This window comes from Haliotis cracherodii, unplaced genomic scaffold, assembly GCF_022045235.1.
Source record: "Haliotis cracherodii isolate W230 unplaced genomic scaffold, xgHalCrac1.p SCAF_3, whole genome shotgun sequence".
In the NCBI taxonomy this organism is placed as follows: domain Eukaryota; kingdom Metazoa; phylum Mollusca; class Gastropoda; order Lepetellida; family Haliotidae; genus Haliotis; species Haliotis cracherodii.
Window position 1 is genome coordinate 56,052,288 of NW_027266286.1, and position 72,089 is coordinate 56,124,376.

The 72,089-nt window shown below is 40.1% G+C and overlaps 1 protein-coding gene across 1 annotated transcript; it reads left to right on the forward strand.

The window, feature by feature from the left end:
- The first annotated feature begins 7,447 nt into the window (after positions 1-7,447).
- Positions 7,448-56,637, forward strand: LOC139475545 (serine-rich adhesin for platelets-like). Its single transcript, XM_071258735.1, has 16 exons — positions 7,448-7,518; positions 35,413-35,551; positions 38,879-39,010; positions 40,153-40,245; positions 44,771-45,535; positions 46,111-46,255; positions 46,810-46,885; positions 47,620-47,859; positions 48,288-48,341; positions 48,633-48,807; positions 49,424-49,621; positions 50,307-50,403; positions 50,717-52,465; positions 52,812-52,986; positions 53,668-53,715; positions 55,588-56,637. Exons 1-16 carry the CDS (start codon positions 7,489-7,491, stop codon positions 55,684-55,686), a joined length of 4,215 nt encoding a protein of 1,404 aa, XP_071114836.1. The 5' UTR covers positions 7,448-7,488; the 3' UTR covers positions 55,687-56,637.
- Positions 56,638-72,089: the final 15,452 nt, after the last annotated feature.

Below are 72,089 nucleotides of genomic sequence, written 5' to 3' on the forward strand. Positions count from 1 at the left end.
TGATCTCTAATTCGTGTAAAAGCTTGACATACTTCCTATTTCATTTCTTGTTGGTACAGTGGTCACCCTGAGACCTGTTTATTGATTGTTTTGCCAGGGACCCCCAAAGTGATTGCTGAGAGCCCCCTTGACATATAGAAGGCCCAGGTAAATCCCTGTGTTATCATGAGGTCATGTCGCAATACAAAACCAGAGCATGTATGTTTGTAAGCGCAGCGTCTTAAGTTGTATGTAAATAAAGTGTAGGGTATGGTATTCACTGCATGAACAAGAGAATCCAAGCCATTGCTGTTTAATGGAATCAGCTTACGTAATATCTTTTCGGAGGGTTTCCGGCTTTGTTTTTTCGTTGATGACGCAATATTCCTTGAATGTTGATATTCTGTCTATTGTGTTGTGACCTTTCTATTGCAACATACTACTACTTTATACATGTTTTGTATGCAGCTAGAGGGTTGCACCGGTTCATTTTTTGGAATAAAACTTGATATTGACAGTAGTGGGCGACCTCACCCAGGTGAACACTACCAAGCTGACTGTCGTTCATTTAAGAATTGACCTTCACTTTGTGTGAGTTCATTGGAGTATGAACCTTCATAGAGTGAGGGCCAAACTGTATGAACGTCGGAGCTTGCGACGACGTTCATACAATGTTTGGCCCTCACTCTATGAAGGTTCATACTCCAATGAACTCACACAAAGTGAAGGTCAATTCTTATAATTTTTTATCACAATTTCTTACCTCAAAGGATGTAGGCCAAGATCTAAACACAATTTTATTTAGTACGTGTGACTTCATGTTTACACTGACAGCCAAACAACAACTAGCTATATCGCGGAATAAAATAGTTCCCCAAAAAGAGAGGTGACATGAGCGAATGGATGCAGAACTTGCTCTTCAGAAACATCTAACGCAACACATGTGTTCATATAATATCCCCATTAGATGAGAAAGGTCTGTAATGAACTACCTCAGTAAGTCAGTCACAATGACAGCGCGTCGTAATACATTTACATCAAGTACAAGACGTCAAAATGGCCGACACGATAAACGTGACGGGAGGATTTCCGAAGTTGTTAATGAACCTGTGGCGGTTACATGTGTTAGTCATCATTGATCAACTAACCGATTATTAAAAGGTGATTAAAGATGCGTCAAACACACACCAAGGTAAATTCGTAGATTGCTGGAGACGGTCACTGTCAGCCTAGACACAGATCGAGTCGATACTGATTTGGATGTGCATTTTTTCGTTTGTTCATTAGGATGGGCCGTAGCGAGGAAATTCGTAAACAATCAGGCAGTCAAGCTCTCTTACGTTTCTCAATGTATACTGAATTGCTGAGACCAAGATTAAAGGTTCTAAATGATCAGAAATAATGCTTATGTGTGTTTTCGTGCAAGGGAATTCCCAGGGGTTTCCCCAGGTATGTGGAAGTAGTCCGTCAGTGTTTACGTCATTTCAAGAACAATGTCTCGTGAAAAACGTATGAACGTCAAATTGTGTCGTTCATACACTTATGAACGTCAATTTCGCGGTCATGTGACCGACCTCTCGTCCAATGCAAAAGCCGTATATCGTGTAAACGTCAAATAAAAAAATTATTTCCCGATGAACGTCAGTATGTTACGTGATTACGTTGTCAATTGAGCGGAGACATACAGAACTACTTTAAGGGAATTCCTCAATGTCTAAATTCCGGGTCAGAATAGGTCTTCAGCAACCCATGCATGCTGTTAAAGGCGACTATGCTTGTCGTATGAGGCGACCAATGGGATCGGGTGGTCAGGCTCACTGACTTGGTTGATACAGGGCATCGATCCCAAATGCGTGGATCGATGCTCGTGATGTCAATCACTTGATTGTCTCGTCCAGACTCGATTATTTTACAGACCGCCGTCATATAGCTGATATATTGCTGAGTGCGGCGTTAAACAACAAACGAAACCAATCAAACAATGTCTAAAAATAACATTAAAATCATTAGGGAAAACTGAGAGTGACATCGATTCAGGCTAAAAATGATGCACACTTTGAGGCCAGACAGATCACGTGTATGTCGGGTCACCAAAATGAAGCGTCCATTTAAAGCTATAACAGACAGTGCTTGACTTGCCACAATAAATCACTGAACTCCATACTGTCGTGTATTGCTTCGGGAAGCCCAACTGCTCTACCTCAAGCGGTAATCCCCGTCATCAGCAGCCGTAGTATGACCCAAACACACCCAAAGTTCACAGAACGTTAATATCAATCCATTTTCAGCATCAGCCGGTCTGGATTTCTTTCCAACGCTAACTTTTTCTGGGTGCTCATTTCAAGTGAATGACTTTTCCGTAGCCGCCATTTTCTACCGTTTGTAAAACCAAGGGATGTCACTCCAAATGTAATGTTTGGAGTCCAAACTTTGGACGGATGATGTCATGACGTCACGACTCTCCGCGTTGATATAGTTCGCTTTAAATAATTAGAGTTTGATGTTTAATGGATAGTTTTGTTATGATTTATGTATCTGTCAATATAAGGATTGATGTTGTATTTGTTGACATTCATCAGCTGATGAACACAGTGCTTCACGTGACCAAATTTTCCATTAAGCGCTTCGCACGTCACGAAATTTACTCACGTGAGGCACTGTCTTCTTCAGCTGAATTCAAGCTTTAAATGATTAAAACAACTGAATGATAATTGCAGATGACAAAATTGGCCATATTTGACTGTGAGACATGTGAAAACACACTGAGTTCAAGATCATTTAAAATGAAACAATAATTAAGATGCATGATTTGAAGTATGACTCGACTCAATTTATCTATATAAAACATGCACCAGTGCAACCTCATAATCATTGGGGGGCATGGGTGGCCCAGTTGTCTAAGGCGAGTTGTGTCCCTTGGGCACGCCAGAAACCTATGATTGTGGGTTCAAATCCCGGTTCGCCCCGATTATGTTTCTAGGTTTGTCAGCACCATACCCGTGCTCGTGGGTTTCACCGAAGTGGTAAACGTCTGAGACTTGCATAACTTCGGGCTTTCCTCCCACATTTAAACTGTTAAAAGTGGCGTTAAACCCAACTCACTCGCTCATAATTATTGACAAATGCACCCTAATATTTTTGTCTACAATTTTCATTTTGTACTTATATATGTCTTTGTTGTTGAACAAAACATCAGCAATATTCATATAAGAACGAAGTCAGCTTGTCTGTTACCATCATGGTTTCCCCTTGTCTATTTTTAGTGCAAATGATTAATATTTTGCTTTGCTTCGAGGTTAAATATATATTTGCAGTAACTTTGTCTCAAACTATTAAAAAAAAAGAGAGTGAAAATTGTGACTGAACTTTGTTAGAATAATGTGTAGATCTAACTAAGTTACTGTAGAGGTGAATTGACCGTGATGTTGAAAGAATAAAAAACAGGTAAGTTCCTTACGTTTTTTTATTTGTTTAAAGTTGGGACTGAAAATAATTACAGGGGACTGGTAAGTTTCAAAACCAGCTGGAATATTGTCAAGTTCCTAAAGCTAAGCCCTGTATGATAAATAGTGTGTGAATACTATTGCCATATTACAACACCTCCCAACAATCTGTCACATTCAGTCGATGGGGATGTTCACGAATATTCCATCAAAAGTTGAGTCGTTAGGTATCACCACAACAATATGTATCATTAAAGCCATATTAATTTGCTAAAACATCACCCTACAAATAATCCCCACAAAAGCTGTTTTCAGTCACGATGGAAGCCTGCTGAGCCCTAATCTGCTATCCAACACTCCCCCAAGCCTATTACGTACCCACAATTACAAGAAATCACTTACATAAATATTTATTTCCTTATTCATTGCCACACTGTACAAGAATACAAGCACCAAGAAGGCCAGGTTCAGTTTGTACAGTATCGTCCAATTAAATGGGATTAGGTGGACTATAGACCGATTATCACGTCTATCCCAGAGGAGGGATGACTTATATATATAACGTATTGTGTTACCTACGTTTGGAAGTAGGATTTGGAGGGATGGATGGTAATACTATTATATCGATTGTATGATCCAAGCTTTTAAGTTCTCAGTTGGTAGCATTATTGTGTAAGCGTAGCTTACAGTAGGAGTAGACGGTGATGTTTATTTAGAATTGGGGTATTGATCTTCATATTTGTGGTTTGTTTTATTCAGTGTTTTGAGATCGATTGTGGTGAGGGTTTTGTTTTTTTATTAATTGGTTTATATTTTCCTGAGCCTGAAAACCCTTTTTGCAATAAAAAATACCGGTATCACAAATTGTTCTCATACATGTCCTGATGCAAGATATTAAACTCGCCGTGAAAGCATGTTTAATGAATTGTTTAGAAATCTTGGCCAATCTATGATATTAAATTATAATATATATTTTAATATCTACCTACCATATGTTTACACAATCCGTAAAGCAATAAATGAAAAGATAAGGCCTAATGATTGATCCTTCATCGTATGCGATTGCTATGATTGATTGTAAGTGATCATTATTTTCTTTCAAAGGGTCAACTATTTGTTAAATCTATACATTAATGTAGAATGGCATTATCACTCTATCCATGAGGTAGTTGAGTTTATGAAACAAGGTTTTTAATGATTGAAATCTGAGTCATGGTTCAAGTAGCTGCTATGACATAGAAGTGTATGGAAATGCAAAATTATCATGAACTAGTGTAACTGAAGATTGAGTAACATAATGGAACAAGCCAATTTAAACAGTAACGGATCACAAATCTAACATAGGATCTGACACATATTTTATGTATTTGAAGATATCCAAAGTGCACAATACAACAAAGTGTGACACATTTGATGCAAGTATTTTTCATGAAATGTAAAGTTGGTGTTTTACTGTAAAATTTGTGCAAGATGTTTTGCTGAAAAACTATGTAAAATACAGGTTTGTTTTAACTGTTTTGAATGACTCGATGCTAAAAATAGACGTCCAGTCAGATAAGATGATTTAATTAAGCAGACGCCAGTATACTTGCTTTGAATTTTGCGTGCCGTGTCAAAAACAGCCATAACGTCTGCCATAACGTCTGCCATAACGTCTGCCATAACGTCCGCCATAACGACGTCACCCTCTGTCTTACTACTCAGAAAAATATCTTTTCCAGCTAAAAATTAGTTTGATAAGTATTCTGATTCGCTTAATTACATCTAGAACTTGCTGGGTTGGCCATGATTTTGAATGCATATCTATGCCAAACTCGTATTCAGAAGAGGCATTTTGATTGGTTGTTGATTTCAAGCTTATGAGAGGGGCAATCGGGTAGCCTAGTGGTTAAAGCGATCGATCTTCATGCCGAAGACCCGGGTTTGATTCCCCACATGGGTACAATGTGTGAAGCCCATTTCTGGTGTTCCCCGTTGTGATATTGCTGGAATATTGCTAAAAGCGGCGTAAAACCAAAATCATTCACTCACTGAAGCTTATGAGCAAGATAAATTTGGTGGGGAGATGGAAAGAGATAAGAGAGATGCAGCTGGTGATCTCATGTCCAAAATGATGCCATGGTGGCGAATGGGTCCAGGGGGTTGATCATGAAAGAGTGGAGGGACAATACACTTGAGTGTTCAAGTGGTATTCCTCCTTTGTTTTCTAATGACCGCCTTCGTGGTCTAGTGGTAGAGTGTCTGCCCGGAGAGCGGAAGGTCCGGAGTTCAATCCCCGGCCGCGTCATACCTAAAGACGCTAAAAGATGGTACTTGTTGTTACCCTGCCTTGCGGTCGGCATTAAGGGGCTAAAACAAGGACTGGTCGGCTAGAAGTCTGTATGTTGTGTTGGAGTGGGGTATTCATGTTAAACTGCGGCATGGTATCACAGTGGGCTAGCACTGCATAACCAGCATACGTCCAGACTAATACACACACGCAACCACCCAACCATGCACGCAACCACACATGCAACCATGCACCTGTGCATGCATGTCGCTATGTTAGTGTAATTATCTTGAACAAGAAGTTAAAACCCATTTCACCTCACCTTTGCCTGAAAATTTATATAAGTATTTTAACCTAGGAACAACAAGGTGCCACAATTCTCTGTACAGATTTGCGTCCTCATGGGTAATAGTTAACTAGAAATAGTTGAATACTTAATCAGTGGTTTTTCTATTTTATCATGAATTTATTGATTTGTCATATAAGAATAATGGCAGTGGATATTTTCTTAGGGTCATTAAATTTGTTATCAAATCAGCCATCCAATTCATCACTTTGCTATTTATTGATATGCTAAGTGATCTGGAATAGCTACTGGGTTAATACACTTTCAAAATATACATTAACGTCATGACAAAGTTTGTACAAGTATAATTGCTTCTTTGTTCACTGTAAAACATCACTGTACCCTATGGACCATTGTTAGAATTAGGTTACAGGTTTTATAGACGGCCCGCTCGGGAGGTTGTGTCTACCTGTCCTAATGTCCCCGCTCGTTAATGTTTCAAGGTGTATTGAACCAAGGTAAGAGAGCTGGCGTGTTGCCAGACACACTTCCCGACCATGTGACCCCCTTTAGCTGCCCCACGATTGATATGCTCAATAAGCTATACCTGTTGTTTACCTGGTTGCCGGGAGACCAGTCACCTGTCAGTGAGCACTGTAATAAGTGTATTTTCAACTCTATTATGGCGGCCCGCCATGTGATTGGAGCTACAGGAGTAAGCATGACATATCGAAGCACCTGACCACCTAGGGGATGGAATAGGGGACGGTTCCACTTGACCGCTTGCACTACTGCTGCAGCACAGGTGATAACGAGAAGACAGGTAGGTATTGATCAAGGGTGCTGGAGCTTAGGTTATTGCTGGGTGGGTGGGACTAAGCTGTCAGCTCCGCGGGGGGTAAACATCCACCAGTCACCAGCATCCGTACATTTGATTAGATTCCAGATTGGGGGCAGGTAATCAGCCTCATTGTCTAAGGTGGCAGGAAACTGTAGCACACTGACATCACAGAGAGTGGAGGTAGCAGGTTGCAAGTCATCGCCTGGTGTACTCTTGGAGGTTGTTTATGTTTATATTGTGATGTGCCTTGCGTCAGTCCACCAGTAGCTATGGGCTGACCGGAGATGACTAACCTGTATCACATTGCTGCCAACAACAAATTCGGTAACAACGTTGCCGACACTCCTGGAACTAACAGTCAGAGGTCAAGCTGAGATATTGTTCCTGGATTTCATCTCAACAGTGATGTCAGCTTTGGATTTGGGATAGTTGTTGTGAAGTGCTTCTTGGACTCTTACAGGACTATTATTAGATTCCATGTGGAGTAGTTGTGAAATCCCCCTCGTCTTGTGACGACAAGTGCCTTGCATGTGGAGGTATTGTCCATGTAGACTTATAAACAGTTACTCCGTGGTGCTGTGTGGTAGGACTTGGAGACAATGAGGATATATCTTGATTAGGAGGTGCTGTGGATCAAGTTGACTGGATTTTCACCTTAGAGTTCACCATCATGATATCCCAAATGTATAGATATCCATTGGTAAGATTTTAATTTATATATTTGGTTTCTGAATGAGATTTTATTAGGTATGATCCTGATCATTCAAATGAAAATCAGGAGATGTCTATGAAACATAGTGAATTTAGTTTACCTGGTCAGTACAATTTTAACCTCATGATTATGCGAAAATATTAGAAGTAGGTACTGTATTTGACATAATAAGCACCCAGGGAGCTCTCAAAATTAGAAATAGGGGGCTCTTATTAGAATATTATTTTGGTGAAAAACAACAGAGTCGAAAGATCATAAATTTTGTTGTTTATGCCTACAGCCTGAAATGTTTATTTTCGACAGATATATTTTTCCAGACTTAAATTTCCCATAATTAAAGATGCATATAACACATGTATTATACACCAATATATAAATCTTGTGTACATTGATGAATCGGAAGGGGTGCTAATTGGGAATGTTCACTAGCCTATCGCTTATGAGAGCGGGGCGCTTATTACGTCGAATATGGTAAGTGGTTTGGAAGTGTTTATTTGATCCCTACTTTTACAATGGGAAAAGTTGAGAATGTTTATTAGTCATATATATATATTTGGCAATGTTTCTTCCTTTAAATACATATGTATGTATTTCAGTATCTTTCATCCTCTTTAAGATTCTCAACATCTGACATTGGAGTTGTCATTTTTTTAAATAGACGAAGGACAGCGATTAATCATAAACAACTTTCAATTTCCAACTCTCACAAGCAAAAGCAGCTGGCTGAGATGTTGTTTTTGTCCTGGAGTGAAATACAGACTAATTTTTTAAAAAGATGGTAAAGAATTAATGAAATCCTCCCATTTCAAAATGTCATCAGCAAATCAAACATTTCCATCTTGTACATGCCCCACTCATAGTTTGCCCCAGCTTGCTGGGCCTTGCCACGTTAGAAACTGGCACTAGTCCTATAATCCTTGCGAAACTGACGAATAGTTTAGGCATCCAGGACTAGTATAGATTTGCCCTTTTTAAGGGTTTTGCTAAGTGTTATCATTATGGACACTGTTAGTTTCTATCGTCACTACCTATTGCATTATTGAACGAATGACATGTGGGAAGTCTTCAGTGGGCTAGTGTGGTCTTTGTAAAGTGTTAGAGTTTAGACTTTCTACATAACCCTATAGACGCCTCAGTGGTCTAGTGGTAGAGCGTCCGCCCGGAGAGTGGAATGTCAGGGGTTTGAGCCCCGGCCACGTCATACCAAAAGACTCTAAAAGATGGTACTTGTTGTTACCCTGTCTGGCGCTCGGCATTAAGGGGTTAAAACAAGGACTGGTCGGCTCGGAGTCAGTATACTGTGTCTGAGTGGGGTATTCATGTTAAACTGCGGCATGGTGTCTCAGTGAGCTAGCACTATAAATCGGCATCAGTCCGGTCAAGTACAAGCAGCCACACAAACACACACACACGTGCATGCACGTCGCTATATAAGTGCAATAATCTTGGACGCGACATTAAACCCAATTTCACCTCACCTCACCATAACCCTATAGACATGGAGCATGAACTTGGTTGAATTGTCCCTGACCATGAGGGCTTTATGTTTAAGAATGAAAATTGGAATTGTATTTAAGGCCACCAGGCAGATATAGCTTTGGTTTTCTAATAAACAGTTCAAATAGGTGCACAGGTGGCCCAGTCGTCTAAGACACCACAAGTTGCAGAGTTGTGTCCCTTTGGCATGCCAGAACCCAATGATTTGGATAGAATGCCAGATTTGCCCTGATTTGTTTTCAGATTTGTCAGCACCATACACAATTAATGGCGTAATTGTCTGAAATATTAAAGACCTGCATCACTTCAGGCTTTCCTCCCACATCATGCTGATTCGCTGTGATTAAAGTGTAATACTGTTGAAAGCGGAGATAAAGCGACTCGCTCTCAAATTCTGTATGTATGTAGTTGCTGAAAAAGTAGGTATGAGATGACCAACTTATGAAGATTCTTCATTCGTTCGAGGCGTCTTCCTCTTGTTCTGAAAACATATGTTTTTCCACTGGCAGCCATCTTGGAAAAGTGGTTGAGCTCAGCTTTGAGATGTATATTTATATGATGCTTATGGTGAATATTTATATTTTGGCTCCAAAAAAATATATTCATGCACATTAATGATAGATGGTCTAGTAGTGTCAGGCACTGCAATTCGTTGTACAGAATTGTGTCCCTAAGCCAGTGAGCCATGCATTGATTGGCTGGTTGTGGGTTTGACTTTTAGATTCACATTGATTATGTTCTTTGGTCTTTGAGGACCATTACAGCGTTGTTTCACCACAGAGGGAAAGGCTATGTTCTGTTTCACATTGTGAATTGATAAGCTGACACACTGTGATGTAACAGAAATACTGTTGAACTGGTGTCTATCCCAGCTCTCTCACTGTATATATACAATGTTTGGGGCATCAGCTTTATACTGTATCGTCGGCAGCTTCATTTAGTGAATATTTTACACTTTTGTAGTGTTTTTGTATGAGTTGAGATGAACTATTGTCATGAGCAGTTTATGAGTGAGTGAGTGAGTGAGTTGGGTTTAACACCACTTTTAACAGTATTCCAGTTATATTGCGGCGTGTCAGCTTAATGTGGGAGAAAAGCCCGAAGTGATGCAGGTCTCAGACGTTTACCACTTCGGTGAAACCCATGAGCACGAGTATGGTGCTGACAAACCTAGAAACATAATCGGGGCGAATTGGGATTCGAACCCACAATCATAGGTTTCTGTCGTGCCCAAGGGACGCAACTCTGCACAGCGAATCGCTGAACTGAAGTTCATAAATAGAACAAACAAGATGCTGGTACAACATGATGTTTACTCAGTCAATAAATACGCAGCCATCTTGCGGCCCTGGATGAATACTGCGGGGCAGCGAAGGCATTTGGCAAGATAATAGCATTTAAAAATCCGTATTTGACATCATCCAATATGAAAAAATGATATTGTGATACATATCGTGGAATGAATGGACCTCAGTTTACCGATATAATGATAATACTGCACTCCCTTACTATCTTGTGACTGCCATCTGACTTTCAGCATGTAAACTTCAAGTGTGAACTGTGACATGACATGCAGGTGATGTCACCTCCAATATTATGATGTTATGATATCCATACATGGCCGCGTTCCCCAAAACGATTATCGTAAGCCAGTGTTAAAGTATCGGAGTTATGTTCACCTTATCGCTAAGATTGCTTTATGGAACAGGGACCAGTTAAGACAACCGACTTGCGTGGGTTTATGGGACAGTGACTGGTTGATCAGATAGCTAGATTCTTTATTGTGTCATCATACGTTTGTTTACACTACAGAGCCCCGTTATACTTTCTTTCTTACTGATGCTTAAACATATTGACGAGAAGAATGTATTGTGTCAGTTTGCCATCTCATTTGTAAGTTATCCCCGCAGGCAACTGGGTTTGAATAAATCCTCAGATCCTTCCCACTTTATTGCATGTTGAACGAGGCAAAGTAATTGGATCAGGTGGCCTTGGTGATGTGGTTGATTGCGTGTCATCAAATCACGACAGCGGGGACTTTGCTAAAAATATCAACCTCTGGTTTGTCTGGCGGCGATAGAAATTGCTACACTGCCAAATAGTTGCTACACTGCCCAATAGTTGCTACACTGCCCAATAGTTAAGGTATCATAAGGACTAGTAGAAATATACCCTTTTTAGGGGTTTTGCTATATATTGCCATTATAAGGACTAGGGGACCAAAACTGTTAGTTTCTGTCGCTATCTGGTCAAGACCCGATTACATGAATGGAAATTAATTTACAAGCATGATTAGTAATAACATATGGCAAATTAGCAATGTTCTCCAAAAAGTTTGAAATTCTTCTTGCCCTTAGGATGCCTTAAATTAACAAAACTAGTCTGGGCTAGCAGTCTAATTTCCATCCCTGGGTTCCTGAGGCTGCTGGTGATACAGGTGAAAATTTGCTGAGTCAGAGAGCGGCGTTAAACAACATTGACTCCCTCACTCAACTGCAATTAAAAAAATAAATTACGAATATTTACAAATCCAAATTGATTTCCTGCATGACGTTGCATCATACAACCAAGCTGAATATGTGTGACCAAATCTGTTTGCATGCACTACCACAGTTGACTAGCTATGCAAGTTATTTGCTGATTCAGCTGTTTTGGACCTCCAGGTAAGACCCTAATGGTATTCACATGCAGAGAAGCCATGATTTATAGGCTTAGAACAAATAACACATGTCAAAACACAGGGACGGCCTGGGCATATAATAATTGGTGTGTGATTTATTGTTGTGGATTGACTTGAGTATTAATGGGACATAATGACAATGACCAGTCTTTAGTTAGACATGACAGCTACAGAGCCACAGATAAGCTGCGCATTTGCGTAAAATACCCCCCAAAACTATTCAAAACCCAATTACTTTCAGTTAACTTGCGTACAGAAACGCATGCATTAGATGAAAAACTCAATTTTTGAAAACAGCACGCGTAAATACCCAGTGAAGCTTTTTCAACATGCATACAAAGGAGCTAATTTCTGAAACACAGTTACGAGCTAATATATTTTCCAAGTCAAGCCTTTAGTTATATTTTTTTAATATTTTTTGAAATCTCAAAACGGGGGAAAAAAAGTGATGAATAGATGAGTGAAAAAAATATTGGTTACCCAATGAAAAATGTAATATCCCAATTAAAATAGAAACCTTTGAGTAAAAACTCAAATGCTCAAAAAGTTATCTGGAGCTCTGCAGCTATGTCCCAGGAGTTGGTTACAGCCCGTGGGATGCTGATAACGTTATTGGTTTTGTAATCCGCAGATTATGATTTTGCTGATGTTTGTAAGAGGTCAATGTGCAGTGTTTAAAACTAGGATTGAAAATGATGTGTTTTCTATAGAGAAATTACATTTGGGCATTTTCATGATCTTATATATTCGCCAGATTAACGTGAATAAGCACACTGTTTCGGATAGTTTGGATATCAGTCGTCATTGTCGTAGAAAGTGTAGCTTGAAGGTGGTAGAGAATTATGTGATGCATTTTGATTACTTAAAACGTAGCCAGGGTACATTTCGAACTCATGGTTACAAAAAGGCCCTACTACACATGCTTGTCACATGAGGTGACTTTGTGAATCAGATGGTCAGACTCGTTGACTTTGTTGACTACATGTGACATCATACTCTGAAGGCATGGATCATTATGCTTATAAATCAATCAACAGATACATGGTCCAGACTTGATTATTTACAGGCCTCTGCCATATTGTTGGAACATCATAGATCACTGCATTAAAATAACACAACTAAACAAAACATATCGAAGGTTATCCACAGTCAACGTAAACTCCATCAGTTCCAGTAAACTTCATTCATGTTAGTCCAAACTAATATTTGACAGAAAATGTTTGGAAAGACAAGTTCGGTGTTGCAGACGTTAACAGTTTTGGCACGGACTTCTGTAGATTCCCATTGTCTGAAGTTGGGGCACGGGTGGCCCAGTTGTCTAAGGCACCGTGATTCGCTGTGCAGAGTTGTGTTCCTTTGGGCACACCAGAAACCTATGATTGTGGGTTCGAATCCTGGGTCGCATGGATTATGTTTCTAGGTTTGTCAGCACCATACCCGTGCTCGTGGGTTTCACCGAAGTGGTAAATGTCTTAGACCTTTGGGATTTCATCCCACTTTAGGCTGACACTCCGTGATATTGCTGGAATAATGTTAAAAGTGGCATTAAAACCCAACTCACTCACTCTCATTTTCTGACGTTATCTCCAGCATCAGTTATCCAACAGTCCTATGTTTGTTAGGGATGTTTATGATGATGATGCTGGTTAGGAGATTGACCTGCACATCCTGTTATTACCCTGTTCAAGATGCTGATCAAACATAAAGAACAGTGAGTCGTTGCCTGCAATGGACTAATGGTTGGATCAATTCTGCATGTTGAGTAATTTTCTTGCAAAGGATATTGATTGTGGATGTCAGATTGCTTCCATTACAAAAGATACCCCGTTTTTCTCTCCCTTCCTCAAAGTCTAGAATAAATATTAATTGAGGTTCTGATGTACATATATTGATTTGTTTGAAGAAGTCAGGATTTAGAACCTCATCATGGAACATAAGTGTGTTCATGTCTGGCTCAAAAATGAATCCATTGGCTTGCTTTGGCGTTTGAGAAAATAAATGGCGTTTTATGGATTCTTGGAAGTTTATCCCAGGTTTTTCGCTGAAATGCACAAACTTGTCGGGTCATGTTGTCCTATCAGCAGTCAGCGTGAGGGAGAAAGAGGCTGAATGTGGGAATGTTTGTTCTATCAGGACTGTGTGTTGACTGAGTTGGAGAAAGAGGATGAATGTGGGAATGTTTGTCCTATCAGGACTGTGTGTTGACTGAGTTGGAGAAAGAGGATGAATGTGGGAATGTTTGTCCTATTAGGACTGTGTGTTGACTGAGTTGGAGAAAGAGGATGAATGTGGGAATGTTTGTCCTATTAGGACTGTGTTGACTGAGTTGTCAGGATTAATTAAAGGATCTGATAGTCATTAATTGAATAAAAGCTTGTTTTAACAGGTGATATGGAAATTTTCTTTTCATTTGTTCTGGTAGAGCAGGGGCAGATGTCCTCATTGTAAAGGGACGGTAATTTTGTTTCTGGTTCAGATGAAAATGCTCCGGAATATTATTACGATAGGTTCCTGGGGTAATTGTAGGTGTAAACACATGTACCAGAGGGTTGGTTTACACAGCTTCTTGGAACACTGGTGTATTGTTTTACACAGGTTCTTGAGTACAGGGGTGTTGGTTTACACAGCTTCTTGGAACACTGGTGTATTTTTTGCACAGGTCACGAATACTGGTGTATTGTTTTACACAGGTTCTTGAGTACAGGGGTGTTGGTTTACACAGCTTCTTGGAGCACTGGTGTAATGTTTTACACAGGTTCTTGAGTATTGGGGTGTTGGTTTACACAGGTTATTGAGTACTGGGGTGTTGGTTTACCCAGGTTCTTGAGATCTGGTGTATTGGTTTACACAGGTTCTTTAGTAATGGGATGTTGGTTTACACAGGTTTTTGAGATCTTGTCTGTTAGGTTACACAGATTCTTGAGTACTGGTGTTTTGCTTTATTCAGGTTCTTGATATCTGGTGTGTTGGTTTACACAGGTTCTTGAGTACTGTGGTGTTGGTTTACACAGGTTCTTGCGTACTGTTGTTTTGCTTTACACAGGTTTTTGAGTACAGGTGTATTGCTTTACACATGTTCTTGAGTACTGGGGTGTTGGTTTACACAGGTTCTTGAGTACTGTGGTGTTGGTTTACACAGGTTCTTGAGTACAGGTGTATTGCTTTACACAGGTCCTTGAGTACTGGTGTTGTGCTTTACACATGTTATTGAGTACTGGTGTATTGCTTTACACAGGTTCTTGAGTACAGGTGTATTGCTTTACACAGGTTATTGACTACTGGTGTTGTGCTTTACACAGGTTTTTGAGTACTGGTGTATTGCTTTACACAGGTTTTTGAGTACTGGTGTTTTGCTTTACACAGGTTTTTGAGTACTGGTGTTGTGCTTTACACAGGTTTTTGAGTACTGGTGTTTTGCTTTACACAGGTTTTTGAGTACTGGTGTTTTGCTTTACACAGGTTTTTGAGTACAGGTGTTTTGCTTTACACAGGTCCTTGAAATCTGGGGTGTTGGTTTACATGTTCTTGAGTCCTGGGGTGTTGGTTTACACAGGTTCTTGAGTACTGGGGTGTTGGTTTACACAGGTTCTTGAGTACATGTGTATTGCTTTACACAGGTCCTTGAGATCTGGGGTGTTGGTTTACACATGTTCTTGAGTACTGGGGTGTTGGTTTGCACAGGTTCTTGAGTACTGGGGTGTTGGTGTACACAGGTTCTGTACTGTCATTGCTTGTACCTGGACATATAATAGAAGTGATCTATGCACAAACATGCCTAAGGTCAATTCTGAGTTCACAGAAGGGAGTCTTGACAAATCTTGCAGATCTCATTGCCCTAGATTCTCTTCGTAACATGTCAAGAAAAAGCATTGATTTTTATCTGTTTTTATTTTCATGAAAGCTTGCACAATCAACTAAGGATATTTATAAGAGTGGAGGCATATTGTCTGTCAGGTTTATCGTTTGTCTGACAGCAGAAGAAGCAATTTGTTGCTACTTTGAGATAACTGTTTTTTGTAATGTCTACAAACCCACTCACTACCTGATAAAGACTTAGTCAGACCTTTTACCCCCAGCAGAGGGTCGTCACCTTGATATCTTGCAGATTGAGCCGAGTACAAAGTATAGAGGAGAGTTCTCAGTACTGCTATCAGTCATACAAGCAGCTTTGTTTGTGGGGGGAAGACTGCATGTTTTCTAGCATGTATGCTCTTGAATACATCAGGTTTCAGCATGTATTACCCTAAAAAAGAAAGTAACAATGACAGCAACAATATTTTCAAAAGTAAATTTTGTGACGCTACAGGAAAAAAGTCTACATGGATTTTTGAGTGATAAAGTGTCACAAAGCTGTTTGTCTTTGAAAGAGTTAATATCCATGACCTTTGACATTTGGATTGTTTGTTTTCATGGGAAATTGAAAAAGCATGGCATTTGTTACGGGTTTATAGGGTTTATGTTTTTGACACAGGTAGTTTTCTCAAATCAGTTAAAATGAATATTGAAAGTCATCAAGACTCCATAATAATGGGAGAAATAACGCTATTGGTAGACTTGAAGCTGGTAGAAGTGTATCTGAATAGAAGTATCAGTTAATTTGACATTATTTTGCATGTTAATTTGTTAATTTTCAATAATTAAAGCAGCAATACATATTTGGTGGCTATGTGACTCGCAATGCACAATATTGGTGTCCAACCTCGAATTTATGCATAATTATTTTCATATTTTTAGGAGAGAACAAATTTCATATATAAGATACTTTGCCTAAATGTCATCAATGCTTGGGCGAGTGCTGAGAAAAAAACTAAAAGCGTGATTTTTACAGAAGCCTTTTAGGGCCAATTTTATTTTTATTTTTTTTCTTGAAATTTCAAGATGTTATGATGAAATTTCAAGATACATACTAAGTCGAAATTTCAAGAGGCTATGTTAAAATTTCAAGATATTGACTTGAAATTTCAAATTATCTTGAAATTTCAACTTAGTGTGTATCTTGAAATTTTAACATCACATTTCGAAATTTCAAGTTAGTACATGTATCTTGAAATTTCTACATAGTATCTTGAAATTTCAACTTTCAAAACAAATGGTCCAAAAAAGCCTCTGTAGATTTTTCCTGTTGAAGTAAAAATAGTTTTTGTGAGACTTTTCTTTTAAAACTAAACTACGTCAGTGATGTAGCATTAGCTGCATTACTATTAATAAAACCTCAAGGCAAGTTTTTCATGTTCACTCAGATGGAACTGACAAATATGGCTTAAACAATTTCAAATACAAGGAAGCACTAACACAACATGATCAATACGGCAGTGGAGCATGCATGCACTGTCTAAACATGCAACCCAAACATAACAGGTTTTGTTGGTGCAAGCAATCAACACTTGAGAGACATGACAAGCTTATACTCCTATCTGCATGCAGTCATCTAGGTTACTAACATGATAACTCAAGGAGAGCCTTTCTTCAAATACACACGGACCAGATTACCCCGATTTTAAAAAGGATGGGTATTAACTTGTTCTACCCTATCTGAGTCGGACTCTTATTGCTGTCGACTGTCTTTCAGGATCTGTTGTCTATGTTATTGATTCTATTGAAGCGTTTGTAGGTCAGACTTTTAACCATTGCACTGTTATGGACTGGATGTAGAACTGGATGATTGTATATACATTGGGTATTTCTTCAGAAGCTGGTGAAGGATGTCGGAGAGCTTGTTTTCTGTCATCAAGTTTAGGAGTATTTACGGCTTGTGTATGATGTCCCGATGTGGTGGGTGATAACAGTGTTAAGGTATTGGATAAAACGGTTTTGAAATGGATCTCTAGCTGATGCTGTGATAAGACGAACAATGCTTACTTGGAGAGCGTGGAATCTCTTTCCTTCTGATAAGGTAAGGTGTTGTTGACAGTGGTGTTGTGGATGGCTTGTAGCCACAACAGACTCAGGGTTACGTGCATGGTAACTATTTATGCAAAGTAATCATCATGCATGTTGATACAATCAGTCCGAGATGGATGATTTTTTAGGGTGTCGTGATTCATCAATGCATTTTAGAATTTGGAACCAGAGTGGAATGAAGACCTGTCAATCTGGCAGTGCCGTTCCCAGTGAAATGGTCCAGATTCGGATTACAAATTGAAGTCCAGATATACAGTAAACACTCCTCATAACCAGATAGTGTAATAACAGGATTAACTTGTGTACTTTAGTACGGATTTGTTGACATGCTATGTCCAGGGTTACGTGCTCATGGACTTCACATTGGGATAAAAACTAGTCTTCCTTTAGACTCTGTGTATTAATCTACACATCTGTGAGTGAGTGAGTATGGTTTTACACCGCTTTTAGCAATATTCCAGCAATATCACGGCGGGGTCTACACATCTGTATTTTTTTTCTTTAAAAAGTGTGCACTATGCTCAATAAAATACAGTTACCATGAACTATATTATGATATTCTTTTGTATCCTACTAGGCAATGGCAGGGCAATATACTGTATCTGAAAAGAAAAGAGTATTGTTCTATATTGTGGCATCAAATCTAGTTTTTATGCATGAAAATATTTTTGAAAGATATTCATGATAAATGCAATCATATTGGTCATTATTTCTAAATAATTTGCATCCACATTGAAAAAAACAATCAGGGATACTAAATCTGCATGTTCATCAGTGTTTGCAATAAGTGTGAAAGTTGAATTAAGTGACCTTGTCATAACTCTCATATAAAAGCTAATGATTTAGGGGTCTCAAAAACTTGATAGCACATATTTTTGCATGTTATTGTTAATCAGCGTTAGAAATTAGCACTAGTCCTGTAGTCCTTGCCAAACTGCCCAATAGTTAAGGTGTCATAAGGACTAGTAGAAATGTGCTATTTTAGGGTCTTGCTATGTGTTATCATTAATTGTTAATTATGCCCCACAATCATGTCCTATTAAGTATACAAGTATAATTTCTTTCAATGCTATACTGTGTTGATTTGTACCATTGTTGTATACACATCTTGTTGGGGACAGATGTCTTACGTGTGAGCTGAAACACGAGTCATCCAGTCTATTTTTCACACACTATGCCTTTACACAATAAATACATTGATTTATACATCTGTTGGGAATACAGTAACTCTGTGTAGATCGTCCAGGTTGACTCAGTAGGGATGTGTCACACAGTAGTAGTTGTATCGTCCAGGTTGACTCAGTAGGGATGCGGCACACAGCAGTAGTTGTAAGTGTTTTTGGTTCGTGACAAAAGAAATTATAATGACTTAGCGAACTTACTGTTAAAATTCTGTTCGCGATCATGCATCTAATGAATTATTTATTTGCTATTGCCATGATTACTATGGCTGTGAAAAAAACCATGATTTCTTTTCGTGATTAATGGTTTTCAAATGTGGTTATTGACCTATTCTTTGGTGCATTGTGCTTTTTACATATTTATATCTAGAATGTATGTCCATGGAAATATATACAGAAACACACCGATATCAAGAATTTTGTACATGTGAATATGTTCAGAAACAAATTAGGGGTGAAACAATACACTGGTACATCATGAGTTTTCTTGAGACGGTACGATACATTATACGTTTTTTCTGTATCGATACAAGACAATACGCTTGCATATATGAATCACATAAAAGAATTACTACTGCAACCCCCCTGTTTTCAGTCAGTCAAATATCGCAAAATGTATTGTTATTAGTATTTCAAGTTCACTTCTGAAAATTGTTTCTAAGAACATGGGTTTACAGCTAGCTTCACCTTTGGATCCTGCCCTGAAATATTTATAGTCAAGAAATTTCTTTGCTTGAACATGCATATCGCAATACGTATAGAGGGGCGGTCGGGTAACCTAGTGGTTAAAGCGTTCGCTCGTCACGCCGAAGACCCGGGTTTGATTCCCGACATGGGTACAATGTGTGAAGCCCATTTGTGGTGTCCCCCGCCGTAATATTGCTGGAATATTGCTAAAAGCAGCGTAAAAACCATACTCACTCACTCAATACATATAGTATCGTGACCTAAGTGTCATGATACATACCTTGCTGTATCGCTTTATCCCTGGAACATATTGATATCTGGAATCCATGTACATGGAAATATGGTGGTGTTCAAGGAAATGATGTACAGGCTTCAATGAAGGCAGACATTGATTGTGATGGAGCTGACACTTGATCTATTTATTATTTAGTGAATACATTACACACTGTTACTGTGAGAATAGTTGTTCCGAGTAAGCAAGTTTGTTAGTCCCCAGCCTTTTCGAGCTGTGAATATTTTACTATGCTTACTTAAGTCTGCAACTTCATAAAGCCACAAGTCCAAAGACCAGGTCTAGTCAAGGTTTAGTGCAAGTTTGATATAAAACTCGAAATAACACTCAAATATTCTGGAAGTGGTGTGACATCAGGGGTAATGTATAAACTTTAATTGAGGTGCAAAATTAGATCTCCAGCAATATAGTTGTGATAATTCCCCAAATGTATACTTCTAGTTAAGTAGAATTCTTTGTAAATACTGATGGAAAGAAATAAAGGAACAGATATAAAGTAACACATTTGTTGAACGGAATCCTGTACGTACCGATTGTTTTTTTGTAAAGTGGTGAGCTTGATACAAGCATTTCATGTGATGTCTTATTTTACTGTTAGGAAGGTAGGAGTGAGTGAGTATGGTTTTACGCCGCTTTTAGCAATATTCCAACAATATCACGGCGGGGGACACCAGAAATGGTCTTCACACATTGTACCAATGTCGGGAATCGAACCCGGGTCTTCGGCGTGACGACCAAACGCTTTAACCACTAGGCTACCCGACCGCCCCTAGGAAGGTATGAATCACCTGTACTACTGAAAAGAAGCCTGATTTTTTCACGCAGTGTCGAATTAACTATTATAAGTCATATAAAACATTTGTGCATTCTTTATTTTCTTCGAGTAGAATATATATTGATTACCGCATTTAAAATTGTCTATGCAACATTCTTATGTGTTCCCTTATTTTATTCCATCAGTATACTGACATTCAAAGGCTCATCACAAACATTTTCTAAATGCTGCCATTTATCTTTTTATTTGGAAACAGTGTTGAGATGGAGGATAGTCATTGCACATTTGAAATATTTACAGGCCAATGTTTATCAGCACCGTTGCTTCCTCGCATGACAACTTGCCATTATTGTTTGGAAGCATTAAGAATGTTGAGAGTGAATTGTTTATGTCTTGTGAACTGATTACTGGTAGACAGAGGAAATCAGGCATGGCAGCTTACATCAATGAGACTCTAGATGGTAATTAGGAATGGTGAATTATTGAAGACCCTCGTACCAGCAGGAAGTGCAGACTGATCGGCCCCTTTCGATAGGCAGCCTGTGCTTGTAAGATGTTGTCGTGATTGGTGATCAACTCATTGTAGAATTGCTTGATTAAGCCTCACCTTATCTTTATGTTAACTGGGGGCATGGCCCAGTCATCTAACTCTCAGGTGCTTCAGTTTATGTCCCTCTGGCGTGCAAGAAACAGATTGTGTGTTTAAATCCCAGACTTGCCCTGATTATGTTTCTAGGTTTGTAGAACACTAACCATGCTCGTGGATTTCACCAAAGTTGTAAATGTTTAAGATCTCATAATGTTGGACTTTCCCACATCAATCTGAGCTGTCATGGCATAACTGATATTCTTTCCAAAAGCATAAATAAACTCACCCACTGTTGGTGGCATGGGAGGCCCATGGGCCTCAGTCATCAAAGGCACAATTTTTGTACAGAGTTGTGTCCCTTAGGAATGCCAGGATCCTATGATGGAGGATTTCTGTTTTGTTGTGATAATGGTCCTTGGTTTGTCAGAATCTTGCCCTTTTTTATGGGTTTCACCAAAGTGACAAATGGCCAAGACCTGTTTTCCTCCCAGATCATGCTGTTATACTATTATATAACTGACATACCGGTCAAAAACTCTGTAAAACCCTCCCTCCCTCCCTGCCTTATTTCCTCCCTTCTTCCCTCTCTTGCTCACTCACTCATTTACAGGGAGCGTTAGGGGTTCTTGGGGGCGGTCGGGTAGCCTAGTGGTTAAGGCCTTCGCTCATCACGCTGAAGACCTGGGTTCGATTCTTGACATGGGTACAATGTGTGTGAAGTCCATTTCTGGTGCGCCCCTCCGTGATATTGCTGGAATATTGCTGGAATATTGCTTAAAGTGGTGTAAAACCTCACTCACTCCCTCCCTCCCTCCCTCCCTCACTCACTCACTCACTCACTCTAAGGTAACTTGTTATTTGAAACTATTGATTCACAAATCTTAACTGAATCTTTGATACTGAACATTAGGTTTATGAAAGGAACCTCGACTTATATTTCAAACACTGACCATTTTCAGTGTCTTCTGATGCAACATTGCTAAGTCTATTTAATAATAACAACCGAAGCTTCAGTGATATATACAATAAGACACTGCAATAGTTACAAGGTGTAGACAATGACTAATAAATGGGAACCAGACTTAAGAAATACAGTTTGTGTTACCCTCAAGTGTAGTGTAATAAAGTATAGCTTTGTCCTAAACTGTTATTGTTAAAGAATGAAGACGAATGGTAATTTGGACCATGTCAAGACGTCAGTCCATTTTGACATAAAGTGTTCTTTATCACAGAATAAAATACTTTTGGCGATCTGTTATCATATCGTAGAATGTGGGTCACCTTCTCCGAAAGACCTCACTTCCCAATATGAGTACTGTATTATGTGTGAAGGTTATCCTTGCTTGCCATTACTGTTTTGTTGCTGAAATCTGCATAACAGCTCAGTCACTTTTTTGTAGTATCTACTGTATTCGACATAATGAGTGCCCAGTGTGCTCTCAAAATTAGAAATAGGGGGCTTTTATTAGAAATATTATTTTTGTGAAAAACAACAGAGTTTAAAGATCGTAAATTTCGTGGTTTATGCTGACAGCCTGAAATGTTTATATACGACAGATATATTTTTCAAGAATTTAATTTCCCATGATTAAGGATGCAAATAACACACGTATTATACACATATAAATAAGTCTTGTGTACATTGATCAATCGGAAGGGGTGCTAATTGGGATTGTTCACTAGCCAATATATTAGCAAATATCGCCGTAGGCGCTTATTAGAGCGGGGCGCTTATTACGTCGAATACGGTACCCATATTGTAGAATCCAGTTTCAAAGGAACATTATTGATATTTCCTGTCCAAGGTTAATTATATTTTATGAACAACTGTGAAGCTGATTTGAGAGTAATGGTTATGCATGCATACTGTAGGGTACTTGCCAGTTCTCTGTTTCCCACAGCAAGGTAGAAAGACGTATCAGGTGTACTCTGTCCTTACTTGATTGATTCAAGCAGGGTATGGATAATAAAAGTCGGCTTTTGATGTTTTCAGTTCAAAGACTAACATTTAGAAACAGTGTTACTGGCCCATTTAATGTCAGCTATGTTATTTATATTGCCTTGCTGGCTATACTGATATTTTTTTCTAAACAATGAGTTACCTTGCCTTGACATTGGCATGACATGGGTTTGAAATTTACATGAAAACTTCATTAGAGTCCTGGGATAAGTGACTTGTCTTGAATGTGTAACAAGAACTCAAGAAATACAGTGTAGCATGTAACACAAATAAAGTTCTTTCATATAGTTGAAAATACACTGAAATATGGTTATAACAACCCAAAGGGACCACTTATTTTGGCTCATTACATGTTATAACCGTAGTTCGTTATAAGCATATGTGCAGCATATACAGAGCACATGTCCGGAACCAAAAAATCAGTTTTTTCATATCCATCAGTTTGTTATGAGCAAGTTAGTTTAAGTTTAATGTACTGTCATTTCATTCAAGGTGTGATATTTCAGTTTCTGAGAGGTAGAAGTGAACTAACATTTAGTCAGAGAAATAATGTTCTCATTTTAAAATATACATCAATAAAATGAAAGGGAAAATTCAAATGGAGCACAGAACAATACTTAATTCCCTATAGTTGAGGCAATCTAGACATGCCAAATCATTCTAGACTTAAGTTGGATTCCTTTTTTAATACGGGGGCACGGGTGGCCCAGTCGTCTAAGGCGCCGCGATTTGCTGTGCAGAGTTTCGCCCTTGGGCACGCCAGAAACCTATGATTTTGGGTTCGATTCCCGGTTTGCCCCGATTATGTTTCAAGGTTTGTCAGCACCATACCCGTGCTCGTGGGTTTCACCAAAGTGGTAAACGTCTGAGTCCTGCTTCACTTTATGCTTTCCTCCCACATTAAGCTGACATGCCTTGATATACATGTAACTGGAATAATGTTAACGGCATTAAACCCAACTCATTCACTCACTAACTCCTTATTTAATACACGTTTTCTCTGGCCTGGGAGACAGAATAAGGTAGAACTAGCCAGCAGGGCTATTGGCTGTCTTTATTCCACTAGCCCTTTGAAGCATTTACTTGATACATGCTTGCGGATCAGTGTTTATTTGTAGAGCTGTGCTGCAAGTGAAGTGCATTGCGCCCGGTGGGAATGTTTCGGGACAATGTAGTATGTGGATGTTAAGTGTTGATACTCAATCACAATTGTTGAAGAAAAAGGTCAAACAGCAGCCGTGAAAATGTCATGTGTGAGTAATTGATTAAATGCATTGTATAAAAAGTAGATATTCTTTGGCCTTTAAGAGAACAGTATCTCCACTGACAGGGAAAAACAACACAGTACATGTTTCTGTAAGCACATTATAACTCCTGCTCTTTAAACATTAACCAGAATTAATGTGAAGTGGGGGAAATGTAATGCAAATTCTGTATCGCGTGCTGGATATGTGATAGCTTCACAGTAACATAACCTGTATGTACTTCTCTTTCGCTCTGTTAAAGGTTTGGTTTCTTTGTTTGTTGTTTAACGCCGCACTCAGCCAAATTCCAGCTATATGTCGGCGATCTGTAAATAATCAAGCCTGGACCAGACAATCCAGTGATTGACATCATGAGCATCAATGCATGCAATTGGGATTCGATGACATGCATCAACCAAGTCAGCGAGCCTGACCACCCGATCCCGTTAGTCGCCTCTTACGACAAGCAGTCACCTTTTACATCATGCATGGGTTGCTGAAGACCGATTTTACCCCGGATCTTCACAGGACTTTTTTAAAGTTAATAATCTTACAAAATGAAAGTAACAATTAAGTTTTAAACAATATTTGCTGGAATATAAATGCATCTTTATAGTCTATGGTCATCATCTTCAAAGGTTGATAGTGACCAGTGACTATATAGATGCATTTACATTCCAACAAATATTGTTTAAAACCTAATTGTAACTTACATTTTGTAAGATTTTTGGTGTCATTTAATTATATTTTTTACGAATCAGAGTGGTTGTATAAATTGCAACAATTTTATTTTTTTGAATGATGCTTTCGGCTTTGGTTGGTCGAATCTATAAGACACAAAATTTGAATAGGGTTGACATTAAAAAGTGTTCCTGAGAATATAAATCTGAATTGGAACAAAGTTCTATTGTGACTGTGACAGAGAAGTGTTAATAGCATACATGTATTTGGCTATGGTGAAGCCGTGCAGAATCCATCCCGAGCTGATTACTTGTGGATTATTGGGGCTAGAGTCCGACACCTTGAGATTAAGGCTGAGAATGGATTGTGGAAATCATCTGATTAGTGTTTAGCATGTTACCTTGAGCGACCATCGTGTGACCATTGTTTATGTCAGTTTCTAGGGCTGCCAAGTGTCGGGCTGCCGGGTAGGGATTGTTGGGTGTTGGTCAGAGACCATTGTCATGGTATGGGATATCAATTACTGATATTGATGAAGCTGGACTTGCTCAGACCTGATGTCTTACTCATACACTTTGTGCTAGGAGGCAGTCTCTGCTTGATAGGGAGGTTTTAGTCATTGCCCTGACTAAGGCACTAGGGAAATGAGTGGGTATTGTTTTTTTGTCTATGTTTGGTGAGTCGGCCTTGATTAGGATTGGGAAATGCTCATCTTTTCAAAATACAGGGGGACTTGGGATATGTTGTGTGGTTTTATTAAAGTCACAATTTGCTGTGCAGAGTTGTGTCCCTTATGAGCACCCAAAACTCCTGATTATGAGTTCGAACCCCAAATTGACCTGATTATGTTTTGAGGTTTGTCTGCACCGTGAGTCATCCATGCTCACTGGTTTCACCAAAGTGGTTTCCATGTAAGTCTGTTTTACTTCTGACTCCCTACACATTGTCCATACCTTACAGGCTTGTATACACTATGTTGTTCCAACCCCCAGAATACATGAGGCCGATATGTGTTGTAGTGACACGTGTCTACTTTCAGTCAAGCAATGACATGGAGCACTGACAGCAGTCAGACGAGCTGAACAAACTCCTTACATAAATATTGTGTGAACCAGTAATATTCAACTGGTAGAACGCCTGTAACAAAAGAGCCTAACTATAAAGATTAACTATAGTTACCGTATTCGACGTAATAAGCACCCAGGGCGCTCTCAAAATTAGAAATAGGGGGCACTTATTGGAATATTATTTTGGTGGCAAAAACAGAGTTGAAAGATACATTTCGTGGTTTATGCTGACGGCCTGACTGTTTATTTTTATTTTATATATTTTTCCAGAATTTAATTGCCCATAATTAAGAGTGCATATAACACACAAGTGCATATTATACACGAATAAATAGTCTTGTGTACATTGATCAATCGGAAGGGATGCTAATTGGGATTGTTCCCTTGCAACTATATTAGCAAAAATCGACATGCACGTTTATTAGAGCGGGGCGCTTATTACGTCGAATACGGTATACACTAAAATAGGGTGTTACTCCTTTTCAGTAGTACAGGGTTTTACATGACTCACAAATGTGCCTCCAGTACACACAAATGTAGAGAATGGACGTAGAAAACAAATATACTGCGTCCCAAGGGACACACAATAATACTCATTGTACCTACAGCGCATGCATCAACAGTGATCGGTGTTATTTCATCCATCAGTAATTACCACTGGCCACCTGATCATTGATTCACTCCTGGCTCTAAAGTCATGATCAAGATGTACAGTACACTACACCATATCATTACTTTACAGGCCCCTCATATTGCCTGCAAGGACCCTCCAAAGTAATTATTGGGAGTCCCCTGACCTCAAGTTTTGTAAGTCAAAGTCAAACCCTGGTAGTATATTTGTGTTTGCATTCTTTTGCCATTACAGAAGCATGCACCCTTTTGAGTCTAATTATGATTAATATTGTGATTAATATTGTATGATGATGATGATGATGATGATGACGACGACGACGAAAAGATGGTGATGATGATTATGATGATGATGATGACGATGACGACGGTGATGACGATGATGATGATGATGATGATGATGATGATGATTAGACCCATTATTATCCGAACCAAAATGTATATATTCTTGACAATAGCAGGAAAGGATGTGAGCCACAATGACTCAGCGTCACACAGCTGTAGTGTTTAACAATATATACATGGTCACATCGGAAATGGTGCATATCTCCCCGAGAGACACATTGTCCTTGACTAATTAGTTCTTTTGGATTATCACCTTTTGTCTGGAGCAACATGACATGGCGCATGGCATCCAAGATGGTGGTGTATGTAGGTCACAATTCCCACGGTGGGCCGTTCTTTGGTAGATCAACATTTGTGCACCTTGTGACTGTGCACTCACTGACCTCTCACGCCTTCATTCACTCCTCTCTCCCCTAGGGCGCTCGGGTAGCCTATTAGTTAAAGCATTCGCTCGTCATGCTGAAGATGCTGGTTCGATTCCTGACATGTACAATGTGTGAAGCCCATTTCTGGTGTTCCCTGCCGTGATATTGCTGGAATATTGCTTAAAGCGGCATAAAACCATACTCACTCACTCCTCTCACTAATCACAACACCACCTCTCACTCCTTCATTCATGTCTCGATCTCCCTCCATCATTTACACTTTCACTCCTCTCACTCCTTCATTCACTCCTCCCTCCTTCATTCACTCCTCCCTCCTTCATTCACTCCTCCCTCCTTCATTCATTCCCTCACTCCTTCATTCACTCCTCTCCCTCCTTCATTCATTCCTCTCACTCCTTCATTCACTCTTCTAACTCCTCTCCCTCCTTCATTCACTCCTCTAACTCCTTTCCCTCTTTCATTCACTCCTTCATTCACTCCTCTCACTCCTTTATTCACTCCTCTCTCTCCTTCATTCACTCCTCTCACTCCTTCATTCACTCCTTCATTCACTCCTCTCACTCCTTCATTCACTCCTCTCCTTCCTTCATTCACTCCTTCATTCACTCCTCTCACTCCTTCATTCACTCCTTCATTCACTCCTTCATTCACTCCTCTCACTCCTTCATTCACTCTTCTAACTCCTCTCCCTCCTTCATTCACTCCTCTAACTCCTCTCCCTCCTTCATTCACTCCTTCATTCACTCCTCTCACTCCTTCATTCACTCCTCTAACTCCTCTCCCTCCTTCATTCACTCATTCATTCACTCCTCCCTCCTTCATTCACTCCTCTCACTCCTTCATTCACTTATTCATTCAGTAACTCCTCTCCCTCCTTCATTCACTCCTTCATTCACTCCTCTCACTCCTTCATTCACTCATTCATTCACTCCTTCATTCACTCCTCTCCCTCCTTCATTCACTCCTTCATTCACTCCTCTCACTCCTTCATTCACTCATTCATTCACTCCTCCCTCCTTCATTCACACCTCTCCCTCCTTCATTCACTCCTCCCCCTCCTTCATTCACTCTTCTCACTCCTTCATTCACACCTCTCCCTCCTTCATTCACTCCTTCATTCACTCCTCTCACTCCTTCATTCACTCCTTCATTCACTCCTCTCACTCCTTCATTCACTCCTCTCCTTCCTTCATTCACTCCTTCATTCACTCCTCTCACTCCTTCATTCACTCCTTCATTCACTCCTCTCACTCCTTCATTCACTCTTTTAACTCCTCTCCCTCCTTCATTCACTCCTCTAACTCCTCTCCCTCCTTCATTCACTCCTCTAACTCCTTTCCCTCTTTCATTCACTCCTTCATTCACTCCTCTCACTCCTTTATTCACTCCTCTCCCTCCTTCATTCACTCCTCTCACTCCTTCATTCACTCCTTCATTCACTCCTCTCACTCCTTCATTCACTCCTCTCCTTCCTTCATTCACTCCTTCATTCACTCCTCTCACTCCTTCATTCACTCCTTCATTCACTCCTTCATTCACTCCTCTCACTCCTTCATTCACTCTTCTAACTCCTCTCCCTCCTTCATTCACTCCTCTAACTCCTCTCCCTCCTTCATTCACTCCTCTAACTCCTTTCCCTCTTTCATTCACTCCTCTAACTCCTCTCCCTCCTTCATTCACTCCTTCATTCACTCCTCTCACTCCTTCATTCACTCCTCTAACTCCTCTCCCTCCTTCATTCACTCCTCTAACTCCTTTCCCTCTTTCATTCACTCCTTCATTCACTCCTCTCACTCCTTTATTCACTCCTCTCCCTCCTTCATTCACTCCTCTCACTCCTTCATTCACTCCTCTCACTCCTTCATTCACTCCTCTCCTTCCTTCATTCACTCCTTCATTCACTCCTCTCACTCCTTCATTCACTCCTTCATTCACTCCTTCATTCACTCCTCTCACTCCTTCATTCACTCTTCTAATTCCTTTCCCTCCTTCATTCACTCCTCTAACTCCTCTCCCTCCTTCATTCACTCCTCTAACTCCTTTCCCTCTTTCATTCACTCCTTCATTCACTCCTCTCACTCCTTTATTCACTCCTCTCCCTCCTTCATTCATTCCTCTCACTCCTTCATTCACTCTTCTAACTCCTCTCCCTCCTTCATTCACTCCTCTAACTCCTTTCCCTCTTTCATTCACTCCTTCATTCACTCCTCTGACTCCTTTATTCACTCCTCTCCCTCCTTCATTCACTCCTCTAACTCCTTTCCCTCTTTCATTCACTCCTTCATTCACTCCTCTCACTCCTTCATTCACTCCTCTCCTTCCTTCATTCACTCCTTCATTCACTCCTCTCACTCCTTCATTCACTCCTTCATTCACTCCTTCATTCACTCCTCACTCCTTCATTCACTCTTCTAACTCCTCTCCCTCCTTCATTCACTCCTCTAACTCCTCTCCCTCCTTCATTCACTCCTTCATTCACTCCTCTCACTCCTTCATTCACTCCTCTAACTCCTCTCCCTCCTTCATTCACTCATTCATTCACTCCTCCCTCCTTCATTCACTCCTCTCACTCCTTCATTCACTTATTCATTCAGTAACTCCTCTCCCTCCTTCATTCACTCCTTCATTCACTCCTCTCCTTCATTCACTCATTCATTCACTCCTTCATTCACTCCTCTCCCTCCTTCATTCACTCCTTCATTCACTCCTCTCACTCCTTCATTCACTCATTCATTCACTCCTCCCTCCTTCATTCACACCTCTCCCTCCTTCATTCACTCCTCCCCCTCCTTCATTCACTCTTCTCACTCCTTCATTCACACCTCTCCCTCCTTCATTCACTCCTTCATTCACTCCTCTCACTCCTTCATTCACTCCTTCATTCACTCCTCTCCCTCCTTCATTCACTCCTCTAACTCCTCTCCCTCCTTCATTCACTCCTTCATTCACTCCTCTCACTCCTTCATTCACTCCTCTCCCTCCTTCATTCACTCATTCATTCACTCCTCCCTCCTTCATTCACTCCTCTCACTCCTTCATTCACTCCTTCATTCACTCCTCCCTCCTTCATTCACTCCTTCATTCACTCCACTCACTCCTTCATTCACTCCTTCATTCACTCCTCTCCCTCCTTCATTCACTCCTTCATTCACTCTTCTCACTCCTTCATTCACTCCACTCACTCCTTCATTCACTCCTTCATTCACCCCTCTCCCTCCTTCATTCACTCCTTCATTCACTCTTCTCACTCCTTCATTCACTCCACTCACTCCTTCATTCACTCTTTCATTCACTCCTCTCCCTCCTTCATTCACTCCTTCATTCACTCTTCTCACTCCTTCATTCACTCCTTTCACTCCTTCATGCACTCCTCTCCCTCCTTCATTCACGCCTTCATTCACTCGTCCCTACTTCATTCACTCCTTCACTCATTCCTCTCACTCCTTCATTCACTCCTCTCGCTCTTTCATTCACTCCTCCCCCTCCATTCACTCCACTCACTCCTTCATTCACTCCCTCCCTCCCTCCTTCATTCACTCCTCACTCCATTCACTCCCTCACTCCTATGTGCGATCAATACTATAATCCCTACGTTCAGCCCTCCCCCTTCAGTTTGAGCCTGTTGACTTCCTATAAGCAGTGTATAGATCATGAACCAATCCTTGTCCCTCAGCGTGGTCTCCAAGCTGTGTTTGTACAGCCAGGTGGTCTCCTGCCACTTACTTCAAGGCCAACACAACACACACAACCACTCATAGGCTCAGCATATATATAGTAGCAAAGTACATTTCCACCGTATTGTATCTCAGTCAGCGTGTATAGACATAACTGTAGTCACTCGGAAGACTATGGGGTCTTTAAAACCGATGTGTGTGTACATGAAACTCACTTGACAACACAGGGGATTTGTAATGGAATATTTCTACAGTTAGTCACACTTATATTTCTAACAGTTATTTATGTGATTGGTACTTTTTTCAAAGATGTCTAGACTGGCTCCGTGGTCTAGTTGTAGAGCGTGCGCCCGAAGAGCGGAAGGTCAGGGGTTTGATCGCCAAAGACGTTAAAAGATGGTACTTGTTGTTAAGCTGTCTGGCGGTTGGCATTAAGGGGATAAAACAAGGACTGGTGGGCACGGAGTCAGTAGACTGTGTCTGAATGGGGTATTCATGTTAAACTGCGGCATGGTATCTCAGTGAGCTAGCACTATAATATAGCATCAGTCTGGACTAGTACAAGCAGACACACACACACACGCACGCACGCCATATAAGTGCAATAAAAGTGGACGCCACGTTAAACCCCATTTCACCTCACCTTCACCATCACCTCACCTTCACCTCAAATATGTCTACCATGTAGAGAGACGTTTCAGTCAAAACCTTACTGTCATGCATGCACATATTTATCATTCCTAGAGGCTGATAATTGGCCTTAGGTTTAATGCACATATTGGTTGAAAACCCAGAATTTAAATTTCCCATTACAGATGGTTATAATTATAACAACTGAAGAACAAGAATATACAAGAGGTTTTGTGGACAGCAAGGAGAAGAGAAAGGGCTTCCATACTCAGTACTTACTGTATTGAATGTAATATTGAGATACCTTTGGCTTAAAGACATTCAGAACTTTACAAAAAATTCCATTTTAAAGAAAACAATGCCATTTCCCTCAATTTCCATGCCATAGTTGCCTGAGGTTGAAATCCTTGGTAGATCCCTGGCATATCTGATTGTCTTACATAATAGTCTCAAATTGATGAAGACTGATAACTTTCGACTACTTATTAAAGCCATGATAGTTGGTGAGGTGATTTCTGTTAAATAAAACCACCATGACACATGCAGAGTGTTGCTCCAGTCTGCAACATACCACTAGTCCACATCTTCCCGAGGCAAGAGCGTCCACTAGACTTTATATCAAAGTCTTGTTTCCACCCTTGCCATATCAAGCCCCCTTTCCTTTGCTAAATATGATTGGACTATCGCACATATCGCTAATGCAATCAGAGAACATTTCACAAAATCCACATCCACAACTGGTATACCTTCCTATGACAGTGATTTACTGCTGCCTGTTTTTGTTGACACGTCGTTTTCATTTTTTAAACCCCCAAACCATTGCCTATGTTTTTGTGTCAGGGATGAAATTGTGAATGTTTTCATTATCTGATCGACGAGGTCGTCCCATATAGGAGTCTCACTTTTTGTGAAGCTTTACTTGATTAGAACTGCGATCTCATTGGATTTTGCATTTTCATTACAAGGGGCACAACTCGTGATCTAAGCAAGGTGGTACCAGGGTCGAGGCTAGAAAAGTCACGCCTCGATGTGGCAAGGGTAGAAACTAGGCTTTGATATAGGCTAGTGGACACACTTGCCTTAGGAAGATGCTAGCCCAAAACCTGAATATGGTAGTAAAAGTCTGTTTGTTCTAGTAAGCTCAGCTAATTATAGTCCTCCATATAATAATATTAAACTCTGTTGAAAGTGATGCTAAGAGCCAAGTTGAGGAAGTAGCCTCAAGAGACTGTGGCCCAGAATGCTGCTTTTCCATCAGTCCCTGCTGTATTCGGTGGGCAAAAATTAAAAAAATTGATGTCTATTTTTGTAAATTCTCCAAACAAATTTTGATAATTTTGCACAACATTCTGCAAACTTTTAAGCTGAATTTCCATGATGTTTGTAGTTTTATGCCAGGCATTCTTGGAGACATACAGACGTGCACTTTCGCTAACCAATAATACAAAAGTATACTTACCTTCAAAACAAAATATATATCTGTTTACATGTATAAAGCTTTCACCTCACATGTTAAACTTCTGCAATGAATTTAATGAATTCCACAGCAGATAAATACAAGAATTTTGTGATTTGCTGATTTTTCTGGAATTCTTACAGGGCTGTTTCAACAACAAATCATTTATTTATATGAAAGTCATTCTGCCCTTGAGTCAAAACCGTAGCTGGCTTCTTGAATCACTGATGATGACACAAACAAACAAACAAACAGTTAATGCATTTCAGTGGTGCATGTTGAAATGCATTTTTGATGCATGTCAGGTGACAGAAATCAATGAGACGTCAATATTCACACCGCAACTCTTTTCATTGACTCAGTTGAAAATGGCAAGAATAGAAAGACCCTTCAAACAAAGATTGAATAATTGCGGTAAATATTCACCTGTAACGACATTTCTGTTTGTGACTGATGTTAAATTTGATCCGCACCTGACAGCTAGAACAATAGGATGCTGTTTATTACCGGTAATACATTACTGTTTGGGAGATAATCCCTTGTACGTCACAATATATGAAATGTTTTATCAGGGTCATATAGTATTCATTATTTATTGATAAATAGCAGTAAGTTCACTAAATTTATTGACATGATGAAACTACCCCTGTAGTAGATGCAACCTGTGTTTGTTTCCAGATGATGAGATGAAACATAGTGAATACTGAATTGCAAACAACTGTTTTGAAGTTAGCGTATGATATATGTGTTTTAGGGCTGGGACGGGTCCAAATTTACTACCCAGGTACCCACCCCCCTATTACCTGACCCTATTCGGGTACCCACTGTAGGTATCAAGAGATAGGTACGAAATGTCCGGTTGGGAATAGTTTGATCGTAGCCCTGGAAAAATGTATTTAGATATAGGTATAAAACGATCTGGTTATGCATACAAAGAGTTTAATTTTTATTCAAACACATGAAAGTCAGGGGGAATGTGTGCATAGTCAGAAAGAAATGTGAACATTAGTTCTAGATAAGTTTTTTGATTAAACAATATATCACGTGACAAACCAAGGTTCTGGGTTGTCCTGTGGGTACCCGGGTCCTACTCAGGACCCACCCAACCCGAGTACCTGAGTCACCCGTCCCAGACCTAATGAGTGAGTGAGTTGGGTTTAACGCCGCTTTTAACAGTATTCCAGTTATATCACGGCGTGTCAGCTTAATGTGGGAGGAAAGCCCGAAGTGATGCAGGTCTCAGACGTTTACCACTTCGGTGAAATCCACGAACACGGACAAACTGACAAACCTAGAAACATAATATGGGTGAACTGGGATTCGAAACCACAATCATAGGTTTCTGGCGTGCCCAAGGGATGCATCTCTGCACAACGAATCGCGGCACCTTAGACGACTGGGCCACCCGTGCCAGCACTAATGCATTTACTGATGTGACTGGTATGGCTTAGTCCCAACTAAAAGTTTTTTGTCACTTTTGATTTTCCTTATTGCAATTGTAAAATGTGGTATGTTAATGTAGCAGAATCACCTTTCTAGGTGATACCTGTGTATATTACTGGGATTAAACCATTATGTTGATGTCATGCTATTGTTGTTCCAGTTGTCTGAGCCAGGAATTAATAGGGCATTCTGAACGTGCACGTTAGACAAGTAAAACTAACGCAACTATAGGTCACTATGCAAAGTTATTGAGAAATTATATGTCAGCTATAACAAGTCGGAGGGCGCTGGGGAAGACTAGTGGTTAAAGCGTTCGCTTGTCACGCCAAACACCCGGGTTCTATTCACAACATGGGTAAAGTGCGTGAAGCCCATTTCTGGTGTCCCCTGCCGTGATATTGCTAGAATATTGCTAAAAGCGGTGTAAAACCATACTCACTATAACAACTCGGAGAAATCACTTGAGTCTCTTGATTCCGGAAGTAAAACAGATTCCTGTGATAAGCTCATCTCTTAAAAGAATTTGTGGCATTGCATTCTAACCCAGGTCGTAAAAACAAAGGATGGCATATTTGGAAAGATGGGTTATTATTATCCTAACCAACACAATGTTTGTATTCCATTCAACTGCCCAAGAATAGTTCCCTAGTGCCCTGTGTGTGTCGTAAGGGGCGACTTCTGTCCGGTCTCAAGAGAAAAATGGGTTCCAAGTTCCCAATGCTTGTGGTTAATACACAGTTTGAGTGTTTTGTCTCTTTTTCCAGCTAAAGACAGAGGAAGATGCTAAACTTGGACGTATCCTGAGCAAACAACGGTACCATCAGAACCAGCTTCAAACCCAGACACGTCCAGTCAGATCAGACTCACTCACGTCCCGCTCACCCCGGTCACTTGACACATCAGGTGAGTGAACTTCTTCCATAGAATGTCAGTTATTTACAGACTGCAGTTATATAGCTGGACTATTGCTGAGTGTGGCGTTAAACAACAAACCAACAAATCTCAGTCAGTTACTGAGAGTTCAAAAGCTCTGAGTTTAGGATCTGATGTTGAAACCCTTCTGTCCAACACATTATCTGATATGACTTGATGGACTCTATCCTTTCATCTTTAATCTTGGGACTTTATTACTAAGGATCTGCAGCTTACAACTCATAGGCTCTATGGGTTGAGAGGTGGAGGGGTAGTCTAGTGGTTAAAGTGTTTGCTCGTCACGCCAAAGACCTGGGTTCGATTCCCCACATGGGTACGATGTGTGAAGCCCATTTCTGGTGTCCCGTGCCGTGATATTGCTGGAATATTGCTAAAAGCGGCGTAAAACTGTTCCCACTCACTCACTCAATCGGTAGAAGCTCAGCACTGTCAGTGTCAGGTGTGGTGTCATTCTCTCAACCAAGACGTGTAGGGAAGTAGGCTAGCCAATAAATCATCAGCTGCATGTCAAGCGCCTCTACCAAACATACACCAGAAACTGATTCTACTAATGTAATTGTGACCATCAGTCAAGGGGGAGGGGCTGGTATGTCTTCCAGGCTGCTGTGCAGAGTTCACACCCTTTGCTCATCAAAACCTATGATCATGGGTTCCAATCCCAGATACGCCCTGACAATGTTTCTTGATTTGTCAGCACCATATATGTTCTCAATGGTTTCACCAAAAGGTCAACGTATAGATACATGCATCAATTGGCCTTTCCTCCCTCAAGCTAACATGCTGTGATATTACTGAAGTAATGTTCAAAATGGGCATTACACCCAACTCACTTTCAGAGTGGTCATCTGTGGCTTTGGGCAAAGTTTAGTGTGTAATTGTGTACCCTGTTTATCATCAGTCAACGTTCTGTTCATCACAGAGAAGGCTTAATTTATTATATACTTCAGTGTTTAAGACTGAGTTTTCTGAAGTTGAGAAAAGGGATATTTTATTTGCAGTGACTATAACACATGATATTTCACTGCAATGAAATTTTATGAACTAGGGGCGGTCGGGTAGCCTAGTGGTTAAAGCGTTCGCTCATCACGCCGAAGACCCGGGTTCGATTCCCGACATGGGTACAATGTGTGAAGCCCATTTCTGGTGTCCCCCGCCGTGATATTGCTGGAATATTGCTAAAAGTGGCGTAAAACATACTCACTCACTCACTTTTATGAACTAATAAGAGTTACCTCCTTGCAAATAGTCTCCCTTTGTTTGAAGTGTCTGCCCCATACACAAACTATTGACATCCTTTTTACATCAGTTCCACATGGACAAAGCAAAATGATGACAGATGGTCATTTATGGAGTTTTTATCACTCCGTTTGTTATTCTCTAAAAAATGTTTCATTATAAACTGTAAATTTCTCAATTAACTCGAGACTGTTCGTTTCGAAAGTACAATATTTGTTTCTTGATCAGCATGTATTCCTTCATTTCCAACAGCGGTCTCATAGTTTTCAAGAATATTTTTTGTTGAAGTTATTTTTGTATATAATCTTATACAAATAGATGATAAAGATTTTTAGTGACCTCAAATATTGTTGCATGGGTATGTTGCTGACAAACCTAGAAACATAATCAGGGTGAACTGGGATTCAAACCCACAATCATAGGTTTCTGGCATTTCTGGATGCAACTCAGCGAATTGCGGCGCCTTAGACGACTGGGCCACCTGTGCCCCCTCAATGAGTTGGAACTGTACAGAACATAACAATTGTTTGAATGAGACTGTAGCAGCAGATTGCTGTGGACCTGTCGGGACTCCTTGTGTGGCAGTTTGTAAGTGAGTGTTATATCATAAACGTCATTTGTACTTTTAAGCCAGAGCAGATTTTCAACCTAGACCTCTTCAGGTGAATACCTAGTTGATTATCAAGACCATTGTGTCACCGTCCTCCCAAATGAAGACCTGCTCTCCCAACAAAGGAAGACTTACCCTTTGTGGAAAGTCAGTGGCCTGTGATCTGCCCTGTAAGACCCAGAGGTTCCACCAAGGTGTATTGGCCTGGTTTACATTCCAGCTATTATTCAATGTCACCCAGTAGACAAGAAGTGTATGGTTCAAGAGGATTATCTACATTGTGTACTTATGAAGATAAGTATACAACAATCAAGGCCATATTTAGGACTTTTAGCCAGACGATGGGTACTGTATTAAATTGCCATGGGTGATAAATTGAATTCAATTTGGTGCTTGTCATTTCCCCTATTGTTGAGACTGTCTCTGATATCAAGGAATGGTTAAGTACAAGCCAGAATCATGTCAGGTAGGGTTACTTGTTCCTAATGTGAACTCCAATATTGTCCCCATAATATACAGTCCCCCTGCACAGATGTATAGAACCACTTGTTATAAGTTGCCAGTCTGTAGATGGTCCTGAAGCACCTTGTGAAGTGAGGACTTTACTACCTGAGGAGAACCAGGGATGTGAAGTCAGTACTTGAGTTGTGATGTGAAGTCCGATGAGTTGTGATGTGAAGTCAGTACTTGAGTTGTGATGTGAAGTCAGTACTTGAGTTGTGATGTGAAGTCTGATGAATTGTGATGTGAAGTCAGTACTTGAGTTGTGATGTGAAGTCAGTACTTGAGTTGTGATGTGAAGTCCGATGAATTGTGATGTGAAGTCTGATGAGTTGTGATGTGAAGTCTGATGAATTGTGATGTGAAGTCAGTACTTGACTTGTGATGTGAAGTGATAACTTGACTTGTGATGTGATGGTTCAGTCAGTAGTACATACAAGTACATTTGTTCAGATAGAGTTACAATATGAATCGGATAATGACCGTCCAAGGATGACTTTTGGTTTACGGTGTAAGAGAGAATATTTCCTTGGTTTCTCAGCACCATAGCAAATGGGTTTCTCTGAAGTGGTAAACTTATTAAAACTATTTTATCAGGGACGGAAATCACTCACTTACTCACTCACTCACTCACTCACTCACTCACTCACTCACTCACTCACTCGTGATGTGAGTTAGGCTAAAACAATAATAGTCTTGGTTCTCAGGCACCGCATCTACTGCATGTTTTGTGTTTGTTTCCATTTTTAAAAAAAAATTAAAATCCTATTATTTGGTTACAGTCATGGTTATTTGGCAAAAATATGAAAAATACCACACCCCTCTCGCACTATATTGTCAAAAGTCTTTGCCTGAGAACCATGGTTTTTTTTGGTGTTTTTTTTAAGCCTTATTGTAAATAGTCATGTCTTATCCGAAGGAGGCTGTGTTAGGATTACCTTCTGTTTCAGGGGAGTCACCTCGGAACAATAACTCTCCACGGCAGTGCTCCCAGACTAGTCCAGCCTCTCTGCCATCCCCACGGGATGCTCACAGACCAGCACCTATAGACACGTACAGGCACCCAGTCACAGCATGGACAAGTATGTAGCCAGCTTTTATGGTCGGCCCATTCATATGAGAACAGTTCTGGTACCTAATATGTACAAATTGGTTGTGTTAATGAAGTGATGAAAGGACATGTCTAATGGGTCATATATTTTGGAAGTGACTTCGTGAAGCTTCTTAATATGTTCTTTTGGAAATGATCATTGACAAGGAGTGTATCTTGCATCACGTTATTAAAGGAAACGTTGCTTTCCACATGTCATTAGTAACATTTAAACAATTAATAGAAGATTGATCAATGGGATAGTCCAGGACATAGTTCATTAGGTCTGGGGCTGTTGGTTTTCAGATCTCAGTAGGTTCTCAGTCAGTTGACCCGTGTTGACCGGGCTAGAATAGGCCTTCGGCAACCCATGTTTGCCTTAAATGGCGACTATGCTTGTCGTTTAAGGCGACTAACGGGATCGGATGGACAGGCCCTCTGACTTGGTTGATGCATGTCATCGTATCCTAATTGTGTGGGTCCCCCGCTGTGATATAGCTGGAATATTGCTAAAAGCGGCGTAAAACAGTACTCACTCACTCACTAATTGTGTGGATCGTTGCTCATGATGTCAATCACTTGATTGTCTGGTCCAAACTCGATTATTTACAGACTGCCGTCATATAGCTGGAATATTGCTGAGTGCGGCGTTTAACAACAAACAAACAAACCTCAGTCAGTTACTGAGAGTTCAAAAGCTCTGAGTTTAGGATCTGATGTTGAAACCCTTCTGTCAAACACATAATCTGATATGACTTGATGGACTCTATCCTTTCATCCTTAAGCTTGGGACTTTATTACTAAGAATCTGTAGCTAACAACTCATAGGCTCTATGTGTTGAGGGGTGGTGGTGTAGCCTAGTGGTCAAAGTGTTTGCTTGTCACGCCGAAGACCCAGGCTCGATTCCCCACATAGGTACAATGTGTGAAGCCCATTTCTGGTGTCACCTGCCGTGATATTGCTGGAATATTGCTAAAAGCGGTGTAAAACCACACTCACTCACACCATGGGCTGGTAAGCCTAGATATCATGTACCCTGCAAAAAACGTGTCATTCACTATTGTTCCCTGACTACCTCCACTATGTGACCTTCTCTTGTTGTCCCATGTTGCTATGGCTACCTTGTGTCCCAGGTGTCCAGGAGGAGTCCAGCTTCAGCAGCCGGACTTCATCCCGGTCCCCGCGTAGTGGTGAGGACCTGGTGGTGCAGGACGTCTCAGCTGATGGTCAGTACTAACACTTGGTGTACAGAATCCTTTAGGTTGAATGTGTTTGAAGACTACTTGTACAACCATACAAGCGTGTCCTTGAAATTTCTTTGATCTGCTACCATGACATCCATCCTTCACACATATTATCATGTTAAGATTATGAATGAAGGTAAAAATTTATAAATGAAGGTTTCCTTGAAAATATTGCATGTTTTTTATTTTGCTATCTCAGTGGGACCTGGGTTGGAATTAAGGGTGTGCAGTATTTTCATTATATCAGTAAATATATCAGTTTAGTCTTTCCACGATACATATCACCATATCAATTTTTCATGCTCGACAGATCAGGTGATGTCAAATAGGGATTTTTAAATGTTATTATCTTGCCAAATGCCTTCGCTGCCCCGCAGTATGCATCCGGGGGCGCGAGATGGCTGCGTATTTATTGACTGTGTAAACATCATGTTGTACCAGCATCTTGTTTTGTTCCGTTTATGAACTTCAGTTCATGCCATAATATATCAGAGTGCTGCTGAAGTCAAAATTTATAATTATACAATATATATCCCGATACGTATCGCAATACGGCCTTGTGCATTGCAAAATATTGTGATACACTTTAAATGTCCAATACCCATATCTAGTTAGAATATGTTTCTACAGTACTCTATTACTGGGGACTTGATTTCTGGGGACTTGATTTCTGGTCCGTGCCCTTCATATTCACAGATGTTCACGATATGGCTGAAATATTGCCAATGTGACTTAAAATTTTAACTCATTCACTCACTCACAGATGTTCACAATTATCTGAAGCTGTGCGAAAAAGATCAGCATCCTCATTTCTCTTGTCAGTTAAGAGGGCATGGGCCATGTTATGTAAGGAGTGGAATATGGCTGTGTAGAGTTCAGCCACTAAGTCATGAAAGAATCGGCTGATTTTGGCTTCAAAACCCTGGCCCCATTCCACAAAGTGGTCTTAGCGCTAATGTGATTGTACCTTACCTCCAATACCTTAACATAGGCGTACGATCATTGTAGTGCTGAGATCGCTTTTGGGAACGGAGCCCAGATTTGTAGTGATAATGATCCCGGGGGTATTAGCACCAAGCTTGTGGGTTTCGATCACCACAGTCGTAAACATTTATGACATGTCTACCTATAGGATTACCTCCCACATTAAGATGGCACGCTGTGATATAACTGAGATCAATAAATAGTAAATATGACTAGCTAACTTACAGTAAGACAATGTACTAACGTTCCTGTATTTAAGATAATATTGAAACATGTTCTAGTTTTTTATGTTCGATCACAGTATTAAGTTTACTTTGGGCAATTGTCAGTATTTAGTCAGAGATTTACACCTGCTCACAGGCCGAATTCTCAAGTCTGCAGCATAAATTCCCCATTTGAATTTAACATTTCCCAATTCCTCATGATTATGGAAAAGAAGGACATTATCAAGATCCAATTTTGAACAATATATCATGGTTAACATTTATACTAAGTTATCTTATAATAATTAGATCTACATCAAGTGCTTTTATGAGTTATCATGGTGTAATATTTGTACACCATTTCATATAATTATAGTTTAGCAAGTAATAATTATCATCAGGTAAAATGCATATATAAAATATCAGTAGTTTCAGTTATAGCTTTTTAGATGGTTGCTAGCCTAAGGTATCAAGATCCCATCTCCCAGACAAAGGATATTTATTTAAGTATATCTGTCATCACCTACCGGGGTATATTAGAATAACATTACTTCAATTAAGACTCATTAAGGATTAGAGCCCCCATACAAGCTCGTCTATAGGGCATTAAGGATTAGCTCCCACACAAGCTCATCTATAGTGACACCCTAATCTCTTTCAAAGCATCCAGTAAATATGTCAACAAGATTAGTGCCAGCCCAACAGGATAAACAGGATTTAGTATTCCCCTCTGTCTAGCCATCCATTTAGCATAGGACATAACCAATCGTGTATCAACCAATCACATTCCTTTCTATTGTTCAAACTTTCATTAAATACATACTGTAGCCAAGTTCTAGCAGAGAAGGGGTTTGACTCTCTTACAAAGCAGACCTCTCTCCCACAGCCCAGAGTGTGTACCGACTCTCTGTGGCACCCTCAGTTATTATCTAAGTATATTGTAAATTGTTAATTGTTCTTGTAAATAAAATTGTGATTAGTCTCCTGTGACTCTGGCTCTTTGCTGACTAATTCCCCAAGAAAACCAGCACGTCATTTGGAAGGTATTGTTCACCTAGAACAGTTCCATGATAATTTGGTGGAGAATCCGGGTATGACAGACTTCTTAGTCTGTCCTTTCCTGTACCTCTTTGCAGCATGGCATATGGTTCACAAAACTGTAGGAAGTGACAGTCTCTTATTAAATGTATATACTACCTTCGTGGGGGCCAATCACCAAGAACGAAGAAATGGCCTTTAACAAGATTAAAGAAAGAACAAGAACCCCTCCGATCAAGAACAAGTTCTCCGATCCCAAACCTTCCCTGCTGGAATATCTTAGCAACACTGCTAAGACTTCCCTTTCAAGATGTCGTTCCTGCACATGACCTAAGAAAAGAAGTATACACGCCTATCCCACAGAGACCCGACCACAGCCATCTTCATGCAGACCCTGCACAATACAGAAACCGCCTCACGGGCACCTACAAGATGGACACTGTGTACAAGATATCTCATTGGGACTTACTAATTTGTGTTTACATACATGGACTCAATCAAGGATATATATTGTGTGACTGTTGAATAGTGCAACCAGGTATGTTTAATCAAAGCCAGTATATTAATGCCAAAATGTGTCTTTCCAAAATTCAGTTTTGTATGTGTGCAATATATTCCAAATTACATCTTTAGTCAAGCTAGATCTTTGAAGTTATTGTGTAGGGAATCTTTGAAATGTCTCCAGGCCACGCCAGACATATAGTTGCAGCTAGGGCCCAGACAAACCTAAGCTGTAGGGTTATCGAGTCACACCTCTAAGCTCGACTCGTAATTTCAAGGATCTAAACGACAAAATTTGTCATTTGTTACAAGTAATTAATGTGCACGGTTTGGTACAAAATTGAATGTATTGTCTAGGACTTTGAATTCAGATTAGGGATATTCTTGGGTGAGCCACCCCTACACATATGTTTATTTTATGTCAGTATTAAGTAATTAACAGCACAGCAGTATTCAGCATTTCAGAATTTTGATGTCGGAATTAAGGATTTTTTTTCTTGGGCATCGCACCCACAATATCTGGGCAAGCTCCGTCAAAGACACGGGAAGAGCACCCATTGTACTTAAAAGGGCAATAGTACCCACAAGTACCGTTTGAGTCACGCGGTAAAGCTAGACTCCTGGTTTCAAATATCTTTATGCGAAATATTTGCTGAGATGTTTAATTTGTACTTTTTATGACATTACTCATTATCACTATTCGGTACTGAGTCGCACCGCCAAGCCAGACTCCTGAATTCAAAGAACCTTCAGTGATATATTTATTGAATCTGTGCAAAGCAGTAATTACCTTGTAGTGAAGTTGCACGTTACAAAGATCCCATGGTTAGTTTTCAAACTGGCACTAATTCAAATTGGCTAGATGATCACTTTCATACCGCCATTGCATAAATATATTTGTTGCATAAGGATTTCATATAACTGATTTTGTTCACATTTGCATGGTTGTTTTCCTTGGTGAAAAAACTCTATCAATTTGGACTCATATAAGCTTGGGGTCCAAGCTTCACGTAACGGAGGGAAGTTGTCATGGTGACTGATTTACGACACCCATTGTCTGAAGAACATTTGATTGCAAAGGCTCATTACCCTGCAGCCATGACATCTATATGCCTTGAAACACTCAATTGCTGTTATTTATAAGATGCTAATCCTAATTGTTAATCCCCATCTTTGTGTACATCGACCGTCTGCCATCCTGAACAGGATGTGCAAGTATGTCACTGATGATTTACTGTTTACATTTATATTTATTACTACTAAATGTCAGGTGACCTTGGCTATATAAGCCTTGGTCCAGAGAGAATAGAGAGAAAGAAAGGCCTTACCCTCAGCCTAACTAGGGTTAGGCTGGGTGCTCCGGGGCACCTAGACAACAACCACTACCACTATGTGCTGACCAGGCACATAGTGTCTTTTGTATGTATATATCAACATGTATAAAGTATAACTGTATATACCACAAGCCATCGTCTCCAAGTTGTCACTTCCTACTGAGAACCATACGTCGGTCCCTTGCATATACGAGTATGCAAATTGTACATTAATCAACGTCGGACCCACACGCGTTGTTAATTTTAAACTATAATTATATGAAATGGTGTACAAATATTACACCATGATAACTCATAAAAGCACTTGATGTAGATCTAATTATTATAAGATAACTTAGTATAAATGTTAACCATGATAACTATCTCAATTTTTTTTCCCAATTTGCCTTCCAATGCCACTTAGTTTGGAGTCTGAGATAAATCCTGATGAAACTATTTTCCTTCCAGATTTTGAGACAGGAAGGAGCACCAGTCTGTTAGATTCAGACTCCATCTATCTTCCCGTGGATGCGACTGGTTCTCCCACGAAACGCCCAATGACTGCGCCAACAGCCTCCACCCCTGGCACGGCAGCATTCATTTCCGCTCTCACCTCAAACAACGTACGCCCCTCCACAGGCGTCGCGGATACTCGAGAAACCAAATACGACTCATTGGAGAGACGGGTGATCAAACCAATAAACCAGAGCATTGTGAAAGGCCACCTGAAACCCAACTTTGACTTCTCTCCACCACAGTCATCAGGAACAGGTCCAACGACACGTGTTCGGAGACCGACACCACCTACTGCCGAGAGTCAGGACTACGATACCAGCATAGACGCGGGTAACCATAGCGACCAAGAGAACATGGATAAAGTACCCATGCAGGAACTGAGTCTGATCAAGGACAAAGTTGGTGCTCGGAAAGCTCAGAGGACACCCACTCCATCTATAGAGGAGAGGAAGGCTAGACTGTTTAACAAGAAGGAGAAAAGTGACTCCAATAAGAGCGGTATCCCTGTGGCAAATAATCGCTCTGATGTAGGCAGTCAGGCCAAGAGCAAGGGTGTTAATAGTGACAGTAAAAGTGTGAAAGGGAGATTAAATCTGGAGAAGTTCGAGGAGGCAGGGAGACACAGAGCCTTGTCCAATACAGGAAGTAGTGTTCGGGACTCTGGCTTTCTGTCGAGGCCCTGCAGTGATGCTGTGCTTGGGGATACTACAAGTGAAGGTTGGTTGGATGTAGGACTTGTTGCCAGTGTGTACCAAGAACATGCTAACCTACTTGGCTCTTAGCATTCTCGTCAGTAGATTTTTGTGTTATGATTTGCACTATTATAGCTGAGCTTGCTTGACTGAACAGAAGGTTACTTGACTCAGGTTTTGGACCAAAGATTGAAGTTGCAGGCTGTCTTGTACCATTCTTACGGATCACTGTCGAGTTACTGAGAGAGTTTGTGTTATGGCTAAATGTTTGGTTTGATGATTTATTGAAATTGAAAGGGTTTACATATAATACCAATATGCTGTGCCAATAAAACAAAACTATATGCTTTTGTGAAATGACCAGTCCGTTATTTGCACTTTATTCTGAGAAAATATGGATTGTTTGGGTTTTTATACACACCTCCACAATGTTTGATAGTTTGTGCCCAAAATGTCTTTGTCTGCTAGCCTAAACTTGTCCTTGCACATAGATTTTAGTGTTCATAATGAGCTGTTTCATATTCATAGTGGCTAAAGTCACAGACAGTGTTTCTTGAGTAAGACTACACATTATGGTTGTATCCTTGCTTGTGCCCACAGAGCAGAGAGCCGCTTCAGTGATACAGGCGTGGTGGCGAGGGTGTGTGACGCGACTGAATGACCCCCAGGTGGTGGCGGTCCGGAAGGAGATCCGAGCACGGAGAGCAGAGGACCACATAGTCCTCCTCAAGGCAGAGCTGGAGAGGTGGGTGGAGGACATTTTCACATATATATATGTACGGTATACATCCATTGCTTTTTTTTGGGGTGATGGGAATGTCATAACTCTTGTTCTGTTCTCAACGTGGGTACAATGTGTTAAGCCCATATGTTGTGTTATGTTTTGGTTAAAACTATTAACAATGGCTGTTAATAATCCTGGATTGGATATTTTGATTGAAAGGTTATTGGTCAATGAACTGAAACTTAGTCATTGAACAGATTAGATAGCATTAAAGTCCTGTGAAGAATCCGGGTTAGAATTGGTCTTCAGCAACCCATGCTTGTTGTAAGAGGCGACTAACAGGATCGGGTGGTCAGGCTCGCTGACTTAGCTGATGCATATCATAGTATCCCAATTACGTGGATCGATGGTCATGAAGTCAATCACTGGATTGTCTTGTTTGGACTTGATTCTTTACAGACTGCCATCATATAGCTGGAATATTGCTGAGTGTGGCATTAAAAATCAAATAAACAAACAAACATACAAACAAGATAGCATTAAAAACAGTAGCTCAATAGGGTATTTCACTTCAGACACAAGCATCAGTCCGCAGAAGAGAAGAAGTTGCGAGCGCTTCAGATGGAGGCTATCAAGACACTGTGGCAGGAGGTGTGTATATGCCTTTAGGCAGTTTGTTGTGCTAGCATGTTGATAGGATATGTATGTACTACATTGTTCCATATTAAGAATAAGCCTAAAAAAAATAACTCAAAAGTAGTTCCCAAGATCCTCTGCACACAAAAAGGATCCCAGAACACCCCTTAATTTCCCACAGAGGCTATATGTAGAACCTAAAATGTATTCATGTATACTAAATATAATCATTGGGCGGAAAAATGAGATGTTTATTCACAACAGCCTTAACGATGAAGACTTAGGCTTATTAGGCTGAGCATGTTCAGTGACAGAAGCCAACTATGACCTGGGCCCCGTTCCTCAAAGCGATCTTAGCGCTACGATGATTGTAAACCTATGTTAAAGTATGGGACTTACGATCATCTTAGTGCTAAGTTCGCTTTGTGGAACGGGGCCCACTTGCTAAAACTTATCTTAGTGCTAAGACTATCGTAAGCCTATGTTAAAGTATGGGAGTTATGATCATCTTATCGCTAAGATCGGGTTGTGCAAGTGGTTCCAGGTCCCACCTACACAAAGGGATTATAAAACTATGTCTGTCCTATTATACTTTGCATGACTGACAATATGTTATAACAATGGTAGGATCACTTGAAGGAAGTAGGCCCTGCTCTAGAAGCCGTGATATAGCTGTTCAGTCAGAGTAGTCTGATAGAGCTTGAATGTTGCTGACAAAAATATTAACCCTTTAACTCTTCTGTCCACAGGTTCAGTCTCTTCAGAACTGGAAGACGGAGGTCCTTGCCTCTCAGTCCTTTCGATCCTCCCACGACTCCAACAACAAGCACTTCCTGACCGTCTCCAGTAGCCAGAGGACGTCCAGTAGCATGGACAGGTCCGACACCCTGGACCGTCTCTCCGACTCCACGCTGCGGTCAGCCTTCAGCCCTGTAGATGTGGAGAGACAGCGCGACCTGGAGAAGACCTGTGCCAGCCTACAGTCTCAGGTCAGTGGATCAATGTTTTTGAAAACGTTCCTTTCAACATTAACCTGACATAATGTATTATTATATTGTTTAAAGGGGTGGTAAACCAAGTTCGCTCTCACTTTCTCGACACTGTCTCCAGTGCTGTGTTCCGCAGTGTTAACGCCATCTCTATTCACTCACCTCACTCACTTTCTCATGAACACTGTTGTTACCCAGGTGTCCCAGCTGGAGGAAGCTCTCGACACTGTCTCCAGTGCTGTGTTCCGCAGTGTTAAAGCCATCTCTATTCATTCACTTCACTCACTGTCCAATGAACACTGTTGTTTCCCAGGTGTCCCAGCTGAAGGAAGCTCTCGACACTGTCTCCAGTGCTGTGTTCCGCGGTGTTAAACCCAGCTCTGTTCATTCACTTCACTCACTTTCTCATGAACACTGTTGTTACCCAGGTGTCCCAGCTGAAGGAAGCTCTCGACACTGTCTCCAGTGCTGTGTTCCGCAGTGTTAACGCCATCTCTATTCACTCACCTCACTCACTTTCTCATGAACACTGTTGTTACCCAGGTGTCCCAGCTGGAGGAAGCTCTCGACACTGTCTCCAGTGCTGTGTTCCGCAGTGTTAAAGCCATCTCTATTCATTCACTTCACTCACTGTCCAATGAACACTGTTGTTTCCCAGGTGTCCCAGCTGAAGGAAGCTCTCGACACTGTCTCCAGTGCTGTGTTCCGCGGTGTTAAACCCAGCTCTGTTCATTCACTTCACTCACTTTCTCATGAACACTGTTGTTACCCAGGTGTCCCAGCTGAAGGAAGCTCTCGACACTGTCTCCAGTGCTGTGTTCCGCAGTAGCTGTTTCACACTCACCCAGGGGCAGGAGGCGGAGGAGATAAGCTCCTTGCACGTCACAGGCAACGTGGAGGAGTTTGAGAGCCTGGAGTCAGACGGCACACCCTGTTCGGGACGATGGAGTAAGTTCATGCTTTTCAGTATGTGTGTGGAGCCAATATGTTAGATCTAGAAGTTGTTATTTATACAGACAGATGTATATAGCTGGAAATTACGGGGTAGAATAGGTCTTCAGCAACCCATGCTTGCTATAAAAGGTGACTATGCTTGTCGTAAAAGGCGACTAACGGGATTGGGTGGTCAGGCTCGCTGACTTGGTTGATGCATGTCATCGATCCCAATTGCGTGGATCGATGCTCCTGATATCAGTCACCCGATTGTCTGGTCCAGACTCGATTATGTACAGACCGCCGTCATATAGCTGGAATATTGCTGAGTGCGGCGTAAAACAACGAACCAACCAAATCATACTTCATTGATAAGAGGCTTGGTGCCATCATTCCCCAACGACATGGAACATTGTGCATAACATATGCCACTAGTTTGTATGCCCCTGACTAAGTGGATACCTAAATTCAAATACCACAGAAGACCTCAAGGGCCCCAGGAGCCTCCTTCATCATGCACACTCGTCATGTGACATCTCAATTTTGTGTCAACAATAATTTGATTATAATTTTAAAACAGTTTGGACAATATTTCTTCAGTAGTAGGCTATAACCATCATGTCTCTTGCAGGTAGTGTCCCCCACTCCCTGTCCCCCTACCCCTCTGAGGAGGAGGAAAGTTACTTCCGCCAGGTGCCCCAGCTCGGCGTTCCAACCCCGCCTCGAGCGCTCCACCTGGAACACAGGGGTGACAACTCCATCATACTGCACTGGCAGACCTCCAGGCTGAGTGATGAGACAGGAAAAAGCACCAGCAGAAGTATTATAGGTACGTGTGGCGATAGAGAACGGTTTCTTGCTATTTGATGATGACGACAAACTTTAAGTGACAGTAAGGTCATTATTTCATTATTTTTTTCTTTCTTGGAGAAAAAATGACCTCTGACTCAACTTAGGTACCGGTACTTTTGATTTTTCATCTCTGTCAGTTTGCAAAATGTTGTCCTATCTCAGAAGGATAATGGAGTTTGTTGTGGTCAAGTTTATGTTTCAAGGACAAGGGACACATTCATTTTGCATGGAATCTGCTACAAATGACTCATTTGCAAAACATTAATTTCAAATTGAACCTTGCACTTGTTGAATATTTTCAAAAATACTGATATGTTTTGATAAGTTGAAAAAATATAGGCATAAATGTTGGAATACAACTGAAAACTGTTCAAAGCGGTGTTAAATCAAATTATCATGTCCAATTGTTCCTTCATCCAAACTTTAGTAGTCAGTGTAATTCTACTTGTAACTCTACAGGTACTGTGTGGATTAACATGATTTGGTGGTATACTGAACCTTGTGCACTATCAACACATATTAATTCATTTCCAATAACAAATAAATTATCTTGATATGCCATAAATTGTTGCAATTTACATTTGTATATAAAATGACAAAATACATTAGTTGCATGACTTCCTGAGAAGAATATTGCTACAAGAATGACATGTTGTTTCCAGGCTACAGAGTGTATGTCAATGAGAAATGTATGGCCTTGGTCTCAAGTAACAGGACTGTCGCTCTCGTCACTGGTCTCGATTCCAGGACAACATACAAGTGAGTTCACGCAAACATATCATCGCACATAGAACTGACCCCTGGAAAAAAGATGGTTGTTTGAAGTTATCATTTCTTGAAATATGCAGCTTGCTATCCTTTGGTTTAATGACAGTTTTAAACAAAGGCTTATAGTAATTTCTTAATTATAACTTTTAGAAAATAATTGATTTTTATGCCTGTATTTTTTCTTTATATTCAATAAAGAAAACTAGGAGAGCGTTAAGCTGTAGGTATTTGGTAAGAGTTTAGAACAATGATGTACCATTATAACATTTTACGAATTATAAAGAAATGTTTACTGTGTGTGTAGGTTCTATGTGAAGGCCCTATCAGGCCTGGGCGAGAGCTATGAGTCTAACATCATCATGGCTAAACTTGCCAAGGGAGCAGAGCAAAGACACATGTCGGAGAGCAGCGACAGTGATATGCCAGACGACAGCGACAAGGACCATGATTCTACAGAGAGTCATGAGAAACGTCGACATCGTAAACGAGAAACCCGTAAAAATCGTAAAGTGAAGTCGCCCAGATCAGAGAAAACGAAACCTCATACAGCAAAGGATGTAGAATTTACAAGTGACGTAAAATCTGCATCGCCATCAGCATCGGACCGACCACGGACAGCCAGGGCTGTGTCTGATGCTGGAGCAGCTATCCTAACTACACCAAAACGGCACATGCATAAAAGAAATAAGAGCGGTGACTATCAACAAAGTCAGTTCTCTGACGGCAACATAGACAGTTCTCAAAGTTCCAAACGAGAATCTGAGGGGAATGTTCAGAGTAGTCCATCAGATGTTCCCCGAGTCTCCTCATCTTCATCTCCATCCAGTGTGTCCAGCTCACCCACCAAGTCCTGCCAGCATCACCATCCAGTTCTCTCATCTCCCAAGCCTGTTAGTAGTGAAGGCAGCAACAGAACACATCATCCAAGTGCTCTTACTGACTCTAAAGATATGACTGTGATGTCGGGGACTTTCACTGTAGACCATGCTAGCTCCTACTTACAAAGCATCACTGCCAGTGTGGTCAAGGAAACTATTGCATCATCTAAAGCCAAGATTAGAGAATCTCAGGAAAAGGAAGATTCGGTGAAAACACACCGGAGAAAGAGGAGCAGTGATTTCAAACTGTCCGACTTCACTGATGGGAAGAGTGAGGGGAGGGGGGATCGTAGGAGTACAGGGAGTGGGGAGGGGGAGTCGGAGCTGGATGGGGATAGCGTGACACATAGGCAGATGGAAAGAAAGGATTCAGAGAAACGATTATCAGATGGTGCAAGTGACGATTCCCTTAGAGAAGGGAAGGTCAAAGGTCATCGGAGGAAGAGAAGTAAGGACCTTCAAGTTCAAGTCAGTGAATGGAGGAAGGATGAGGAGGCTAGTGGGAAGGCTGGGGAAAAAGCTGAATCTGTTTCTGTTGGTAGAGACATGGACAATACCAGCCAGAACAGGCCAGTCATTGATGGCCGTAAGCGCCATTCATCTGGTAGTCGACCTAGCAGTCCTATGCTTGTTGAGCCAGGTGATAAGGAAGTGTCTGAGAAACGAAGGACCCCCATGGCTGAGACTCTTGAACAGAGGCTCCTCAACCTGTCCTCTAAGTCAAGTTCTTTAGGGTCTCTTAGCAACAAGGGAAGTAACTCTGATGGAGCAACACGGTCCCGTCAGCTCCCTGATCCAAATGTGGTGATGGAAGAGTCTGGGATGAGGAAGAGGACAGCATCGGTTGGCTCAGAGAGTGACCTTTCACAAAATGCCAAATCTGATCAGAAAAGCTTTGCGTCTAAACTACTGCATAAGCTTCAAACCTTCTCCAGGTCACAGGAGAAGACGATAAGGGAAAGATCCACAAGGAGGAAGAATTCGGGAGAGTCCAGTCGGGACTCAAAGCCTCCGTCAGATGATGAAGGACGCCAGCCGCGTGTGCGCCGGGTCAGTGACAGTGACCATGAGGCTTCCTCGGACACCAGCAGCATGGCAAGGAAACATGGAGACAGCAGCTCGGGCAGTCACTCTGATGACAGCAGGTCGGCGCGACCTACCAGGACGCATAGGAGGTGGGTGGAGGGAATAGCTAACTGAGGGGTAATCGACATGTTAAAGATTCTTATAAAAGACAGGAATTGGATGAAAATTTATAATTGAGTGTTTAACATTGTTTTGTTTTAGGATTCACAATATAAGACCACAGTAAAGCTTAGGCAGATGATAGAGTTAGAAAACTTGAAAGTGGCTTTTATGACTGTTGGATCATTTGGGATTCTTTCATATAATATTGGGTGATGTAAAGGAGAAAAACAAAGTTCATTTATCACAAGGAGTGTTCCTAAAATGACCGCACTTGTTTGTTGCCTTGATGATTTATTGAATGGAGGAATAAGGAGAAACTCAATTTCTTCCTAGGACACCTTCAGATGGGAAGTTGATGCCCCCCTGGGAGGGAGATCGCCCCACCCACAGCCCCATCATCATGGAGGGGGCCGCCTTCAAGAAGGGCACATCTAATGTCCGACGCCATGCATCCTTCCATGGCTTGCTGCCCTCCAAGCAGGACAAACACGGTGCTCAAGCTTGCGAGGTCAGTGAAGGATATGTTCCTGCTCTGACAGCAAATCTGCTGCTATTGCATTAACTTTGGTATATAAATGCCACCATATGCCACCCAATTAGTGAGTTTTGTATAAGGCAGGCTCCATTCAGCTCCAGGGCAAGATTATTTTTTTTTGGGGGGGGGGGGGTGAATTGGGCTGAAGCCAATTTAAACATTTTAATAAATATGAGGGATTGGTGATGGTTGACGGGTATGCTGTCTTAGGAACATCTGTGAGGTGCTAATAAAAGAGGCCACAAAGTCAGCATTAGAAATTGAGCCTGGTCCTGTAGTCCTTGCCAAACTACCCAATAGTTAAGGTATCCTAAGGACTAGTAAAAAAGTGTCCTTTTTAAGGGTTTTGCTATCTGTTATCATTATAAGGACTAGTAGGCTAAACCTGTTAGTTTCTATCGCGGCAAAGGGATACTGCATCACCACCAGCATCAGTCAACACCAACAGACTTGTCAACACGAGAAGTTAAACACAAACTTGCTATTCTGTCGTATTGCTATTCTGATATTTCAAGGGCTTGTGTAATGTCAAACACCTTACACCCTGCTGGCTAGTTCGTCAAGCTTATTGTTGTGCTTAGCTATATATGGCATGTTATAAAACGTTCCAGAATAATTTCTAGAATTACGTATGACTGGCGTTGTTGGTTTCAGGAGGGGGATCCACAGAGGAGTGATCACGGCAGCATGGCATTGCCCACGGTGAGTTTATAACGTGTTTGTCAAGAAGATCACATGCACCTGTCTTCACTGCGTTTCTCATATGTGTTCATTGACTCACTCCATATTCATTACTTTACATCAGAAGAAAGAAAACATATCTCAAACATTTACTTGTCATATGTTTGAAACGTAAAAACAATGACAAAAAAACAAACTTTATTTTTACTTTTAATGTAAAGTTTGACCAAAAGGATCAATTTCACCAACACTGTCATTATCTGAATCATTGCTATTCTAATCTATGTCAAGATATATGTCAGTCTTAATCCTATTCCTCATCCAAGACCTATTCTTTACATCATCAAATCTTCTTCAAAATACTCTGTCAAAATAATTTCTCTGAGAATGCTCCTCTGTACCCCTATCATCATCTTCATCGTCATCGTCATCGTCACTGTCATCATGTGTCTCACATTATCATGTTTTTCCTCCACCAGGACTAGCTCACATCTACAGATTAAGACAAGGTAGTATTTTGTCTCCAGTTTCTTTCATAATGTTAGTCTAGTTTTTGGTTAGAATATGTAGCCCAAATTGTGTGCAGTCAAATAGTCTTATTGTTTCTAGATATAGATGCAAGTCTACATCTGTTTTTTTGTTTTTTTATTACAGTTTTATTTTTTGTATTCTATTTTAGTTAGTTATTAAGTTGAGAATATCTTAGATAATTGTTGTGATTTTCTCTTTGATTTCTTCCCATTATGTGAAATATTTTTGTTTTTATTTATCACGGATATCTTTAACTGTCTTGGTGCCACGCGACATTCATGATGGTTGTTCACTAGTGCCACATGACCATATATGGTCCCTCACTATGCAGCCACCTTAGTGCCACGGACCATATATGGTCCCTCACTATGCAGCCACCTTAGTGCCACGGACCATATATGGTCGCTCAGTATGCAGCCACCTTAGTGCCACAGGACCATATATGGTCTGTCGTATATCTGTCGTATATAAACATTTCAGGCTGTCAGCATAAACCACAAAATTTACGATCTTTCAACTCTATTATTCTAATTTTGAGAGCACCCTGGGCGCTTATTATGTCGAATATGGTATATATTTCTAATTAATTTCTTAATTATCAAATACTTTGATTACATATGTATTTGGTAATATTCAGAACAATTTGGCTAATTAATAAAAATAAGAATTTATACAGACAATTTTTTTTTTAATATAAAGATGGATTCTTATGTTTTTTTAGATAGTATTACACTATGTATGTACCCCCAGTGCTCTAGTTTAGCTAGACAAAATAATATATATAAAAAATAAAAACAATACACAATCACTAAAAAACATTTTTCTTGTTATATTTTTTATAGTTCAGTGCTGTAAAACAATGTCGGCACTGAACTGTAAACAAGCTGACTGACAGCCAGGCACTGTGAGGGTTAAGTAGTTTTAAAACAGTAAAATATCATGTTAGGCGAACACCATCACAAACAGCACCCAGACCACCGTGACATGTATTTGTAGACTTGATTGATGTAGACTTTCAAAGAAGATGATGGTTTTGCAGTGTTTAGTTTAATTGGCCAGTCCATTGTTTTCAGGTTATTTAAATGAGAAACATATGTATCTTATTGAAAATATTAGGACTTTGCTCTAAGTGTTTTTCATTCGTCTGCAACACAGTCAGAGATGCAAAAAGATAACCATCACTGATGTTTCAAGGGACATAAGTACAGTAAAGCTCGAATACTCTCTTCAGTTATACAGATTACACTGTAACAAAATTGAACTGAAAATTCCCACTGTTGATATTTCAATATTAGCCAAGGATATGAATAGTTTGCTTGAAGTAAGTAGGATGTATTTTTCAAGATTTGTTTTCATTTTCAGGACTTGATCAACAAGGTTCGCAGAAAACTCCGCTCACGTTCTCCGAGTCCGTCCTTGCACCAACCCGTCATCTCTGCTCAAAAACAACACAAGTCCTAGCCAGATAGACTGATTCTGCCTTACTGCATATGTGCCTATATATGATGCTATCCTGGATGTACTTGTCACCAGAAGTGTGTGACGACCCAAGACATCAGAGTTATCTGCCCCTGAATTAAATCAGATGAGACTTGCTACACACTGACATATGAGTTCTCATCTCATAGCCTAACTGGATACTGTTATTTTGAAATATAAAATATATGGAGGAGAGTGGTTCAAAACAATCAGCAACAGCCGTGACACAGGCCTTGTGACCCATATTTGCCCTGAATCTGTATTCTGAGTGAACTTGTGAGAAATTGTCTGGATAGTCTGGCTATACATGTTCCGTGGACCTGTGCTGGGGTATATATGCATGTGTATGTCTACAGTGTTGTGGAAGTGTTTCAGTCAATTCTGTGGTGGTAATTAAACCTATGGTTATTGTAGTTAACCTAATGGTAGACCCAGGTGGGATAGCAACGCCGGCTTGTACTTATAAAACATTGTTTGTTGACTGAATGGACAGCTTCTAGTATTCAGCCGGAGACAAGGTCCACAGATGAAGATCTGCATCACTTCAGGTTTTCCTCCTACATTAAACTGACACGTGATGTAACTGAAAGTGTGTTCAAACTGGGTTAAACCCAGCTCGCTCTCAAACAAAAGCAGTTGCCATTAACAGTAACGCAGTATTTGTGGAATGCTTGGGGTCGTCCCCTGAACGTGTGGCACCCACTTTTCGAAAGTGAGTCTTTGTGCATCTTCAGTACATGTATATCTACCAGCAGCCAACATGGACAGAGGTCGTGTCATAGTGCCTGCTAGTATGTGGAGTGTGGCATTCTGTGTTGTGTTCACTATGAAGTCCTGTGACAAGTAAATTGATGAAGAAGTTGAGAGCTTAAAAAACACCATGGAAATATGTTTTTAGTGTCATAATAATGTGATGTTGATTGTTATTTGTATGGAAGCCTTTTAATGCCATTTGGGTTTTTTGGGGTTTTTTCTTAAACATGTCAAGATTCTAAGTTGAAATATCAAGATACTAAGTTGAAATTTCAAGATAATGATTTTGAAATTTCAACTTATTATCTTGAAATTTCAACTTATGTATCTTGAAATTTCACGACAAAAACAAAAAAACAAATGGCCCCAAAAGGCTTCCGTAATTTTGAGTTCATGTTTTAGAAAAACTGCCAACATTTATTTTTCAACATAGATAGATGTTTTTATGTTACTAGATTACTACTAAGTGAAGAAGACAATTAGTGTCTTTTCCGACAGTTATACAGCTGATGATATTCTTGAAGACATGGAATAGTCAGGTGACTCAGGTACATGGAGATCAGAAGCCTTGGAACAAACTGAGGGGGGGGATATCAGCATATGTTCTGTTAGACATTTATTCAAAATGCTGTATTGCCATTGTAACTGACACACACTATCAAACTATATCTTGCAATCATTACATATCTAAGGTTATTCAAGTTTTCAGTTGTTTTGAAGTTTACAGAACAAAGTTATGAGTAAATCAAAGTTTTTGTCAGAGATGAAAATGATTTATTCAGTTCTATCAAATCAAGTAACAGAACAAATTGTTTCTTTTTTTGTGTATGTGCGACATAAGAGATAATTATGTTCACTGTTGATCTCACCCAAAACATACGGGACCCAGTCATCTGAGGTGCCATATGTGCTGCCTAGAGTTGCCTCCCTTAGTTGCCAGGATGCTATGATTGTGAGTTTGAATCCAAGATTCACCTTAAGTAATATTCTGGGGACAATACCCATGCTCATGGGTTTCGCCAAAGCAGTTTCTGATTCATTTTAAGATTCAGTCCCACATTAAGCCGACACAATGTGATATAAGTCCTATTCTGTTCGAAGCAGCGATAAACACTACTGAAAGCACTTGTGTTAGGCTGACATGAATGAGTTCATGGTCACCGTGTACATTTCTTGATAGTATCTCTTGTTAGGGAATAAATTGGAAGCAGACAATTACAAATTGTGATGAACGTTTTTGAACACTTTAGGCTTAAAAAAATAAAAGAATTGTTTCTCAGGCAGTGAGTGTTGATAATATAGTGTGGGCAGCCATCATGGTTTTGGGGGTTTTTTTTAGGTGGGGGGGGAGGGGTTCAAACTGGTACGTAACCAAATAAACAGTTGTGTAACCAAATAAACAAATGTGTACAATCAACCTGGGAAAGGGCCTCCCTGCATAATTATATTCCTTGATGAGTAAAAAACTGGAATGCAGTATTTGGCTACCGTTGGACTTGGAATATGTAAGGATTTTTATTGTTTTTTTAAATGGATATAAAACGAAATGTGTGGCAAACTCTGTGTGGATGCAGGTAGGTGGGGTCTTGTTTAAGACTTAAAGTAAATACCTAAAAATAGCTACAAAATATTGAGATATAAATTCCTATATTTCTTTACCAGTTCCAGGGCGGTCGGGTAGCCTAGTGGTTAAAGCGTTCGCTCGTCACGCCGAAGACCCGGGTTCGATTCCCGACATGGGTACAATGTGTAAAGCCCATTTCTGGTGTCCCCCGCCGTGATGTTGCTGGAATATTGCTGAAAGCGGCGTAAAACCATACTCACTCACTCACTTTACCAGTTCCTGTCCACTGTTGTTTTCACAGATATTTATGAATGAAAATATGTTTTTTGGGTAATTCTGTTATTACTGTGTGATTGTGTGATACAATTCAGAAAAAAGCTGTTCATATGAATCAATGGTAATAAGCTACTTCCTAAATAATTGTAGACACTGCATTTATTATTGTCACCTTTTCTGTTATTTATGATATCGCCATGGAAACATCAATATGTCGCCACTAAAAATACATGTTAGGTCTGAAAAGTACACTATTCAAATACTTTGAATGAAAACAAGCGCTAATGATAAATAAATTCCCTTCCTTTCATAAAGTCTGCAGAGGATGTGGAATTTGGGTCAGGGCAAATGGGTCAGTGTTCTGTTGTTAAAGTAAACTAAAGGAAGATCGATTGACAATACTTGCACATGTCACTTTGATCCTGTTCTACATAACTTTTGTGCTGTGTAAGCAAAATAGAGGTAAAAGACTATTTGGTATATTGGTCTTTCACTGTTGAGTGGAGTATGCTCTATTTCCACAACAATAAATTACAATTACCTGTTAATAAATAAATAAATAAATAAATAGATAAATTTGAATTAAATTAAATTAAATTAAATTAAATTAAATTAAATTAAATTAAATTAATTAAATTAAATTAAATTAAATTAAATTAAATTAAATTAATTAAATTAAATTAAATTAAATTAAATTAAATTAAATTAAATTAAATTAAATTAAATTAAATTAAATGTAAGTGATACCATGGCACTTGATGGGCTAGCCAAGCAGCTGTTTGTGTGTTTGTGTGTTTAAGTTTCCATAAACCTAAAAATTAATTAAGCCACGTCCACTGGCTGACTTCTGTTTCCTTATTGGCTGATAACAGTGGGCAGGCTTGTTTTGAAAGGTGTCACTGGTTTCGTATTGTTGTCTGTGTTTTTGTGTTAATGATTAAAAAAGCAGTCTGTGAAGTTATTATTGTTGATGTTTTATGGCTATGCGGATTTACACAGTGTGCATGTAAATATTTATATATAAACGCAAAGTATATTGAAGTCAACTCTGAAATATTTACAGTTCTTATCCTAGCCCTTTGTTAATAGGGGAGCTTTATGATAACTAACATTACCACAAAGTGTGTTTCCTTGGTTTAAGATACTGTTCATCTCCATGTATTTGTTTCTGTTACCATGGGTTACCAAAGTTGTGACAAAAGTGACAAAATCTTCGAATTCCAACCAAAATCATGTGTATGAGAAAAGACCACATTTTCTAAACTTCTCTAACCATTTACATACTCCATACCAAGTAAATTAAAACCATGAAAAATAACGTATTCCCAAATTGTATGAAAGGACATGCTTTTGACTATAAAATATACGTTAAAATAAAAAAAGAAATATTTTAGATAAAATGTAATTAAGTAAGAAGATGTTGAAATGTGTAGTGTAGTTGTTAAAAAGTGCAAAAGCATTTAGTATAGTATAGTTGTTTTCCTCAGCATTTAAAGTATATTGTCCAGTATGCCAGCATTTATTATGTACAGTATTATTATTATTATTAAACGTGTATTCAGGCATTTTGGTCCCATTTCACAGGTTCTCAAGAGAATGTCATTTAAATCTTTTCACACTCTCCTTTTTGTTGGTTGATATTAGCTAACTGATCTCAAGACCTGGTGGAAATGTCATTGAAGTCAGCTGGAGATGCTTAATGCAGTTGTTTTGGTCTGTTGTTGTTAATCAGGTTGTTGATGCTGAGAATGTACTATTCTCCTTGATACTTGTATTCTCTATACATTTTCTAATGAACATATGTGCTCATTACACAGACATTTGACAAAGTTTGTATTGAAATAAATCATCAACCATTTTGTCAAGATTAGTTTTTTTCCTGGGGATGGGTGTATGCATCCTGTGTGGTTGGTGTCACAAGAACCTCAATACCACTCATGCTACTAACGTTTGGTTAATGGTGATATATCTCATCATTCAATTCATAGAATGATACTTATCTTGAGGAAAACGTTTAATGATACTTATTTTGACGTACATGTATAATGCTTCTTATATTGAAGTATATGTATAATGCTACTTATCTTAAGGAATACGTATAATGCTACTTATGTTGAAGTATACATATGATACTTGTCTTGAGGCATATGTATAATGCTACTTATATTGAAGTATATGTATAATGATACTTATCTTGAGGTATCTGTATAATGCTACTTATCTTGAGGTATCCGTATAATGATACTTATCTTGAGGTATCCGTATAATGCTACTTATCTTGAGGTATCCGTATACTGATACTTATCTTGAGGTATCCGTATAATGATACTTATCTTGAGGTATCCGTATAATGATACTTATCTTGAGGTATCCGTATAATGATACTTATCTTGAGGTATCTGTATAATGATACTGATCTTGAGGTATCTGTATAATGATACTTATCTTGAGGTATCCGTATAATGATACTTATCTCGAGATATCCGTATAATGATACTTATCTTGAGGTATCCGTATAATGATACTTATCTTGAGGTATCCGTATAATGATACTTATCTTGAGGTATCCGTATACTGATACTTATCTTGAGGTATACGTATAATGATACTTATCTTGAGGTATCCGTATAATGATACTTATCTTGAGGTATCTGTATAATGCTACTTATCTTGAGGTATCTGTATAATGATACTTATCTTGAGGTATCCGTATAATGATACTTATCTTGAGATATCCGTATAATGATACTTATCTTGAGGTATCCGTATAATGATACTTATCTTGAGGTATCCGTATAATGATACTGATCTTGAGGTATCCGTATACTGATACTTATCTTGAGGTATACGTATAATGATACTTATCTTGAGGTATCCGTATAATGATACTTATCTTGAGGTATCCGTATAATGATACTGATCTTGAGGTATCCGTATACTGATACTTATCTTGAGGTATACGTATAATGATACTTATATTGAGGTATACGTATAATGATACTTATCTTGAGGTATCCGTATAATGATACTTATCTTGAGGTATCCGTATAATGATACTGATCTTGAGGTATCCGTATAATGATACTTATCTTGAGGTATACGTATGATGATACTTATATTGAGGTATACGTATAATGATACTTATCTTGAGGTATCCGTATAATGATACTGATCTTGAGGTATCCGTATAATGATACTTATCTTGAGGTATACGTATAATGATACTTATCTTGAGGTATCCGTATAATGATACTTATCTTGAGGTATCCGTATAATGATACTTATCTTGAGGTATACGTATGATGGTACCGTACTTATCTCAGGACACAAAAAGGATGTCCATGACACTTATCTCATATACAGAGAAGGATACCTATTTCATATACAAATAATGATTCTGTTCTCATGCTAGGAAACATCATGATTCTTATCTCATATGCATATATATGATATAACTCTTATCATTATATATGTATGTATGGTACTTACTTCAAGGATATGTCTCAGGAGAAGGTAAACTATATATACAATGATGCTAATGTAAATAAGGATGCTTCACATGAGGAGATATACACATGACGATAGTTATCTGTTGATGTATATGTATAAATATATCATAATGTATATCTCTTGGTATGTAGAAAGAAATGCTTATGTTTAAATGAAAGTGACCAAACACTTTCCATAATCAGAAATCTCTGCTAAAAGCAGAGTTCATTTTACGGTTCTGACTACAGTCAAGTCTTGTTAATCCGACACTCATTATTCTGACAATCAGCTTTATCCGACACAAATGATGGGAACCGATTTAATCATTGCTATTTAGACCCGTTAAGTTGACAGTCTCGCACACCGACTCTGACACACTTGCTGAAATCACTCATTAATCAGTCTCGTTATCCGACACAGTGATCAGCGTACTCCGTGGTCATCTGCCCACGAGTACACAGCCCCGTGTTTTGATGCGAGACGAGTCGGAGAGTAGCTGCATATTTCAACAGCTACAGAGATAATCTTGCTTAACAATAAACAATTACTGCTTTAAATAGACAAAACAGGATTTGAATCATTATGTATCGTATAGTTGTCCAATTTCGGATCACGAATGTTGATACAACCTAATTTCGTTTATACGACATACTCGTAAATCTGACATAATCATATGCAACCAGGAATGTCAGATTAACGGGACTTGACTGTATATCATAAGTTTGATTCGCTATCAGATTGTGATGATACCAGGTGTTTGCGAAAAGGTGTGCGCATCCTGCCCCACAGTCGTGAGAAGATCTTGTATGTCTCTAGTTCCTGTGTTGAGTTTTTCTCAAGTGTCTGATGTTCACTAGTACTGTAAACCTGCACTTCCTTTGTTACTGTGAGAGTTGTATATGAATGCATGTACTTCTGTATGTCAATACATGCATCACTATGAATGCATGTGCTGCATATAAATACATGTGCTTCTGTGTATGATTGCATGCACCACTGTGCAGGACTTATGTATAGGAATGAATGCTTGCACCACGATGAATGCTTGCACTGCTGGAAAAGAATGCTGGCACTGCTGTAAATGAATGCTTGCACTTCTGTATAGGAATGAATGCTTGCACCACGATGAATGCTTGCACTGCTGTAAATGAATGCTTGCACTTCTGTATAGGAATGAATGCTTGCACCACGTTGAATGCTCGCTCTGCTGTAAATGAATGCTTGCACTGCTGTAAATGAATGCTTGCACTTCTGTATAGGAATGAATGCTTGCACCACGTTGAATTCTTGCACTGCTGTAAATGAATGCTTGCACTTCTGTATAGGAATGAATGCTTGCACCATGATGAATGCTTGCACTGCTGTAAATGAATGCTTGCACCACGTTGAATGCTTGCACTGCTGTAAATGAATGCTTGCACTTCTGTATAGGAATGAATTCTTGCACCACTATGAATGCTTGCACTGCTGTAAATGAATGCTTGCACTTCTGTATAGGAATGAATTCTTACACCACGTTGAATGCTTGCACTGCTGTAAATGAATGCTTGCACTGCTGTAAATGAATGCTTGCACTTCTGTATAGGAATGAATGCTTGCACCACGTTGAATGCTCGCACTGCTGTAAATGAATGCTTGCACTGCTGTAAATGAATGCTTGCACTTCTGTATAGGAATGAATGCTTGCACCACGTTGAATGCTTGCACTGCTGTATAGGAATGCTTGCACTTCTGTATAGGAATGAATGCTTGCACCATGATGAATGCTTGCACTGCTGTAAATGAATGCTTGCACTTCTGTATAGGAATGAGTGCTTGCACCACGTTGAATGCTTGCACTACTGTAAATGAATGCTTGCACTTCTGTATAGGAATGAATTCTTGCACCACTATGAATGCTTGCACTGCTGTAAATGAATGCTTGCACTTCTGTATAGGAATGAATTCTTGCACCACGTTGAATGCTTGCACTGCTGTAAATGAATGCTTGCACTGCTGTAAATGAATGCTTGCACTTCTGTATAGGAATGAATGCTTGCACCACGTTGAATGCTTGCGCTGCTGTAAATGAATGCTTGCACTGCTGTAAATGAATGCTTGCACTTCTGTATAGGAATGAATGCTTGCATCACGATGAATGCTTGCACTGCTGTAAATGAACGTTTGCATTCCTGTGTATGAATACATGTGCTTCTGTGGGTGGATGCATGCACGGCTGTGTTGCAGGGAGCAGTTTTCTGGATAATAGTACTGAACTGCTGACGGAATGTGCATGTAACAACTAGCTCTGGACTACACAATACATTACTACAATCATCCTCAATACAACAAACTTTTGATTTTTAGTAATACTAAGCAAACCATTTGTATGGCTTTACTTTGTCAATTGTAATGAAGCTGAATTTAATGTAGCTGTATGTAGGATATGTGCTTGTGTCTGTAGAATTTGTATTTTGCAATGCTGAACGTAAGTATGTGTTCTGTACCAGATGTACCATTCTTTGTACCATACTAAATGAAATCTTTGAGCAATTCCCTGTACCATGCTAAATGAAATCTTTGAGCACGAGTGGCCCAGTCATACAAGGCATCACAATTTACTGTGCAGAGTTGCATCCCTTGGGCACACCAGGAACCTATGATTGTGGGTTCAAATCCCTGTTTGCCCCTATTGTGTTACCAGGTTTGTCAGCACCATACCGTGCTCGTGGGTTTCACCGAAGTGGTAAACATCTGAGACATGCTTCACTTGGGGCTTTCCTCCCACATTAAGCTGACACACCATGATATAACTGGACTTCTGTTTAAACGGCATTAAACTCACTCGCTCACCATGTGAAACCTTCAGTGTACAGTTATGTATCATGCTGTATGAGATTTTCAGTTTCTTGATTTATGCTGTAGTGAATGTTTCCATTTATGTTTATCAGATTCTTTGTGATATATGTGTATGTACCATCCTGTATGAGGCGTATAATTTCTTATCTCATGCTGTATCAAACTATTTTAATGTACCAAGTTGTATGCGATGTACCATTTTGTGTTTCATGTTGAATGAACTGTAGCATTTCTTATCTCATGTTGTATGAGACATACCATCTTATGTACAGTGCAGTAGGAAATGTTCTGTACTGTAAGAAATTTCTTCAATCATGCTGTATGAAATGGATCATTTTATGAACCATTCTGTATAAAATATGGCATTTTTTGTCCCAGTGTATGAAATGTAAATTGATATACTGTTTTATAGCTGTGTCAGATGTAGATGTACATAATACAACATCATGGGGTACCCACAGTGCCTACATAATAAACATTATCATGTCATAGATTGTGTGTGTGCTTTGTTGCTAGTGGTCTGCAGATCATAAAGGAGTTTGTCAGCAGTAATAAATAATAGGGGGCATATGAGTGGTCCAGTCGTTGTGTCAATGTGCAGAGTTGCGTCCCTTGGACACGACAGAAACCTATGATTGTGGGTTCGAATCCCAGTTCGCCCTGATTATGTTTCTAGGTTTGTCAGCACCATACCCGTGCTTGTGGGTTTCACTGAAGTGGTAAACGTCTAAGACCTGCGTCACTTCGAGCTTTCCTCCCACATTCAGCTGACATGCTGTGATATAACTGGAATACTGTTAAAGGTGGCCTTAAACCCAACTCACAACAACAACAATAAATTATAGGGTGGAGTTCCAGCCAGGCCGCTCACAGCCACTTTTGCATTATTATTACCAGGGTCAGTGGATCAGTGTGCACTCGATTTTCATTCTCAGCTCCCCGGGGATCATTCAATCCAAGATTATTGTGAGGTTCTAGAAGGTTAACAGTCTCATTTCACTTAAGGATTTAAGTTGCATTTGAAGCATTGTGCATTGTGAGCAAATTCCATGATGAGGAACTGTCTTCATCAGCTGATGAACGTCAACAAATGCAACTTCAATGCTTATATTTACAGATACATATAAATCATAACAAAACAATCCATTAAACATCAAACTTTAATTATTGAAAAGAAACTATATCAACGCGGAGAGTCGTGATGCTATCCGTCCCAAGCATTCCATTTGGAGTGACATCCCTTGGTTTTACACAGAAAATGGCGGCTACAACAATGTCATTCGCTTGAAATACAATTTGCACCCAGTGAAGTTAACGTTGGAATTGGAATGAAATCTAGACCCGGCTCATGCTGAAAATGGATACATATTAACGTTCTGTGAACTTTTGGTGTGTGTTTGAGCCATACTACGGCTGTTGATGACGGGGATTACCGCTTGCGGCGGCGCGGTTGGATTTACTGAGGCACGATAGTGTGAAGCTCGGTGATTTCTTTTGGTAAGTCGAGCATTGTCTGTTATAGCTTCGAATGGACGCTTCATTTCGGTGACCCGACATACACATGATCTGTCTGTCTTCAAAGTCTGCATCATTCATAGCCTAAATCGATGTTGCTCTGTTTTCCCTAATTATTTTTAATGTTATTTTTAGACATTGAGGAATTCCCCAAAAGTAGTTCTGTATGTCTCCGCGCGATTGCCAACGTAATCACGTGACATACTGACGTTCATCGGGAAAAGAACGACAATCAGCTTGGTAGTGTTCACCTTGGCGAGGTCACCCGCTGCTGTCAATATTTGGGGTTGAAGTGGATAATCTGTTTTTTCAAAGCCACTTCTGTTGCGACTAAGCGGGGGATTGAGATGATATACTTGCGTGATGGGATATTTGGGATGTTTGTGTTTGTTGGGAGCATGATGATACACATATGGTGTCCCCCGTCGTGATATTGCTGGAATATTGCTAAAAGCGGCGTAAAACCATACTCACTCACCCAGGAGACAAGTCTGGGGCAGTGTACTGTTCACAGCAGATGAGTCCAGGTTTCATCTGGACAGCTATGATGGTCGTGCAACTGTCTACAGAACGTTTTAGCGAAGCATGCGTTACTCAACATCGTCGGTGTGGGGGTGGAAGCATAATCGTATGGGCATCACAAGTCATTCGAGAACACAAGTCTTTGTGCAAATGCAGGGTCGTAACGCCACGTTACAGAAGGATATTGTCCGACCTCATGCTGCACGTGTTGTAATAGACCTTTTGATTCACCAACATTGCTGTCCTGCCAGCTGACTCTCAGCCTCCTCCCCCATAGAATATGTCAGGGATGAGATGCACCGACGCCTACAGAACCCGAACCAGCCGGTAACGCTAGCTCAATTGTCCCAAGCTCAATTGGAACAACATCCCCCAGGCTGTTCAACCATATATCAACGCAAATATTGACAAATCATTGTCAATTCGACAACCCGATACTGACATTGTTAATTATACTGTTACCATGGTTACACCACCCCTCTTTTCGGGCGTATCGCTATATCTCCTGTTACCAGGTATGGGTCTTGTCAATGAATTTGTTATGATAAAACATTGATCAGACGAATGACTAAGCATAATGTTGTTATTTTCAATAACATAACATTTGCACAACTTTACATGAAGCATAATTACGTTTTTCCGTTGGTGTACATTCATAAAAATTACACCACAATGGAGATTATTTATTTACTCAGTAAGGTCAGAGTGCTCCCGTGTTGCATACCCAGGGTAACAGGTAATGACTTTGTATACAACTGATTAATGTTCAATGAACTTTTAACCTCTGTGTATTAAGACTTTGGATAGCATCCAACACTCTTCCCTTTATGCCTATTTATATCAGATTGGTTTGTTTGTTGTTTAACGCCGCACTCAGCAACATTCCAGCTGTATGACGGCGGTCTGTAAATTATGGAATCAGGACCAGACAATCCAGTGATTGACATAACGATCCACGCAATTTGGATCGATGACATGCATCAACCAAGTCAGCGAGCCTGATCACCCGATCCCGTTAGTCGCCTCTTACGACAAGCATATTCGCCTTTTACGGTAAGTATGGGTTGCTGAAGACCTATTCTACCCCGGATCTTCACGGGTCCATCAGTTTGATACCAGACAGCTGATGTTGATGGTGTCAAACGCCTTTTTCATATCAACAAAACAGACAAAAGTAGATTGCTTGTTCATTTTCATGTTCCAAGGTGCGATTAGATCAAATGGGGTTTGACGTCGTGTTCAAGATTATTGCGCTTATATAGCGACGTTTCGCGGCGAAAGAGCATCATGAGTATTATGTTCAAGACAGTTTCTTCTGGGTGGAAATCCATTTTGTTCAACCATGTTTTCAGCTTCTGATTTGATAATATATAATTCACAAAGTACTGATATCCTGGTGCATCCATCATATCCAAGTAGACCCCGAGGATTTCCCCCGGCGTTTTGAATGGGTTTAATTATGTCTCCCGACATATGGCGATACAGTGTTCACAAGACAATATTGAAAGTTTTTACTCAGCAAATAAAAGCGATAAAACTATTTTCTTTCATAAGAAATCTCTGCTTAAAAGCAGAGTCGATTGTACAATTCCGACTGTATCATGAGCAATTGTTTATGAATCACTATCAAATAGTGATTATACCAGGTGTTTCGCGAAGAAGCCTTTTTGAAAGCGTTACTGACGTCTTAAATGTTGTAACCTAGATCAAACAATTTTTTAACAAGAGTCATATGGCGCCCTTTGAAACCATCGATTGTACCTCAAAAGTTGTGAATTGTAGACACCAAGAGCTTGGAGCTGCAGGAATATTGTTCGTCACAAAGGGAAACTTGACTATTGGAAAGCTGAGTCTTGTGGAGAGTCTTTTGTCAGCCTGAATCTTTATGCACAGATTTAAAAATGTAACAAATTAGGTGGTTTCACTGTCCTTATTTATTTCTATTTCAGGTGAGTAACTCGGTGGATAGAATTGGCTATTTGACCCTTATGGAACGATGTACGATTATCGATATACCTGAGACTTAAGTTAAACCTTTTGGCCAAATTTCCTTGTTTTGACTTTCCCAATCCGAGCAGGAATTCCGATTTATATGCATTAAGAAACATAGGTTAATGGTAATGTGATGTTTGTAAAACTGGTATTTGTTCGTGCAGCTTTACGTTTCTTAACTGCATGACATCCTTCTCAACTTCCGTAATAGTTACTGCTTTTATTAAGGATACTTACAACCAGCAAATCTGGTTCGTCGGTCTCAGTAGATACTGAGTGAGTGAGTATGTTAGGTTTAACGCCACTTTTAACAGTATTCCAGTTATATCGCGGCATGTCAGCCTAATGTGGGAGGAAAGCCCGAAGAGATGCAGGTCTCAGACGTTTACCACTTCGGTGAAACCAACGAGCACGGGTATGGTGCTGACAAACCTAGAAACATAATTGAGTCGAACAGGGATTCGAACCCACAATCATAGGTTTCTGTCGTGTCCAAGGGACGCAACTCTGCACAGCGAATCGCGGAGTCTTAAGCGACTGGGGACCTGCCCCCGCAAGAGATAGTATTTCCTATACACTGAGATATTACTCCTCAATAAAAACTCCTTTGTGATCATTGTTGAGTAGGTCACAATATGAGGCCTTCCATTGTGACATCACTTGGTCATGTTCAAATAGTACGTCCTGGGTATCACTCAAACGTTTAGTAATTTATTCTATTATCACCTGGATTTTCACTAGAGTCTTTTAATTGTTGAAGGAGTTTGTAGTTAATTTAGAAACAGAATTCTGAAGCTTCACTTTACATGGCATGATGTCGTAAGCGCAGGACAGCACTCAGTCACAGCAGCATCCTCTATATTTACAGGGACAGCACTCAGTCACAGCAGCATCCTCTATATTTACAGGGACAGCACTCAGTCACAGCAGCATCCTCTATATTAACAGGGACAGCACTCAGTCACAGCAGCATCCTCTATATTAACAGGGACAGCACTCAGTCACAGCAGCATCCTCTATATTTACAGGGACAGCACTCAATCACAGCAGCATCCTCTATATTAACAGGGACAGCACTCAGTCACAGCAGCATCCTCTATATTTACAGGGATAGCATTTCGGTAAACCTTTTTTTTATCTTTTTTTTTCAATTTACAGATATATAGCCACGATATACACTCTTCAAAAAAAGAAACGCACAGGTAGTATGAAGTTCAATGAACCTGACTACACAAAAAAATGCGGTATATAAATTGGATATACGTTATTGGAAAATGTTGGTGGCCTGATATCCGACGAAACGGTGCGTCAAAACGCAACCATTGTCGATTTGCAATGCTTAAACGGCATTGTTTTCACACTTGTTAAAAAATATCATGAAGGAAAGCAGTAAAGCAAAATGCACGTGCAAGTTATGGCATTCGTAACTCGTGGTAGTGGCTATGAAAAGGCAGGCATAAGCCAATAATTTGTCATTCAATTGTCAATATTTTTCAAGTTCGAAAATGCCGAGACTCAGCGCTGCCTATCGGAACATCGCCATAGGACGTATTCTAAGAGGGGAATCGCAGTCTTCTGTTGCACGCCACTTCAAAGTCCACCACAGCACCATTTGCCGCATTTTGGACCGATACACACAGTTCAATTCCAATTAAAAAATGTCATGAAGGAAAACAGTAAAGCAAAATGCACGTGCAAGTTCTGGCATTTGTAACTCGTGGTAGTGGCTATGAGAGGCAGGCATAAGCCAATAATTTGTCATTCAATTGTCAATATTTTTCAAGTTCGAAAATGCCGAGACTCAGCGCTGCCTATCGGAACATCGCCATAGGACGTATTCTAAGAGGGGAATTGCAGTCTTCTGTAGCACGCCACTTCAACGTCCACACACAGCACCATTTGCCGCCTTTTGGACCGATACACACAGTTCAATTCCACTGCAGGCCGTCCGAGAACCGGCCGACCAAGAGTTACCACCCCTACACAGGATCGCTACACTCGACTGTTCCACCTACGTCATCGCAATGCCACAGCTACGGAGACAGCTACGGAGAATGCATCCCTGGTTTGAGGAGGATATCGGATCAGACTGTCAGGAACCATCTTCGCGAGGCTGGAATCCGACCCAGTAGACAAGTTATCGTCCCTTTTTTGCAACACATCCATCGACATCGACGCTTGTGTTGGTGCCATACCTAACCGCCTTAGAATTTGAGAAACTGGAGACGAGTGTTGTTTAGCGACGAATCACGATTTCTTCTTCACCGGCAAGATGGCTGACAACATGTTTATCGTCGTCAAAATGATCGTTTTGCCCCACATTGTGTACGTGAATTCGACAATTTCGGTGGCGGTAGTGTCATGGTGTGGGGTCCATATCCTACACCACGAGATCTGACTTGGTTGTGGTTCAGGGAAATTTGACAGCAAAGCGCTATATGAATCATATTCTTCAACCTCACCTTTTTCCAATCATTGACCTCCAGAGGGAGCTGTTTCAAAAGGACAACGCTCCACCGCACACAGCTCGTGTCATGGTAGACAACCTTCATAATGCCAACATCAACGTCTTGCCCTGGCCGTCGAGATCTCCAGATTTTAACCAAATCGAACACCTCTGGGATGAACTCGTTCGACGTGTACGTGTACGTCAGAACACCCCACATAGACTCCAACAACCGGTCAACGCGTTACAAGCGGAATGGCGCAGAATTCCGCAGGACAGAATTCGTACACTTATGCAGTCAGTGCCGAGGAGATGCAGAGCTGCGATTGCTGCCCGAGTTCAGCGCAACCTCGTGGCATTATTTGACATAACAATGAACATAATTTTTTTGCAGCTGAATGATATTTAACTCAGTTTCCTTATATTTGCATGTATATATATATTTTTCAAGAAGCCAGTTTGGGTCTCACTGATTATATTTGGTAGAACTTGTTTCATTCTATAAGCGACAGCGCTAACTGCTATTTTGTAATCAACATTTGAGAGACTGATGGGGAGCCATTTTTTTAAGTAATGACGATCGCGTCCTTCTTTTGGTATACATGTAATTCTTTTGAAATAATTCAAAAGTTTTTCATTTTCACAAGAGTATTTTTATGGATCTCCATAAAAAATTGCCAATTTCTATCCAGAAATAAATATTTAAAACTCTACAGAGAAGCCATCTGATCCTCGACTCATCCTATTTTTAATATGTTTTAAGGCCTGGGAATATTCGGCAAAAGAAAATTGTCTTATCTTTTATCAATTGATAATTTTGTATCAATATATACAAACGTATCTAGTTCTTTTCCCAACATTTCAATGTGGTTACCTTTATAAAATTGTGTATAAACAGTTACTGTTTTGTTAATTGTTTCTTTCCTATCTATTAATTTTATATTAGTTTCATCAATTATCTCACACATATTTTCTTTACCAGATAAAAAG

Coding starts and splice junctions, on each gene's coding strand:
- LOC139475545 (XM_071258735.1), top strand. CDS start 7,489: ATGATATCCCAAATGTATAGATATCCATTG. Junction 39,011..40,152: donor CCCAGTCACAGCATGGACAA/GTATGTAGCCAG, acceptor CTTGTGTCCCAG/GTGTCCAGGAGGAGTCCAGC. Junction 46,256..46,809: donor CTCAAGGCAGAGCTGGAGAG/GTGGGTGGAGGA, acceptor ATTTCACTTCAG/ACACAAGCATCAGTCCGCAG.